This window comes from Ictidomys tridecemlineatus, chromosome 4 (genome assembly GCF_052094955.1).
Source record: "Ictidomys tridecemlineatus isolate mIctTri1 chromosome 4, mIctTri1.hap1, whole genome shotgun sequence".
In the NCBI taxonomy this organism is placed as follows: domain Eukaryota; kingdom Metazoa; phylum Chordata; class Mammalia; order Rodentia; family Sciuridae; genus Ictidomys; species Ictidomys tridecemlineatus.
In genome coordinates, this window is record NC_135480.1 from 80,738,334 (window position 1) to 80,810,422 (window position 72,089).

A 72,089-nucleotide genomic window follows, 5' to 3' on the forward strand; every position below is an offset into this window, starting at 1 on the left:
GAGAAAGCATGACTTGTTTAATTGATGAAGTTAAAATGGCCTAGTATATGGAGATAAAGTTGGATCCCTACTTTGCACTATGTAGAATCATATTTGTGTTTGTGCATGTAAACTCTTGAAGGACAGAGGATGTTTAATGTGTGTAGTAAATTTACAAGTTTAATATAATGTAATGTCATATAATGTTTTTTTGAACCTAGGGCAGGGAAAATTTCTTAAAAAAATACAAAAACCCAAAGACACAAAGCATAACATTTTAAAAGCTGCTGCAAATGCATCAAAATTAAGAATTTTAGTTACATAAAACACTTCATAATCAAAATTAATAGGTCATAAGTACTAGAGCTGTTTGTAATATTGGGGGGAAAAAGGCTTCCTCTAAATCACAAAGAAAAAGATGAGAAACATGACTTTAGAAATAGGCAACTGATATAAACAGGCAATTCTTAACAGTAGAAAACTCCAAAACTATCACACACCTAGAGAGGTGCTTACCACCCTGGAGAGTAGAAAATCAGACTGGAAAAAAAAAAAAAAAAGAAGTTTAACGCCATTACCTCACACACGTTAATACTTGGAAACCCCAAAAGTTGGACAACGCCTAATTTGCTGTGTGAGGGGCGGGTCAAAGCAAAAGCCACGCCTGGGTCCCGCCCCGCCAGGCCGCTCACGTGCCAGTGCCCCATCCAGGGACCCCTGCGCTCTCCGCTCACGCGACGATCTCTGTTTTTTTCCCAGGCCCTGTGCACGTGGCCTTGCCCTCTGTAAACCCAAGTCAGAGTGCTGTGGTTGAGACTGCAGTTCCAGAAGCCACTCGGGATGCTGGGGAACATGAATGGACGAGCGCGCGTGAGGGCTCGAGGCATCACTCACGGACCGAGTGCCACCGAGGTGGGGCGGGCACCGGCCTCGCCACTGGTATGTAGAAACCAGGGCTGGCCTCGTTTCTCTCTCTCCTGGCTGACTCTAGCTGGACAGTGGTTTCCTCTTGTGTTTATCTTATCTGGGTTACAGCTTTTCCTCTTCACTTTGAGCCTTTCTGTGGTTTCTCACAATTTTTATTTTAAGGGGTCTTACCTAAGAATGATACTAATGTAGGTTCATTAGCTATGAAAAGGAGGCAAGAGTGTCAGTGCTGTCTACTTTCTAGATCTTAATTACTTGATTTGTTTTTAAATTGCCTGGAAAAAACTGATATACACTCAGACCACTGAATGGCATATCATCTAATACAATTGCCAATTGGTATATAAAATAAGTAATCTCAAGTGCAAGTGTGGTTTAGATTCAGCTACTGTTGCTTGGGCCTTCACTTCTAGTAGGAATCCTTGGCTGGACTTAGACAACTAGATGGAATTGACCTACAGATAAACAACTTTTGAGTGATGTTAATGACTGTGTGTTAGTATTAGAAGCAACGTTTTTGACTTAGGCCAAAAGTACTCAATTGAGTACTCAATTAGGCCAAAAGTACTCAATTGAGTAATCTGTGGTTATTACACCTTTATTTTCATGAAGTGATCTCCTTGTTACTTTCCTCAGTTTTTAGTAGGCCAAGATCTAGTAACTTATGGAACAAAGAGAAGTAGTTTCTGTGATAAAGGAAAATGTTAGTGTTCTCTCCCTAATTGTTTTGAGAACTAATTTGGGGCCACTTACTTAGAGGGAGTCACCCTCTGGGCTGGTGCATCATGTCCTCTGAGCTCAATATATTTTCATGCCCATGGACCATGTCAGCTTGCAGCCTGTGCATGTCTGTGCCATGTTCCTTCTGAATAGCTTCCTGAGTGGAAAGATCACATCTCTGCTTCTTTATACCTCCACGGTCTTATGCTGTCCCTGGTATTAAAATAAGTTTGATGAGCAGGGAAAACTGACACTCATCCTATCCTTTGTCTACAATGGGCACTCTCTTCTCATCTCTCAAGGGATTTACCTGTTAACATTTTTGTTTTTCCTAGATCATGCTAATCTAATGCCTTATGACATGATACTGTTCTTATTTTGTGAAACCTTTGGTTTGTGACTTAAATCTGAAAAAAAATGTTTTTGCCCACATAGCCCACACCAGCTGATTTTAGAGACAATAACGTGGCCTCTAGCAGCGGCTTCCTGGGACCAAGCAGGATTCCACAGCAAGGTAGGTACAACTTAGTTTGTTCCACTTAGTTCCAGGCAACTCACATGAAAGAAGACTGACTCCACCAGGCCTCATAGCAGCAGGCTGGCTTCTTGAGCATCCTGTTCTTCTTTTCTTGAGTGATTCCCTTATCAGATTCCTTTGGGACTCCCTAAGGCAGAGTCTGCTGCTAAATTTTCTGAAAGTGCTTGGTAGATGAGAATCCACAGACACGAAGAAGCCAGTTTTCTGATTCTTTCTGTTCATAGAAGAATTTTGAAAAAAATATTATAAAAATTCTTATGGTATATAGAGGCTGAGAATATGTCTCAGTGGTAGAGCACCTGCCTAGAATGTCCAAGGCCCTGGGTTCAGTCCCCAGCATGCCCCTGCCTCCCCTTACACAAAATCCTATGGTTTATAAATGCCAATGCTGTCACCTTACAGAGATGGTAGAAAGTCAGTAGTATGCCTCCCATGGTTGGCCTCCTCCCTCCCCACCTGTGTTAGATGTCACTGCTTGGTGGTAGTTGTCTTCTCTGCAAAGTCAGATGTGGTCTCAGTATACTTGTCCACATGCTACTCCAAGTAGCCACACAGTGCCAGTTGGTGTGCCTGATGTGTTAGTTTGTTTGGGCTGCTATAACAAAGTCACACAGATTAATTAGCTTTAACAACAGAAATTTATTTTTTCATAATTCTGGAGGTTTGACATTTGAGATAAAGGTGTTGGCACAGTTGGTTTCTTCTCAGGCCTCTCTCCTTGACTTGTAGATGACCACCTTCCTAGACTCACATGTTTCCTCTCTGCATTTCTGTATCCTAATTTTTTCTCTTATGACATCAGTCATTATTGGACCTTAATGACCTCACTTTAATTTGACCCTCTCTTTAAAAATCCTATCCCCAAATACAGTCACATCCTGAAGTACTGGGGATTAGAACTTCAGCATATAAATCTGGTGGGGGACACAGTTCAGCCCATAACCCAATGCAAACCTGTTAGCCATCTCCTTTGTTCTGACCACAGAGTGAAGTGATAGATTTCTAACAAATGTGTAAGTCTAGGTTCCCCCACACTCTTGAGAGTCTGGTCCCTCATTCATTTCCTGACTGGCTCTCTAGCTCTTGGTTGAGTTTTCCAGTGCTGCTCAGTATCCCCTGTGTGATCTGAACTCACACAACTGAATAGTGCTGCAGGAGCCCAGAAGGCCTGCCCAGAGTGGCAGTGCAGTAGGCCCAGCATACCACCACTGTTCAAATAGTGCGCCAACCTGGGATTTTCTGTCCACATCTGCTGCCCATTTTTCTGAATAGCAAGTCATGAAAACCTTTAATCCTTTGAGAGCATATTGAATTTTTGTTTATTTAAATTGTAGTAAAATACATATAACATAATATTTACCATTTTACCTACTTTTAAATGAACAGTTGAGGATACTGAGTCTGTTGGTATTGCTGTGCAGTCATCCTCATCATTCATCTCTAGAAAATTTTTTTTCATTTTGCAAAATTGAAACTCTGTACACATTAAACAATAAATCCCCAAACCTCTTTTCCCCTAGCCCCTGAAAACCACCATTTCATGGTACCTTGATGTTTTAGAAACGGTTCAACATCTTGTGAAGCTAAGATCAATGAATGATATGGATAATCTAGTGAGGGTAATAGATATTTAAAAAAATTAAATGAACTTTGTGATTCTCCTGAGGGACTCAGACTGCACTGAGGAAGGTGTGGACAGCAGTTTTGAGCTGGTGGCAGTGCCATTTGGGAGAACTGCATACAGTGAGAATATCATAGGGTGGGTCAAGTCAGAGTCCTAAGGACTATTAATCCTGTTACTTTTCAGTGATAACGTGTATTTTTGATGTTTTATTTTATTTGTTTTTATATGGTGCTAAGGATTGAACCCACTGCCTCACACCTGCTAGGCAAGTGCTCTGCCACTGAGCTACAGCCCCAGCCCGACAATTTTGATATTTTAAAGTCATCTCCAGAATTCCCAAGGCACATCCAAAAAGTCAGCACCTTTTGTACTCAAACAGTATTCATTTCAAAACAGATTTTAATTTCATATTTTCTAGAAACTGATTATGATAGGCTCCAAGGTAAAACATGGCTTTCATTCTCTTGAGGAATGATCTACAATAAAGTCAAATTGCAGTGTTCTGGGAAGTTTCTCTTCTTTTCACTGGGAAAGGTGAGAGGCTCAGCCCTTTCTGTGCAGAAGTTGGTGTGGGCAGTCCTAGCCTGTAGCTCTGCAGGGTGTTACCCAGGAGCTAAAGGAGAGCTGCCATCTTCAAATAAGTGTGGGATAGGGCATAAGGAGATAAAGTTTTCTCCTTAGTCAGAGAGGAAGTCTACAATATTATAAGTGCTAGTACTAACTCAGTGCCTCTTATTTCTAAAAAAATATTTCATGCTTTCTTTTCAGATTTTAACTTTTAGGCTAAAGGCTTCTGTATAGTCATGCATGTTTTCAGCAATGTGGGCAAGTTTTGTTAAAAACCACAAACATCTGAGTTTTGAATGTGGATGCATTTTTGATATAGTAAACCTAGTATCATTAGAATGAAATATATTACTGTGTTCTCTACATTTTTTAGATAATAATGGTTTACCTCATGGTGATGTTGAAAGTACCTTTGTGAAAAGAAATGTGAAAATGAGACAGAACTTCATGGATCTGGGCATCTGTACCAGAGAGAAATTGGCACATGTGAAAGATTGTAAAACAGGTACCCAGTCTTTATGAAGCTTACTTGTACAAATATTACCAAATCTTGCTTAAGGAATTTCTATCCCTTGACCTAAAATAAATAAGTTCATATACTCAATAGATACTAACTGAACGTTTGCTGTGTTCAAGGCAAGTCTAGAGGCTTTACAATATTTAGCCTTAATTTTGTTTAGTTAATATAAATGATATTTTCCACAACAACAGATCTCATTTTGGGAAAAGATATTCTCCTGATTCTTGAGTTGTGGCTGAAAATGCTGCTTCTTCTTTTTCTTAACCCTTTTCCAGTATGGGGAATAATAGTGTTTTGAACTTAAGCCAATGTGGGCTATTTTTTTTTTACCCAGATTCCAGGCTCCCCCTGAAATTGCACACACAATTGTGGGCATATATGCTTTCTGGGAAATAGGTCTGTTATTTTCATTGGATTCTCAAATGGTTTTGTGGCTTCTTCCTTATTGATGCAGATCAATGTTTTTCAAACTTTTGTATAAAACCAAGGTAGCTAATGGAGAAATAAATGTATTATTACCCAGTAAACACACAAAACACACATAGTGGAAACAAAACTTTCATGAAATAGTGCTTATCCATACTTTACACCAGGCACTCTGGTTCATTCTATTAAATTCTGGTCTTTTTTCTTTTTTTTTTTTTGTATTTTATTTAGAAATAGGATCTTACTGAGTTGCTTAGCACCTCATTTTTGCTGAGGCTGGCATTAAACTTGCAATCCTCCTGCCTCAGCCTCCTGAGCTGCTGGGATTACAGGTGTGTGCCACCATGCCTGGCAAATTTATCTTTTCATTGAACATATTATCTACTTCACGTTTTATAACCGTAGCACTAATAGGGCCAGCTGCTATCTGTAAACACTGGTGTATATGATCTCAAAGGTCTCCCAGCTCTGACATTCTAGTTTGACATCTCTTTAGTCCATTTATATGAGCAGCTAAAATATGTTGTCATTTCCTCAGGATCTGGGTGAACAAAAGAAAGCCTTCCTTACCTAGAATAGCATAATGACTCCTTGCTACCACCAGTTATATACCGCAGAATGAGGAAATGCTAAGGCACAGATGACAACTTTTCTTCCTCACCACTTTGGGGCTCATGTTTCCACTTTCTCTATGAGAAAGGCAAAATAGTGCCTATTTGATATTGTTCTTTTCTAAAAGACAAACACTGGGTGATTCCCTATAAGGAGCTGAGAAGAAACTCCTTAGTATCCTCTTAGATTCTGTCCTGGGGAAATATAAGTCAGCCTGAGCATTAACTGTGCCCTTCCCATCCCTGATTTTGTCCTATAGACATTTCAGATGTGAATAAAAATTCCTATAGGGGAATGACATTCCTGGAAGCACACATGGCTTCCATGTGTCTGAGAACCCCACCCCCCTCAGATCCTGTCTGTTTTTGGACAGGAAAGGTACAGTTCCTTCCTCTCTTCCAACACTCCCCTCCCTCTCTAAGGCTCTTCTTTGGGACTTGAACAGCAGTCTAACCATTAATGGAATTTTTCCAGGATTTTTAGGAGTATTGTTAACTTTTGATCCTCTGGTTTCCCGGAGGTTGGGGGTTGTAGTCATGCCCAGAACCAGACAGTTTCTTTGAAAATGAGAGCAGCATAATTGCAGAGCAGCATATGAGAATATTACTCCAGTCGATTTGAATTGCAGAGAATAAGAGCTGGAAGGCAGGCGGAAGGAAGGTGGGGTAGTTAAATTCAGATGCTTCTCTTCTCTCAAGTCATGAATGTCATTGTCTGCTCCTGACTTCCTCTGAGGCCGGCTTCACACACCATCCACTCTAAATTCCAACACAGTTATTAGGCTGCAAGTTTTAGAGCTTATCTTTTGTCATCAAACAAAATCCTTGCTTTATGAAACTACTGTGCACATGCAAACTAATTTTCAGATGATGTGATTAATGTTAACAGTGATTTTTTTTTTTTTTTTTGGTGAAAGAATTGTTTTTTGTCTTCCCTAGGTTCCAGTGGAATACCTGTGATGTTGGTTACAAATCTCTTTAATTTAGATTTGCCCCAGGACTGGCAGCTATACCAGTACCATGTGACATATATTCCAGAATTAGAATCTAGAAAGCTCAGGATTGCTTTGCTTTATAGTCAAAGCATACTTTCCAATAAAGCAAAAGCGTTCGATGGTACTGTCCTTTTCCTCTCACAAAAGCTAGAAGAAAAGGTATAGTATGGTTATTTTTGTGATGATTTATGTGTGTTTACATGTGCATGTATGTACTTAGTTTCCTGTTCCCTTGCTTGAGAGCAAAAAAGACTTACTAGTAAAAATGTCATTGGTAACTGAATTTTCAATTAAGAAGCTGGTGATGTGGCATCTTAAAAAATAAGAACTCTTGGGCTGGGGATGTGGCTCAAGCGGTAGCGCGCTCATCTGTCATGCGCAGGGCGCTGGGTTTGATCCTCAGCACCACATAAAATAAAATAAAGATGTTGTGTTCACCGAAAACTAAAAATAAATATTAAAAAATTTTCTCTCTCTCTCTTCTCTTCTAAAAAAAAAAAAAAGAACTCTAAGTGTCCTTGAAATAGGCATCCTTTGAAGAACTTTTCCCAAAACAAGCAAGATTTTAAGAAACACCAGCTAGCCTGTGGCTTCAGAGCTTTAAATTTATTGTTCTTGCTTTCATTCTTGCACAGTTGTGCCTGTGTACCCAAATAATTTCACATCAGTCTTTGAATCTAACACTATCAGTTCTTTTCTGACTTGCTCCATCATACAAAATGTGAGTTATTGCTTTCAATTCTTAGTATTTAAAAAATGTGACCACTGGAAATGGCAGTTGAATATTTCATATTTTTTCTCCATTTTTTAACACTTTCAATCCTAAAAGAAAGATATTGACTTTTAATCATATGCTTTGTTCTAAAATGATATTTAAAAATTGCTACCAAAAAACCCAGTTTTTCATATGTAGAGATAAAACAGAACACGGAATTAAAGCTTTATACTGCTGGGCCTAGCGAAGTTTAATCCTTTAGTTCAATTTTTTGAGCATATGGGGCTAATAGCATACATTGAAACTTCTAGCCAATAAGCAAATCTGTGAGTTTCCTTAAGAAATGCACTTCTGAGATTCTTGGGTTCTTTACCCTTTTATGAGATCCTGAGATTTGTAGGAGTTACTTGAGTAATTATTTTGTCTGGAGGTGGGACTTTAAAATTATATCATACGGTTACTTTTTTCTTTTTTTTTTTTTTTTGGTGGTACTGGGGATTGAACCCAGGCCTTGTGCATGCTAGGCAAGCACTTTACCAGCTGAGCTTTATCCCCAGCCGCCTATACCACACAGTTAAATCTAGTAGTTTAAGAAGTCTGGATCTGTAAATTCGGAAACATTATTACTCCCCATAAGTCCTTATTGTTTGGTTCCTTCAATACTTTGTTCTATGAGCAGATGTTGTTAGCATGCTAATACAGTTTCTCATAATTAAATTTTATACCTCATGTGTATTATTATTAAAGATCATCTTGCTCTCATAGATTCATTTTAGCAATAGCTTAGAGTTTTAGGTATGTTAACATTATTTTATAGGAACCATGAATGATCTGGCTTGCTTTAATTGTACCTAACCAAAATGGACAAATTTTGCTCTGCAGGTGCTAGGATTAAGTTAGTGCTGCTCATTTTTCATTCAAAATGAGCATGTGATATGAGTCAAACACATTTCTGTTGGTGGGGGTGGAGTCTAAGGAGGAGGCCAGTGGCAAAACAGAAGATTAAATACATAATGTGTGACAAATCAGGCCTGTTTGTTTCATATCCAGACCCAGGTGATGCCAGGTTTAACAGTGTGTCGAGTGTCCTCTTGTTCCTTATCAACATATGATTTGCCACCCAGTGACAGTGAAAAGGGTCCCAACAATGAAGCTGTGATTCTCACTTCTTTTCCTGGTCCTACTATCGATTTAGGCTTAACCCTGCATCTCTGCCACTCCTCACACATTTCCTAGTATGTAGTGTCATTGAAGAGCCCCTCCACAAATTCACTCTCTGCATCCCCATATGGTGTAGTTTTCTCAAAGTCCTGCTCAGCTGCCATCTGGCCTTTCTGTGTTCTCCAGACCCACACTGTGCACCTACAGCCACGACTGATGGGGTTGCTATCATGTCATATCTGCTTGCCACTCTCATACATTTATGAAGTGCCTACTTTGTGTTTGGTAGTATTATCATTGATTTCTCAAAAATTTCTAAGTTATTACTAAAGTTACAAATAAATACAGTGCAAGGAAGAATAAGTTTCTAAGTACTAATTAATATTTTGATTATGCTAACATTTACTAAGTGTTAAGTACTATGCTTGGTTGTTTTTAGATAAGCTCCAGCACTCCTCTCTTGAGATGAGCAGATCTATACCTTATTCTCAATCAGCAGCTGCTACCCCACTCCTGCTATTATGCCGACCAGACTTCATTGAAATTGTGGACTGTTCACTCTTAGTAACATGATTTCATTTAATCCTCTCAACAATTCTGGAGCCTGAGAGGTTCAGTATCTTGCCCCAAGGTTGATGTACAGAGCTTGATGAAAGGCAAGCTCACTCCTCGTAGGATACTTTAGTGAGAGTTATTTAGATTCTTTGATAGGGGTTGGATCATTGATGTAGACAATGAGGAAGGGCATTCCTAGTGAAAAGGGGCAAAGACGCAGTGATAGGAAGGAACGGTCATATTTTAGAATATGATAAGACCTGCGCATTATCCTATTTAGTCTTTACAACCCTGTGGCATAAGTTAGGCTTACTCCTGCTTAAGAGATGAGAAAAGTTCTTAAACAGTTGCTTACTCCAGGTTCACACAAGCTATAAGAGGCAGTGAATTATGGTATTTCCGTTTCCACATCATGTGCACTTCAGCTCTGTGGTTAATAGTGGTATTGACACAGCTGAAATAGATTAGAGACTTGCTGGCGTAGATGCACTAAGCCTGGCCAATTGATTAGGTGGTGGATGGAGGAGGAGGATAAAAGTTCATTCTGAGGTTAGCAGTCTGGGGACTGGAGGGTGTGGGTCCAGTAACAGATGTAGGAAGTGAAGGAGCAGTTGGTGTTTGGTGAGGGAGGGGCCAAGGGGGCTGAGGAGTTGGATCTTAAGTGGCTGCTGGGAATTGCAGTTCCTGAGACCATCTGCTGCCACCTCTCCTTAACTCCTCACCTCCACATCCTTTGTTGTCTGTAATCCTTTGTCCTGAAGTCCCTGCAGTGTTTTGAGAACTGCACACTCCTCCTGCCTACCAGACTTTTCCTGATATTGATGAGCGCTTCCTGCAGCTGTTCTGATCTCTGTACAATTTTATGTGAGGCAAGAAATCATCTCAATGAAATATGCCATCCCCTGGGAAAGGTCCATTTCTCTTTGCTTCCAGACCTTCATTTAACCTAAAATTGGTTAAACTACACTGTAACTGTAGAAAAGAGCATTTATATAGAAATATGTAAGTGTTTGCTAATTAGCTGACGTCTAATTCATTGCCCTTTTCAAAAATCCCTGAAGGCTGATTGATGTTTAATGACTGATTTGTGAATTCTTTTATTTCATAAGCCTGCACAGAGTTCTGTCTGGTTGAAGTAACTTTCGGTTTAGTTGGGGAGCTGTGATAGAAATCTAGTCAGGCATTCATCACATTGCTATAACACCATTTCAGGCTACATAAGATCTCAGGGGATTTCTCCAGACCTGCCACAATTTTTAAAATCAGATTTTCTATCTGTTCTGACTTCCACCACTTTCTCTCCTGCCCTCAGCCTTACTTTCCCTATTGTCTTCCCATGTCTGCTTTGCTTTCTTTTGTTTGGTTTTTTTTTTTTTTTTTTTTTTTGCTTTAGGAATAAACTCGTGAGAGACTGTGTTCTGGAATCTATGAACTTGGGAGAGGCAAGGCAGTCCACTAATAGGCTGCTTCTGGGCATACACGAACCCTCCCAAAGTTGGGTGCATTGTAGACTCTTGCATATGTGAAATTTTCTTGGGAGAATGTAACTAACTTATTTCAGACTCTTGAAGTAATTTGCGACCCATCTCCGCCCCCCCCCCTCCCCACAGTAAAGGTCAAGACCCAATTTTTGTGGAATTCTTTTTGGACCAAATCTTTGAGCCATGAGCCTGGCTTTGACTCTCCTTCAAGAATTTGGAGAGCAGAAAGATGTGTTGCTTTCTTAGGATCAGTAAGACACAGGGGGTAGGAAAGAAAAACCCCTTCAAACTTAATGTGATGATTAGATTACTACTCATAGCTAACACCTTCATTTTTCTTTTTGTTAATGCATATTGAATTGTGATGATTTTATCATATCTGCATTCTGCACACTTAGGGATAATCTATAGAGTGCATTTTAAGTACCTCTTTTTTCAGGTCACAGAATTATCAAGTGAAACTCGAAGAGGTGAAACTGTAAAGATGACTGTCACTCTTATGAGGGAGCTGCCATCAAGCTCCCCTGTGTGCATCCAAGTTTTCAATATCATCTTCAAGAAGTAAGGCATTTGAAATGTGAATTTAATCTGGGCTAATGGCACCTTTCAGCATGGAGCCTGGGATTAAAATGGTCAACCACATGGTAGGCAGTGTGTGTGTGCCCTTACAGTGCTTATTGAGGGCAGGTCTTCACATACTTTTCAGGTACACAAGCAGCCATGTGCCATACAGTCATCACAGCCTCCCCTTGGCATAGCCACCATTATCCAGGATTGTCCAGGTTGAGATATAGAATTGGAGGGTAACTTCCATCTCATTGGCAGCAGGGAGGATGCCCTTTGCTTTTATTTCTTGAACCTGTTTCCACTCCTGATCCCCTGACTGAAAAGTTCACTATATTTGACTTACTTAAGGTCCTATTTTACTCTTCATTGGTTGATGTGGGATCTAAAAAGCTTTCTGCTTTCTGCTTTTGCTCCAGTGTGTACACATGGGGCCAGAAGGAAGGCCACAGTGGGGTTTTTTCTTTGTTCTTCAGACTGTTCTAAGGATCAGGTGTTCCAAAGTCATCTTGAGTGTAGAGTGGAATTTGTTAAGTATAGATTTCCTGGCTCCTCGCTGGACCTGGTAAACAGAATTTCATGGAATGGGACCCCCTAAATCCACATTTTCAGCACAATTCCCATAGGACAAGTGGATTCTGTAAAGTACACGAGCCACTTCTACATTCTGCTAGTGTGGAACTTTAAGATGAGCCATTCAGAAATCTTAGGTGCCATCCCTTTGTTCAATAGCAGCCTCTGGAAAGGATGAAAATAGGGAAGTTTGGGGTTTTGCTGAGTAGTAGGGTCCCGTAAAGGAACTTCCCCCACACAGATGCACTGTTTCCTAATGCTAGTCAGATGTCTTGGGCAGTCTCCTTCGGTCATAGCTGGGCCTTGGTACACTGCTACACAGCAGTTCTTCAGAAGCCCAGCTGGCATGTGCCCTCTAGCTGACAAATGGAAGGTTCTTTCCAGTGAGAAAGCTTTTTCCCTTATGCTTTCTATTCCTCCATCCTCACTGGAGGGCCCTGGTGTACCCTTACGTCAATTCCCATTTTCAGGTAAGGAGGCCAAGGCTCAGTGGTGTTTGGCATCCCAGATCAAAGAGTTGGAATACTTGGATTCTGACCCAACACCTTGTACATCTCTCTCACACACTGACAACCTCATATCAGTGATGTGACAGGTTCCGGGAATAACATGGCTTGTTGCTGAAGAGGTATTTGGCAGCACCTGGGGAGCTTGAGCAGCCTCAGCAGAAGCGGCTGCCTCCTCTCAAAATGGGAAACAGGCCAGAAGAGCCTTCAGACATGGCTTGCCTCACTCCTTACAGCCAGTCTGAATGTTAATGACCAGATGTAGCGGTAAATGACCGCCTAGTCATCATTGGCAGTTAAGTCCACACAGATAAAAATGATTTCAGTTATCATTCTCAAATGTGAAGAGTTCTTATACAGACACTTGCGTATATTCAGTATCTAAATGTTCTATAGCAGTAAGAAAAAGACCTCTGTATGTTCTATGTGTTTTTTATTATGTTCAGCATGAGTACAAACTTAGAATTATACTGTTATTGACTAATATTTACCAAAAACTAAAAAAAAATATATACTTGCAGGATCTTAAAAAAGTTGTCTATGTACCAAATTGGACGGAACTTCTATAAACCTTCAGAGCAAGTGGAAATTCCCCAACACAAGTAGGTTTATTTATATTTTCTTTTCCCCTGAAATGTTTATAAGGTGAGCAGTATAATTTACGTTGACCATTATGCCTCCTCTGAGTCTTTCTGTGATATGAAATGTAATGAATTTTTATAATCTTCAAGGGTCTTTTGTTTTTGTTTTTTTAATAGAGTGGTGAATGTGAACCTGGAGCTAGGAGCCTGTTTTCTTCTATTATGTACAAGATCATTATCATAAATTCTAGAGGGAATTCAGAAACTGAATTCTCTGTGTCAAAAGTAATACTGAAAGCAGAATAAGCTGTATTATGTCATAACACTTAGCTGGTGCTCTGAGCTTTTGTTGAAAGGAACCTATTGCAGCCAGGGTGATTGGTGTGAAGTCATCAGATAAACAGAAGTCAGACAGACAAGTCAGCTAAACTTCCCTAGAGAAGGGTTGAGCCATCCTGAACACTTGGAGAATGAGTTTTACCCTGGAAATGTAGTGCTTCAGGGAGCATCAGGTCATGGGTTGAACTGGTTGGTACTCACCTCTCCAAAATGTTGTGATCAGGCTAAAAACAGAAAGACCACTGATAGCCCAAAGACAGATAATCAAACAAGGGGAGAAGAGCATAAAGGACAGAATCAGGTGGAGTGATTGAAGTGCTGGCAGGTAGAGACAGTGATGCTGCTAAACATCCTACAATGTCCTAAATATGTGTTTACTCTAAATATGTATTTAAAGACACATCAGCTAAAAACAACTTAAGTTTTAGTCAGCAACTGGAAGAAATCTCACTAAAGAAAAAATTACCTCTAGAGAATTAGAATGAAAAATCACTTAAAAATCTTTACTGTTTTTCTGTTCTAACACCTTAAATATTAATTTTAAATTTTTTTCTTTTTATCTGTTTTTTGCAGATTATCCCTTTGGCCTGGGTTTGCTATTTCTGTATCATACTTTGAAAACAGGCTCCTGCTTAGTGCTGATGTGAGTTATAAAGTCCTCCGGAATGAGACTGTTCTGGAATTCATGACTGATCTCTGCTACAGAACTGGTGTGTCTTGCTTCACCCAGACATGTGAGAAACAACTGATAGGACTCATTGTCCTTACAAGGTAAAAGTCTACATCTAAGTGAATCTTCTCCAGAGAATGAATTATCTATGGAGTTTGGGAACAGGAAGTTCATTGGAACTTAGGTTGGAGCACAAGTCTGATCAATTGGTTTAGAAGACTTGGCTGTTCTCAAATTGTCTTGAGTTAGACTTCCTTATGTGTCATTCTCAACTTTCTCAAACTGACATGATCTCAAATTCTCATTCTGTTCTCCCCACTCCAAATTCTGCCTTTTAAGTTTCCATCTTCATAAAATCCAGCTCTGATCTTCCTGACACCTCCACTTGCCCCCTCAGTTGAGCCACTCCTTATGTCCATTTTATTGAATTTTATTATGTGATAGCACAGAATGTGAAGTCCGTGCCTCAACTTCTTCAAAAGATTCTGTGGTCTTTTAGGCTGAGACCATATTTTGCTTCTTTGCAGTATAATTTGCCAACAGTGCACGTTGAATTAAAGGCAGGCAGATTAAATGACTTTCTAAGTACTAAAAAGCTCACCATATACTGATGCCAATCCAAAAAGTTTTTTTTTAAATTATTTTATTTTTTATTTTTAAGGGACATATTAGCCTTCTCCTTTTCTGTCTTGGAATTTCCTCCTAAAGTTGTTTTTCTGGTTGCATAGCAGAGGGGTGGGATGGTTGAATTGTCTTATCCTCCTGTCATGATCTTGATGGATTAGTTTATCCATGCTCTTTCAGTCATCTTGTAAGGTGCCCAGAGCTCTGGAGAAACCTGCCTTGGAGGTTTCTGCTCGCAGGTTGGGGTATTTGAGAGGACATTCCAGGCCCTTCTCCTGGAGGGGAGAAAGAGCTTAGAATGATCCTAGCTGACCTGTTCTGCAGCTTTGCCAAGGACCAGCCCAGATGGGAGGTTAAGCAGGGTGCTACAACTGCTGGTCAGTCAGCCTGCATTGGTGTTTTTTACCAGAAAGACAATCTGGGAGCTCAAAAAATCTGAGTGACACCTGAAGCCAACAGGAAAGTTTTGAGCAATGCTTCAGCATTCGAACATCGAAGAATGGTTTACCTGAATGTACAGCATTTTAACAGTGAGCAAAACAGATTGCAGTCTAATGACTTTCTTGTGAGTTTCTTTGAAATTTAGAGATCTTCCTGTGTACTGATAAGTTAATGCTCTTCTCAGCTTTAATCTAAGAAGAGCATTAATTAAAACAAGAAATAAGTGACTCTTAAGTGTTTCTGTGTCTTAATTTCTGATATTCTGGAACATATTTTATACTTTGAATTAAAAGTGTGATGGAGTAACTGCTTAGCTGAGATGACTTGGAAACTTTATTAAAAGGTTTTTTTTCCATTTGCCAGATACAATAACAAAACCTATCGCATTGATGACATTGACTGGTCTGTGAAGCCCACACATACTTTTCAGAGGCGTGATGGCTCTCAGATTACTTATGTGGATTACTACCAGCAGGTAGGTATTTTCTTTTCCTCTTAGCTTAAAGAGGTCTCACTATTCCTCTGCACTCTGTCAAGTCCACTGAATTGTTAGGGGGAGTCTGCCTCATACATAATTCTCTATTTTCTCCTGTCCCTTATCCTCCATTCCCAACATCCTGGGTTGACTGGGGTACTTATCATATCTCCTTCTGTCCTTATTTTGGTAGTCTGAGGCCAAATGCTGTGAGGCATACCTGTGATCCCAGCTACTCAGGGGTTTGAGGCAGGAGGATTGCAAGTTCAAGGCCATCCTGGGCAACTCAGCAAGTCTTGTCTCAGGGGCAAAAAAACATTGAGCTGGGGATGTAGGTTAGTGGTAGAGCCCCCCAGGTTCAATCCCCAGTACCAAAAATAAAATAAATCAAAAACATATATCTGATGATGTCACTTCCGAGCTCAAAACATTTCCATGGCTCTTCATTGCCTTAGAAACCAAATGTCAGCTCTTTTGTGGAATTTCCCAAGCCCTTCATGACCTGGGCCATTCCCTGCATTTCCAGCCACATCTCTTACTTCTTCACATCCCTCCCTGTGCTCTTCTGTACTAGTAGTTTGTGTGTACTTAACTCAGTTTATCCCCTGTGCATTTTCACACATCTTCCTGGGTACCTCTTCACAGCCCAGATGAACACTGAACACCTTTTAGTACTCAGCATGGCCATCAACTCTCACGGAGGCCCCAGGGCACCCTTCCCAGGATTTCCTTCTATGACTTAGCTACATTGGGTCATCTGAGTCAGGAGGTGAGTGGTCTGACCTCCCTCCTGGACCTTGGGCTCTCCCAGGGTTAGCATAGTTCCTTGCATGTGTCACACACTCGAGAAATGGTTACTGATGGAATCTTATGCTGCCTGTGGAGGCTGTGATCTCAGTGATCCCAATTAGGAAGCTTTCACCCCCATCTTCCATGTTTTTGAATGTATAGTCATTCAGGTCTCTAAAATCTCACAGATGTATTAAAAGACAAACAAATGACCACAATTACAAAAAACCCAGAAATCCTTCCTCGATCTTTCTTCACCTTCATTGTTAGCTAACTCTGGAAACTTGTCTACATTAGCTCCAAGCCCCCGCTTCAGTTCTTCCTTCCAGAAATGTCAGCAGTCTGGTATCTGACTCTGTTACTGTGGAAATAGCTCGACAAAGGTCAAAATCAGTTACCCTTCTTATCCTAAGCAGCTCTCAGTGGCTTTTGTTTTTCTTTTCTCACCAGTAATTACTTTGCTGTATTTTTACTTTTCAGTTGACAGATAGTTACACATTTTTATGAGGTGTAGAGTGTGATGTCTTGATACATTCATACACGTGTCCTGGAGATCATTCTGCTAAGTGAAATAAGGCACAGAAAGACAGAAACTGCAAGCTTTCACTCATCTGTGGAATCTTGAATAGTGGAGCTCGTTGAGCTTGTAGAGAGTGGAATAGTGTGTACCAGAGGCTGCAGGGGGCAGAGGACAGCTGGGTGGGAGGTAAGGGTAGAGACGGTGGCACAGTGTCCCAGTCACAAGGAGTAAGTTCTGGTATTCTACACAGAAGGTGATTAGAGTTAAAATATTGTATTATTTCAGAAGCCTTTGATGCCTACCTTCTTAGACTTCCTGAGTCCCATCCTTGTGGTTCTCTGTTTAGGTTTCAGGTTGTTCTCTTATCTTGCTTTGATGATTTTCTCCCTTCTTCTGCCTCAAAAGGAAGCATCATTCACCATGATTCTCTCACACAGGGTCTTTTTTTTTTTTTTTTTGTATTTGAGACTGCTCAAATATAGTATTTTTGCCCTGTCCTCATTCCCAGGTTTCATATTCATCTCCATTTCCAGAACATGTTTGCATGAATATCCTGCAGGCTTCTTAGACTCACATAATTCACACTGAATTGATTTTCTTTCCCATTCCTGTTTCTCTTTGGGAATTCTGGGTCTCAGAAATCATTTTGCTTTCTTCCTCATTTTCACTTTCACCTCCTTTTCACTTGTCTCCAGAATGAGTTCTGCCTCTTTTATCCTTGCACTCTCTCTGGAACCATCCCTGCCTCCTCAGCCTGTCCTCACTACAGTAGTGCAGGACCCCTCATGGATTCCCCTCTGGTTAGGTATTGCAGTCACCTTTGGTAGTCTCCACCTCAGCTCTTTCCTCACCACAATCCAGCATTCTCACTAGCATGAGAGAGATCTTTCTGAGACACTGCCCAGAAACGTGGTTAAGAGCATAAACTTAGATAAGAAAGTGTTGGCTCTAACTATATAATTTTGGGCAAATCATTAAACTTGAAGGTTAGTTTGGGGAACTGACTAAACTCATTGTTAAGGGACTTTGTCTACTTTCATTGCATAGTGTAGTGTTCAGTAGGATAATGGTGTGTGATGCCTGCACACTGTGAGCCTGGGTAGACACCCCACCCCCACTTGCCACCTACCCCTTCACTCTAGTATCATGGAGTCTGGCCTCATTCCACGTTTTAGCTCAGCTCTCTCAGTGCCCCCACCAGACATCCTACTGTTATCACCCCATGTATTCTCTAGACCCTGAAAGGATGTCAGTCTTGGTGCATGCTCACTAGACACCTGCACAAAGCCATCCAGTCCCTTCTCCCTCCGCCACTGCATCAGGATCAAGTGTCATCTATGGATGTTACTTTCGGCCACACAGGAGAGCTGGCTCTTCTCTCTCTAAGCTCCTGCACTATGCCTCACAATGTTTTTAGAACACGTTTTTCTAGTAAGACAGGGATGGCCTTTGGAATCCTGGATTCTGTAGTACTGGCAAAGCATCTTGGGCCAAAAATGTACTGTTTTTGTTTATTTAATCCATGGTTTATTAAACATTTAGGTTTTTTTTCCTGCATCATTAAATTTGTTCTTACTTGAACAGATGTATTATGTGATTTTCTGAAGAAGGAATCTTGGTAAAAATCTCTTTCTTCTTTTTTTGTAGTGAGTTGTGCTCTATTGTATATATATTGTAACTAGGGAGAGAAGAAACAAAATCGTGTCTTCCTCTCTGTCCCGAGAAAGGAACATTAAATTATTAGCTTGCTTCTGTCCTTCTTTCCTTCCTTCCTTCCTTCCTTCCTTCCTTCCTTCCTTCCTTCCTTCCTTCCTTCCTTTCTCTCTTTTTCTCTTTCTCTCTTACTTTCTGTTTTTTTTTTTTTTTTGTAGATGGGGCTGAACCCAGGGATGCTTTACCACTGAGCTACATCCCCAACCCTTTTCATTTTTTATTTTGAGACAGAACCTTTCTAAATTGCTAAGGCCAGTCTTGCACTTGTGATCCTCCTTCTTGGCCACCTGAGTTACTGGGATTATAGGCCAGCACCATTGCACACAGCATGTAGTCAGTTTTCAAAGTGGAAGACATTATTATATCATGAAAAGAATATTTTTAAAAGCTAAGAAACTGAGCAAGAAAAAGGGTAAAATCTGCCTTAGGCAGCAACTTTGGGGATGGATTTCTTTTCTGTGCTCCATCTAAATATAACTTTTTTTTTCTTTTTTTTTTTGTGGTGCTGGAGATTGAATCCAGGGGCTTGTGCATGCAAGGCAGGCCTAAATATAACTTTTTGCTGTACATTGCCCAGCTTTACATGAGGTATTTCCAGGGACTGTCCCACTTCCACATATTCTTCAAGGCCTTTTCTTGGCACTTCCTTTCTCCTGAAGCCTTCCCTGGTATACTGGCCCAGGGACACAGTTCTAAGAGGTATATCAAGCGGATCGAAGGGATAAATCCTGGGCTGGGCTAACTTCCAGTTATGATGCTTGGGAAAGTTGTTTAATCTCTCACAGCGTTTCCTCATCCATGGAGGGGATGATAATAGCATGTAACCGCCAGCTTTATTGTCAAGATTAAATGAGGAAAATCATGTGCTTAGCGTATCATTACTTGTGCTTCTCCATTTACAGATAATGTGGTGATGAGTCAAGGTGAGGACTCTGCCTCTTTTGTCTTTGTATTGCCTGCAGTTTCTGGAACATAGGAAGCATGCCATGTGCACTGAATCAGTGAGGTCATGCATAAAGACTCTTGATAAAGGCTTCTCCAAGTTTTTTTATCCACATCGTTAGTTGTACTCACCACTTTAAAATATGATTTCTGAGTTGTTTTTTAAATTTATTTTGATGACTAAAATTCCTTATCAAAATATAAAAATGCATCTTACATCCTTAATTATAATGCCCAGGCATTTTGTAAATTATAATTCTAGTTCTGTCACTAATTATACAGAAAATGGGTGTTAATTGGAACCTTTGTCATTGAAAACAAACTTTTGCGATGATGAGAATGTTTGAACTTCAAGTTTAGGAAGGGAATGAAGTGGAGTATGCATTGACAGTTGGCAAACCAGACACAGTGCTAGAGGTTTACCTAGCATACCTCTCACCTACTGTTATCCTCATTCCATAGAAGAGGGAAGGTGAGTAACATCTCCAGTGTCACAGTCCAAGTAAATGGAAGAGCTGGGGATCAGATTCCCATTTGTTGGATTTCTGGGCTGATTTCTTATAACATCATACCAGCCTGAATGTTAAAGATGGGCTTGCTTTTTTGAGAAATCTGAGATCTACTCAGTATAACGCTTGCCCTCATCATGTGTATAGACATTTTCAGATTGAACACGGAAGTTTAGAAGCAGTTGTTTAATCTTGGGGCAGTGAGTCTCAGTCACAGATAATGGAAATGCTTATTTTCAGTTAGCCCCAGGGGATCACTGGATTATGTATAGAACCAGCTGGAGGAGATTCTTAATCTGGAAGAAACCCAGAGAAAGTAGGGTAATGACTTTTAAAAAATAGTGTTGCATTTTAAGAGATAATTAAAGGAATAAAACTGACCCTCAGATGTAAAAGACAAGTTCTAGTAATAAGTTGTGAGGAGCAGAAAGCCTTGGGGTTTTTTGTTTTTGTTTTTTCCCTCCACTGAAAAGATATGCTTATATATTCATCTGGGGATTTCTTTGTTGCTTATGAGTAGGGATACACTGTTTCCACATTGACCTTTTTTCTCATTAATTTTGCATTTTATAGCAATATAATATTACTATATCTGACCTAAATCAGCCAGTGCTTGTTAGTCTGTTGAAAAGCAAGAAAAATCACAACACTGAGGCTCCAATTGTCCACTTGATGCCTGAGCTCTGTTTTCTAACAGGTAACATTTATGTTTTATAACTGTCAGGCTCCTAATCACAGTCTTCTGAGCCTTAGCAATGGACAGAACCTTGCCAAAGCACTAATTTAACTCATGGAGGATGGGCCTTTTAAGGAATTTATCCAGTAGTAAAGACATCTATTTCCTTTATCTCATGTATTTCACTTGTTACTTTGTTGCAAAGTAGGCCTCTCTATATTTTCCTACAGCAAACATGCTCTTTTCTGTTTTTTGAATTCACTAGTGTAGGAAGCAGTATGACTTTGATTTTTGTCATATGTTGTTAGCATGATTCCAAAATGATGCTTAGTTTCTTCTTGCATTAGCTTCCATAAGGTAATCCTCACCATATACTAGAATCTGAATAATTATCTCCAGTACTTCTAGTAATGTTTATCTAACTAATACAGTACAGCTAAGAAAGGAGGACTTTCTATTTTTTATGTATTTGTATTGCTTAAATCAGTTTGCAGTTAGAAAAATAGGACTTAATCTTCGAATGGAGGGATGCTCATTCTTGGTTGTAGTGTCATATTGTAGCCCACCTTGTTGGTCATGAGCCACATGAGTTTATTGGACACTTGAAATGTGATGAGCTACATGGAGAGACTGAAGAAGGTTGTGCTGCAAATGCAAAATACAAAGAAAGAGGAAACTACTTGAGTAATGAATTTTATATGCATGTAGAAATGATAATATATTGAATATACTGGGTTAAGTAATTCATATTACTTGAAATAATTTCATCTATTTCTCTTGGGCTTTTTAAACACAGCTAATAGAACAACTTTAATGACATGTAGCTTGCACGGGACAGTACTGTCCTTGTGAATCTGATTCAGTTTAAATGGAAGAGCTTCAGGTGTGTTTGAGATAGACTGGGGCCGCAGCGTCTGCTCATGTTCCCACACTGTATTTGTTGACACTTCGTAGGCTTGACTGACCAGGCAACCTCTGATTTCCAGCTGATGAAGGCTGTGGCTGAAGAGACGCGGCTCAGTCCTTTGGGCCGGCAGCAGCGCTTGGCCAGGCTTGCTGACGACATCCAGAGGTACTGGATCACCTTATTGAGGCTGCATGTGCCCTGCCTAAGCCAAGTGTGTAGAATTGGATGATGTAAATGATGCTTCATTCTTTAGGCAAACATTTCATTTGTTGATTCAGAGGAAGTCCCTTTTGAAATGTGTTGTTTGGAGCCCAGAGATTTCATGCAAAATGCTCAGGAGTAGTGAGTTGAAGGGAAGAGGTGGGAGGCCGAGCTGGAGGGGCAGCACCACTGTAGTTAGACAGCTGTGCTTGCACATGTTTAATGAATTGAGGTCTGGGGAATTTTTTATGTAAAGAGCTATAATCTGAAATAAACAAACAAAAAACCTAAAACAAAAACAGAAGACAGCCAAAAACCCTGACAGGCTTCCAGTATTCAGGGTCAGGAGTGCTCCGAGTGGCCTTAGGAGCTGGAACTGTAATCTTTTACTACATAGACTTTAAATTTCAAGTGCCTTTGTCTTTTTGTTCAGTCAATCTGATTCTCAGACTGTGTCCCTACCCTTATTTACAACCATGTGGGGCAATGTGTGATGAGAGAATTGTGCTCCTTCCTGGGTCTCCATTCTGATATCCTAAAATTGTGCTATCTCATATTATAGTCCTGTGTGGCTCTTGGGCACTTGAAATATGGCAAGTAAACACATCCTCAATTGATAATATTTTGGATACACTAAGTTACATGTTGTATGTTTAACAAATAATTTCCTTTGTTACTTTTTAATCTTTTTAAAGTGGTTCCTAGAAAAATTCAAATTGTATTTCTGTTGGGCCACATTGTTGTAAAATGGTCATTTTCCTTCATTATTTATTTATTTATTTGTTTATTTACAGAATCAGGGATGAAACCAGGGCCTCACACATGCTAGGCAAATTCCCTACCACTGAGCTATGTACCCTGCCCTTTATAACTTTTTTAAAATTTTGAGATAGAGTCTTACTCAAGTGAGACTCTGGCAGGTCTTGAACTTGGGTTCCCCCTGCCTCATCCCCCTGAGTAGCTGAGATTACAGGTACACCACTGCCCCTGGCCAAACAATTAATTTTCTTTAAAATTAAAAAAATAATAACTTACAAAAGAATTTGGATATGAATATAAGCAAATTGAGAGAAATAACTCAGTAATTATTTGTTAACAAATGAATCATATTTAGTGAATGGTATGTATTTTTTTTCTTTTTTTTTTAATTGTTGGTCGTTCAAAACATTACATAGTTCTTAATATATCATATTTTACAGTTTGATTCAAGTAGGTTATGAACTCCCATTTTTACCCCGTATACAGATTGCTATATCACATCGGTTACACTTCCATTGATTTACATATTGCCATTCTAGTGTCTGTTGTATTCTGCTGCCTTTCCTATCCTCTACTATCCCCCCTCCCCTCCCCTCCCCTCCCCTTTTCTCTCTCTACCCCCTCTACTGTAAATCATTTCTTCCACTTGTATTATCTTTTCTTACCCCTCCTTTCCTCTTATATATAATTTTGTATAACCCTGAGGATCACCTTCCATTTCCATGCAATTTCCCTTCTCACTCCCTTTCCCTCCCACCTCTCATCCCTGTTTAATGTTAATCTTCTTCTCAAGCTCTTCGTCCCTACCCTGTCCTTGGTTACTCCCCTTATATCAAAGGAGTCATTTGGCATTTGTTTTTTAAAGATTGGCTAGCTTCACTTAGTATAATCTGCTCTAATGCCATCCATTTCCCTGCAAATGCCATGATTGTGTCATTTTTTAATGCAGAGTAATACTCCATTGTGTATAAATGCCACATTTTTTAATCCATTCATCTATTGAAGGGCTTCTAGGTTGGTTCCACAATCTTGCTATCGTGAATTGTGCTGCTATGAACATCGATGTAGCAGTGTCCCTGTAGCATGCTCTTATTAGGTCTTTAGGGAATAGACCAAGAAGGGGAATAGCTGGGTCAAATGGTGGTTCCATTCCCAGCTTTCCAAGAAATCTCCATACTGCTTTCCAGATTGGCTGCACCAATTTGCAGTCCCACCAACAATGAACAAGTGTACCCTTTTCCCCGCATCCTCTCCAGCACTTATTGTTGTTGGACTTCATGATGGCTGCCAATCTTACTGGAGTGAGATGGTATCTTAGGGTGGTTTTGATTTGCATTTCTCTGACTGCTAGCGATGGTGAGCATTTTTTCATGTACTTATTGATTGATTGTATGTCCTCCTCTGAGAAGTGTCTGTTAAGGTCCTTGGCCCATTTATTGATTGGGTTATTTGTTATCTTATTGTCTAATTTTTTGAGTTCTTTGTATACTCTGGATATTAGGGCTCTATCTGAAGTGTGTGGATTAAAGATTTGTTCCCAGGATGTAGGCTCCCTGTTTATCTCTCTTATTGTTTCTTTTGCTGAGAAAAAACTTTTTAGTTTGAGTAAGTCCCATTTGTTGATTCTAGTTGTTAACTCTTGCGCTATGGGTGTCCTATTGAGGAATTTGGAGCCCGACCCCACAGTATGTAGATCATAGCCAACTTTTTCTTCTATCAGACACCGTGTCTCTGATTTAATATCAAGCTCCTTGATCCATTTTGAGTTAACTTTTGTGCATGGCGAGAGAAAGGGATTCAGATTCATTTTGATGCAAATGGATTTCCAGTTTTCCCAGCACCATTTGTTGAAGATGCTATCCTTCCTCCATTGCATGCTTTTAGCCCCTTTATCAAATATAAGATAGTTGTAGTTTTGTGGATTGGTTACTGTGTCCTCTATTCTGTACCATTGGTCCACCCGCCTGTTTTGGTACCAGTACCATGCTGTTTTTGTTAACTATTGCTCTGTAGTATAGTTTGAAGTCTGGTATCGCTATACCGCCTGATTCACACTTCCTGCTTAGCATTGTTTTTGCTATTCTGGGTCTTTTATTATTCCATATGAATTTCATGATTGTTTTTATCTATTTCTACAAGAAATGCTGTTGGGATTTTGATTGGCATTGCATTAAACCTATAGAGAACTTTTGGTAATATTGCCATTTTGATGATGTTAGTTCTGCCTATCCATGAACAGGGTGTATTTTTCCATCTTCTAAGGTCTTCTTCTATATCTCTCTTCAGGGTTCTGTAGTTTTCATTGTATAAGTCTTTCACCTCTTTTGTTAGGTTGATTCCCAAGTATTTTATTTTTTGGGGGGATATTGTGAATGGAGTAGTTGTCCTCATTTCCATTTCAGAGGATTTGTCGCTGATATATTTTTAAAATATTTTTTAAAATATTTGCAAATACACATGATACTATTCTTTTTCAGAAAATGTTATAGTACAATAAATCATGTTTTATAATTTTTTCATTCAAAGGTTTTCTGGAATGTTTCCATCTGATAAATGTGCATCTCTGTTATCAGGCTAGTAGCTTTGTAGTGTCCATTTTATGATATACTTTTAAAATTTATTCTGGACATGCCCTGACTTAGGTCTACTGGAGAAATTCCCCTCTATCCCTTATTCTGGGCTGCAGATTATTTCTCCTGATATATTCTCCTGCCACCTTTGAGTAATGCCACTTACCTTATCCCATTTCTTGCCCAGTTATAGCCTTGTCCTCCCATTTTGGGAAAACAGTATATGAAGCAAAAATAATTAATTCAAAGGATTCAATGTGACCAGATAAGACATTACCTTAATAGATGGACCTAATGAGCTGTCACAGAATGACAGTGGTTCCAACCTCTCTAAAGAATGAGGTAGAGCGGGAGCACAGCAGTACATTCCTATAATCCCAGTTGCTTGGGAGATTGAAGCCTGAGGCAGGAGGATCACCAGATCAAAGACAGCCACAGCAATTTAGCGAGATGCTGTCTCAAGATAAAAAGGAGATCTGGTCTCAAAATAAAATAAAATAAAAAGGATGTGGATGTGGCTCAGTGGTTAAGTGCCCCTCGTACCAAAAAAAAAAAAAAAATTGAGGTGGAGGCTTAATAGTGATACAGAGGTGTAGATCTCATAATATCCCGTGAGTACCTGGCTTAGTGTATGCTGGATACTGTGTCAGAAACTGAAGACAAAGTCAGGAGCTTAAAGCACAGTAGAAATTACCCCATATCACAGCGTCATTAGATTAAAGCATAACCTATGATTAAAGCTTATTAAGTTACAAGCCAACGTCTAGTCAAGCATGAAAGACTGTCATTGTTAGTAACACTAATATTCTCCTCATAGTTAACCTGTTTGCCTGTCTATCCTACAGGTTTTCTGAAGCTTAAATCCTTATGTCCCCTTTATCATCTTCCATCCTCTCCCAAGCTACTGAATCAGATATTCCCAGAAGACCTCTTCATGTCCAGAGGTCCCCAAATGACTTCTTATTAACACATTTGTTATTGGAAATAACGTCTACATTTGCTGAGCATATAACACATGACAGTCATTTTCCATATATTGTCATATTTAATCTTTACATCAGCTCTCTGTAGTAGCTATATTTGTTATCCCAATGTTTTGCCAGTAAAATAACTAATACTTTGAAAGATTTAAAAATTTGCTAGAGATCACATACAAAGATTAGACCTAGGATCTGGGGTTGTGGCTCAGTGGTAGAGCACTCGCCTAGCATAAATAAGGCACTGGGTTCAGTTCTCAGCACCACATAAAAATAAGTAAATGAGATAAAGATATCATGTTCACTTACAACTAAAAAAAAAAGTTAGAAAAAGAAAAAAAGGTTCAACCTAAACCCAGGCTGGCCTGGCTTGAGAGCTCATTTTTCTAACCAGTGTGGCCCACTGGAAGCCCTTTCCCACCCCAGCATCTCTCAGATGGGTATGCTTGTCCTGTCATTCTTTAGAGGGGAGCGGGAGATGAGCCGAAATAGAAGCCAGGAATCCTAAAGACAGAAAATCAGCCCCCGATGAATTCAGTGAGTTATGGTTTTATCTCTAATGATTAAGAACCTTTAGAGAATCATTGCTCTTTTGACTTAAAACACTTCTTTCAACAGAGACAAGAATGCTCGTTTTGAGCTGGAGACCTGGGGACTGCATTTTGGAAGCCAGTTGTCTCTGACTGGCCGGGTTGTGCCTTCAGAGAAAATATTAATGCAAGACTATGTAGTAAGTACAGTGGTTTTATTTTCATTTGAAATTGTTTACTTGAACATTTGTAAGTTTGATCCTTTGCCAGAGTAACTGGGCACTTACAGATATGTGTTGGGTTTCTTAGTGGCTATGTCCCTGCCCTTCCTTTGTCCTAAGGCTCAGGTCCCCTCCAATTTCCATTTTAGTACAAATTTACTTTCATGGACTTAGTGGCACCCAGTGGAGACGATATAGGTCTGTTAGAAATTAGTATAGTGTTTCAGACAGGCGTGGTGGTACACTCCTATCATCGCAGCAACTCAGGAGGCCGAGGCAGGCGGATCATGAGTTCAAAGCCAGACTCAGCAAAATTGAGGTATTAAGCAACTTAGTGAGACCCTGCAGCTAATAAAATAAAAAATAGGGTTGGGGATGTGGCTGAGTGGTTGAGTGCCCCTAAGTACAATCCCCAGTACCTCCCGCCCCCAAAAAACCAGTATTATGTAATTGAACCATATCCACCTATTATTGGCTATTATACTACATGACTTAAAAATAAGAAAGCCATAGTTATTTAAGAAAATTTTGCTAACTGGCAAAGATTAATTCTGCTAGACTGAATTCCTTATACCAAAGTTAGTTTCTTAGTTGTTGTGTTCATTGTGTCTGTTAATCTTTCAAAAAAGTAAAGAGCTGTTCAGTTGACGTAAAACTGAAGAAATTCTCACGGAGCCTATTCCCAAACATAGCCTCAAGAGACAAATCATTGCTCCTTCTGGGCTTTAATTGAGTAACAAACCTATTTTATGCAAAAATTGCACGTTATCCTACTTTTCCCCTCTGTTTTGCCCATTTTTAAGGCCAGTTGTATTTCATTTAGTTTACAAGGCTTTCTTGTCCTTAGTTGGTATAATAAAATACATGTCTGAACTAATGTAACTGGTATTGGGAAAATGGGAATATTTTTCTCCTTTCTGTTGAATAATCTATCCAAGTTAACAAAAATTGATTGGAGACACTGAGAGAAAAAAAACTCATTTTCAAAACAAAGCAAATAAAACAGTAAACCGTTACCCTACTAGGTCAGGGATCAGTAAAGAGAAGTGCAGTTTCAGGTCCATATGTGAAGGAGGACTCAAGATACTTTAAATGATTCATTTTATCATTTAAATATGTGAGTAAAATCATATTTAACAGAACTTTTACTTCTTTTTCATTTTTGTATTTTTTGATGTGGAAATAGGTCACCTAGGGAGAATGGGCATTAAAATGGAAGAACCTGAACCCTAGAGGTAGGGGCTTGCTAGAAGTGACTGTGTCATCAACTTTTTGGCCAATCATCATCATCATCATCATCATCATTAATATTATTTTGCAGTGCTGGGGATTGAACCCAGGGCCTCATGTATGCCAGGCAAGTGCTCTACTGCTGAGCCACAGCTCCAGCCATTGGCCAACTCTTTTCTAAAAGTCATAAAGAAAGATTCATAGGCACATTGTTCTGGGTCTCCTTCCAGTGTTCACGGGACGACAGCAGGGTTGTAGGCAAGAAGAATGTGACTCTCTTCCCACTGTATGTAGTAATGAACCTTAGTTCTGATGGAACTCTCTGTGGAAGGCGACCTGTTCCCTTTTGTTCTCAAGGTCACTTCCTGGTGCTGAGTCCCAGCCTGGCCACTTAAAGGCAAGGCATGATGAAGATGCCTGGTGGCTGGAAATGAGTACTTGGTAAAAAGTGCCCTGGCTGGAACATCAGGACACTAGCATTCTCAATCTGTCACTGCTGCCAGCTGGCTCTACAATTTCTCTCCACCCCAGCTTTTGAGTCTGTAGAACAAGGGAATTATGTTACATACATTAATGCATCTTCTTTGTTCCTAAATGTAGCTTTCCTGCCATAAGGTACAGTGCTAACATCCCTGTAGGGCTTGTCCATTTTAGTATGTTGAGAAGAGTATCAATAATCATCATTTTCTATTTGAGATGTCAGAATGCATAAGGGAAACCAGACTGTACAGCCTGTTTGTCTACGTCACTCATAATAGAGGTCATAGGTTCTTAGAAATGGAAGGGAACATTTGAGATCTTTGGATCAGACATAGCAGAGACCCATGAGGAGGTCTTACCCAAGGTTCTGCATCCAGGGCCTGGCAGACCTGGGATGATTCCCAGATGCCCCCACTCCCAAGAAGCATCTGTGTGTTGAGACTGTGACAATAGTTCTATTCTGTGACAATAGTTCTATTGTGGCAAATATTGGCCATGTTTACACTGTATTTAATTGGTCTCTGAGTAAATTTGTACAATCCTTTCATGATCATTTTCCTCAGTGTCAACCCGTGTCTGCTGCTGATTGGTCCAAGGATATACGATCTTGCAAGATTTTAAGTGCACAGCCTTTGAATAAGTGGTTGCTTTTATGTGGTAACAGAGCAGAAAATGTGATTGAGAACTTTCTGAACTGCTTGAGAAGAGTTGGAAGCCCCATGGGATTTAATGTGGCCTACCCCAAAATGTGAGAATATACTGAATTTTTCTTTGATGCATTAATTTGATTTGGTTAGAAGGTGGGAAGTAACGGCTGACGCGTCTACAAAAGCTTATCTCAATAATGTTCTCTGACATAAAGTGCAACGAAATAGTCATAAGTGGATAGATTTTTGTAATGATTACATCTTTATTAAGCTAAAATGTATTTTAGGTTGATCTGTGTGAAATTTTGTTTTCACATTTCTTCTTAGGCAAGTCTCATGACCTCAAAATCTTTTCAGTAATAGAATAAATCCTTAATAAGTCCATATATTCTCTTCTCAATTTTTTTCTTTCATATCAGTTATTTAAAACTTAAGAACAAATAGGATATTTAAAAATAAAGTTGCATTTCCTGATTTACTTGATAGATTTTATGCTTTAACTTTTAATACAGAAATAGACCTAAAATAAGCATTTCTGATTCTGTTGCTATAACAAGATTAGTCATTTTTATAATATTCTGTTAAGACTAAGTTCATTCATTTTTTTGAACATTTGTTTTATATCTACTGTGTGCTAAATACTAAACTTGTTTCAGGGGATGAGAAAGATGAAGAAAATTGCTTTAATTGAGTAAATACCTATGCAGTCATACTCAAAGTTTAACATTGTTTTGCTTTAAAAAAAAGCCATAAAGTCTGTTAGGCCACACTTTGTTGAACCCGATATGCTTTGTTGAACCCGATATGCTTAGAAAGAACAATGGTTACTTCTTTTTCTTTGTTGTAGTGGAGGTACCAGTGTCCTAACTGGCAGGTTGGGAAGTTAGTCTTTAAACACATAGTTACTAATTAATTACATCAGCAGCACAAGTATTGTTGAAAACTATAGCTATGCCCAAAGTCTCATTTTACACTGTAGTTTAGAATTCTCCTCTTATCAAATCTGTTAACAAATCGCCTGGTTTGAGTTTCCCCTGCTCTAGTTTTCCTTAACCAATGAGCTAATAGAGCAGGAGAAGATTATGAAAGAAGCCACAGTGTGAAGACCTTGGGCTTGTATCACAGGCTCTTTCTTACATGAGTTCAGTGAACAAGCCCAGGTCATGTTCTTCCCTGGCCTTTTTTGTTTCAAAGCCCATGTTTTATCTCCCCTTTTTCCCCCCAGTGAGGTATCCATTTACGTGTTTAGATTTTTATGCATAGCTTCTCTCACCTAAAATATTTGCCTAATGATTTTAGAAGGCATGGGCAGGAATAGTGGCTGAGTTGCAGTGCAGGAGTTTGAATTGAAAAAGTCAGGACCATCTAGTTGTTGAAATACTGCTTGAGGCCATTCTTGTCCATCTTAGAATCAGCAGTCAGGTTGGTGGTCCTGCCACCTGCTGGAGAAATTTTAAAAGGGCACTATTGAGCTTTGGGAGAGTCCAATCATGCATATAAAAGAAACTGATTCTTCATAAAGAAACGGGACTTAATGAACCCTGTGTGTGGGAGTTATTTCTGTAGCCTCTGGCCCCCTAACATACTGCTACCTAACTGATGAATAATTGCTGACTGGTGGACTGATTAAGGCTAGATATTCCAGGCTCCAAACAAGCTTCAGGTAATGAGAAGTTCACCTCCCTTCCCCATTATGCAGATTAGTTGAAAATTAAGGTCTCATTGACCTGATGATTCATGAAAATTTTATATTAACATTCTCACATGAACCTTATCTCAGACACTTGATATTATGTGCTTGTGATTTTAAAAGTTCACTTTCAACCCCATTTTGAACAACAGAAATATTAATTGAAGGATTCTTTACAATTGAGAAAATTTTGTTTCCACCAAATTAGTTTTTTGTGCTAATAAAAGTGATTACTAAATATTTTTTGGCATATCTTGTGAGAAAAACAATCTTAGACTCAAGGTTGTCATTTTTATTTAGTTTTTATTTCCCCTAACATTACTAGTTTGTTATGACAATTCATTTGTGGATAAAGATGATACTTCATTGTTATTTTGAAACATTTTCATTTGTTTCAATAGCAAATTCATTCTATTAATAACATCATAATGCTTATGTTCCAAGAAGGGAATTAAATAGTTCATCTTTTTGTGTAGCATAAAAGTTCAAGAAAATCCTTCTGCGTTCCTTAGAGCTATCCAGCAACATGTGGACCCTGATGTTCAGTTGGTAAGTATAGGATACATTTTGGTTTTTGATAAATATTTTTTTTATTTTTTCTTTATATCTGTGGTGTTGAAGGAACCTGAACATACCGTCCCAAATTGTGTTGCAAATCACTGCATTTCCCCCAAAGCACTAAAAAGAAAAAAAATTCATCTCAGTATTTTACTCAATAGTTAATATTCCTATTTTTAACAATTTAAAAATACATGTTTTTACCCCTATTTCAGCCTCTGTTGGGTGCCCCACCACCCTTAGCTTCTGGGTTGCCCCGCATTTCTCCAGTATTTCAGGGGATTCTTTGAGGTTTGGGTCTTCCTTCCTTGCTCATGGTCCCAAGTTCGGGCTTCCTTTGAGTCCTTGCCACCTACTGGGTGTTTCATCTTTCATAAGTGCCATTTCTTCCTGCACCACACCACACAGTGGAACATCTGCTATTGCCTCATTTCCCTAAGTTGTGCTGGAGTGTGTGCCTGCATGTAGAGCTGACTTTGTAGGCTATTGGAAACCAAGACATGATTAGATCATGCTCCAGCATTCCAGACAAGTTAAAACTGGCAAAATTTCTCAGCCTTTCCTATTTCCTGAAAATTTCTACTCTTCTGTTATGCTTCTGCCTGCTCCATATTGCAGTGCTTTTCCTATTCACCCTGTTTCCTCTTCTCACCTTGCTAGCTTGCTCAGCCCAGCCCTCACTACTCCTCTTCATACCTCATGCAAACTAGTGCAGCCATCTCTGCTTCTCCTGTAATCGCAAAAGAAAATCCAAAGGATATTATATTAAGTAAAGAGATTTCTTACCCTATTTAAATAAAATAAAATTTATAGAAAAGTTGCAACATGTATTTAAAAGAAGCCTTTCACGCACCTTTCTAAATCCCTAATTATTGAGATTTTGCCATATTTGCTTTATCATTTCTGGTCTCTTTTTCTTGAAACATTGGAGGGTACAGTGCTCTTTACTCTTGAATTCTTTATTGCATTTAGTGCATTTCCTATGAACAAGGTCAGTCTCCTATACCACCATGAGTCAACACAATTGTAGGAGGAAGAACTATTGAGAAGGGGATTTTAGGGCATTAACAGAATCAGATCAGGAGAGAAAATGAAGAGGAAGGGAAACCAAGGGAAACGGGCTAAATTGGAGTGCAACTCTGCAGAGCCAATAGCTGGTGAAAAGGCTTTTCAAGTGGTATTGATGCATTTGCCAGTGGCTTAAAGGTCATTTAAGGGAACTGTAGCTATGATAGGCTTATTTCTGAGGAACTTGGGGGCAGAGGGTATTAAGACAATCCATGTAGTCATTTCTTAAAAAACTTTTCCCAAACATAATGAAATTGATTTTATCTTCTGCTATGTTTTTTTCTCTTTTAGGTGATGTGTATTCTGCCTTCTAATCAGAAGAATTATTATGATTCTATTAAAAAATATTTGAGCTTGGACTGCCCTGTCCCGAGCCAGTGTGTGCTTACTCGGACTTTGAATAAACAGGGAATGATGATGAGTGTTGCCACCAAGATTGCCATGCAGATGACCTGTAAACTCGGAGGCGAGCTGTGGGCTGTAGAGATACCTGTGAGGACTGTCACAGTTTTCCTTTTAATGATCAATTAATCAATTAATCCTTAAATTAAAGTAGGAAATATTATCACATAATCCCAGAATTACAGTTGTCCCTGGACATCCTTGGGGAGTTGGATCCAGGACCCCCTGAACATGCCCAAATCTGAAAATGCTCAAGTATTGGATATAAGATGGTGGTATTTACATATAACTTTCACACACTTCCTTCCATATGCTTTAAATCCTCTCTAGATTACTTCTGATAGCTAATATAGTGTACATGCAAAACCTATGGTTATAGACGGCGGAGCATATTTGGTTTGTTCCTTGAGCTGTACCCTGGGTTCTGTTATTCCCTGAGCAGAGATTCCCTGAGAAGGTGAGGCATGGGGCTCTTCTCAAGGAACATCAGTTTAAACTTCTAACTTACAATGTTCATTCCATGAGTGAGAATTTAGTTTGTCATAGACTTGGGGCAGGGCTTGATTTGGATCCTTCCAGCTGCTATTTTAAAATCTATTCCCTGGCCTCCATCTTTACCTGATTTCACCAGAGTGCTGTCTCTCAGAGTAGCCTGGCACCCTGGGTGGGGGCTTTCCCAGAGTTTGATGCAATGGCATAGTCCAAGTTCTGAAGCTCCTAAGTGTGATGGGAACTGAGAAATTCCTTTTCTGTTTCCTGAACTGTAAACACCACAGGAGGAAGTGAGGGGAATGCTTCCCATTGGCGCCCACTTCCATACCCAGGTGCCTAGTCAAGTGAGGATTCCTTAGCAATCTGCAGAACAGGAATGGAATTCCTCTCCAGATTCCTTTAGAACAGAATGGATTGACCACGTTCTTGAAATCTCTTTAGCCATTGGTGCCTCTTGCTCACCGCCATAGAGGATGATGGCTGTTTTGGACTACAGCAACTCTCTTAAACACAATATGTATCATGTTCTTCCTTCTTTATCTTTAACTCTGGTTTGCAGTTTAAAAATATGCCTCATCTGCATCTTGATCTCTCTGACACAAAGTTTAATTAAATAATTTAGTAACTAGTCCTTTTTTCATGTCATATTAATCATTGTTGGGGGGAAATACTTACCCTATTAAATCTTAACAAATTTAATTTTGTAGTTAAAGTCCCTGATGGTGGTTGGTATTGATATCTGCAAAGACACATTCAACAGGGAAGTGGCTGTGGTTGGATTTGTGGCCAGCCTTAATCCTAGAATCACCAGGTACTTTTAAAACTACGCTGACATATTCTTCAGTTACATTGTTAATGTAGTTTAACTATAGAACATATCAGCCCACTTCCATATTTTATATACAAAAACTTATGGTCACAAATTATATATAAAATTATATATAAAAATGTGGTTGAAAATATTGGAGTAATATGTAACCTCATTTAAATATATTTACACATTTATTAGGACAAACTGATGTTTGTATTCTGGTCATTTTCTCAAAATTATAGATGTGTTGCTATTCTTGTGCATGTTTTATTTTCTAAGCATCTGCACTATACCAGGCAGTGTAATAGGTACTCACCAGATATTATGGCAAGTATTTGAGCTTTGAAATCAGATTGCCTAAAGTTATATCCTGTTCTGCCACACATTGTCACTGAGGCATAGTTTAACTTTGCTGTTCTTTCCTATTATCTGTAAAATAGGGGTAATAATAGTGCCAATTTTGTAAGACATTTGTGGGAATTATGTAAGACAAAGTGCTCAGAACACTACCACCCAAAGTAAATGCTCAATGCATGCTTGATATCGTTAACACTTGAAGACACTTGATGGGGCTATGGTGTTAAAATTAGAGGCAAGATTAGGGATTACGACTTAAGCAGTGGCTAAAGTTCTCATTAAATCATAGTTTCTGGACATTCAACATTTGTAACTAAACAATATATATTTTGAGTTAGTAGCTGCTGATAGCTGTTTTCTTCCCAGCTTAATAGGTTTGATTGGCTCCATTAAATTTGTGGTCAGGTATCTATTTGGGACTGTGGGAAAGAGGAAATGTAACACCGTGCTTCTGTGTCACATAAGATCCCTGACATACATGTCACTTCATCCATCAAGTTAATAAAGGACTTGTATTTTTTTTCTTTATACATTTAGGATTTATATTTGTGAGGAATGAAGTAGGGAGCCACCTTAGTGTTTTTCCTTAAGTAGTTACCATTTGTGAGAAAATTTCCTTTCAGTTTTCCCTTAGCTCTATTGAGGTATCATTGACAAGCAAAAATTGTATATATTTAAGGTGTACATCATGATTTGTTGATAAATGAATCAAATCAACAAATCCATCACCTCACGTGTGTGAGTGGGAGTGGTGAGAATACTTAAGATCTACTCTTAGCAAATTTGTTTCTGTTTATTTGTGTGTGGATATCCAGTTTTCCTCAAATCACTTATTGAAGATAATTTCTTTCCCCATTTTGTGTTCCTGATGCTTTTGTTAAAAAATTAGTTGACCTTATGTGCATGAGTTTACTTATGGAGTTTCTATTCTGTTTCATTGGTCTTTCTATTATGGGCTTTCTATTCTGTTCTAAGTATAAAATACCTTGTTGTTAAATATAGTCAACATGCCTTAGGTGTACAGAATTTACTCATCTCACAGATGGGAGGCTTGTATTTTTGACAAGTGTCTCCTCATTTTCTCTATCCCCAGCACCAAGAAATGCCCTCTACTCTCTGTGTCTGTAAATTGACTTTTTTAGATTCCACATATAAATGAGATCATGCAGTATTTATCTTTCTGTGTCTGGCTTATTTTTACTTAGCACAATGACTTCTAGGTATATCTGTGTTGTTGTAAGTGGCACGATTTCTTTCTTGTTTGAAGACTGAATAATATTCTTTTGAATGTTCATATTACAGTTTCTTTATTTGCTCCTCAACAGACACTCAAGTTGATTACACATCTTAATGAACATAGAGTGTAGCTATTGCTTTGAAATACAGATTCATTTTATTTGGCTAGATGTCCAGAAGTGTGATTGCTGGATTGTATGGTAGTTTTATTTTAATTTTTGGAAAAGCTTCCAAGCTGATTTCTATAAAGGTTGTATCAATTTTCATTCCCACAACAATGTATAAGAGTCCCCTTTTGTCTACATTCTTCCCAACATTTCCTCTCTTTTGAATTTCTGATAATAGTCATCCTAACTGGTGTGAGATGCTATCTCACTGTGGTTTTGATTTGCATTTCCCTGATGATTCATGATGTCACATGACTATTTGGCCATTTCTGTGTCTTTGGAAACATGTTTATTCAGGTCCTTGGCCCATTTAAAAATTTGTGGTATATTTTCTTTTTTTTATTATTGAGTTGGATGGGTTCCTTATATGTTTTGTATATTAAGTTCTTATCAGATATGTGGTATGCATATATTTTTTCCCATTTTGTAAATTGCCTTTTCATTTTGTTGATTGTTTCCTTTGCTGTGCAGAAACTTTTTAGTTTGATGTATTCCCACTTGTTTACTGTTATCTATGCTTTTGGTATCATGTCCAAAAAAATCATTGCTGAGACCAGAGTCATAGATTTACCCCTTATGATGTAAGATGGATCAATTTTATTTATTTATTTTATTTGCTTCTCCTCCTCTTTCTTCCTTTTCTTTTGTTTATTTGCACATGGATATTCAGTATTCCCTATATAATTTATTAAAGATACTTTCTTTTCCCCATTGTGTTTTCTTGGTACTTTTGTCAAAGATTAGTTCACCACATATGCATGAGTTTACTTATGAGCTTTCTATTCTGTATGTCTGTTTTTATGCCAGTGCATTCTGTTTTGATACTATGGCCTTACAATGTATTTTTTTTTTTTTTTGAAATCAATAAGTATGATGCTTCTACCTTTGATCTTTTGCTCAAAATTGCTTTGGCTATTTGGATTTCTTTTGTAGCTTTACACAAATTTTGAGATTGCTTTTCTATTTCTGTGAAAAATGCCAGTGGATTTTTGGTATGTTTGAAATTGTTCATAATAAACAGCTTTTCAAATGTGAAGAAAGAAAGAAAAAAAATGCTTTTGGAATTTTGATAGGAATTATACAGAGTCTGTGGATCACTTGAATAGTATGAACATCTTGACAATAATTTTTCAGTCTATAAGTATGGGATATCTTTCCATTTATTTGTGTCATCCTCAATTTCTTACCTCTTCGACTTATATTTTCCAGTATACAGATTTTTCATTTCCTTGGTTAAATTTATTTCTAAGAGTTTCATATTTTCGATGTTGTTATAAATAGATTTTTCCTTACTTTTTTTTTTTAGAAAGTTCATTGCAGTGCATGGAAACACAACTGTTTTTTGTATGATAATTTTGTATCCTGAAATTTTACTGAATTTGTTTACTAGTTAATCTGTTAGATTTTTGGTAGAGTTCTTGGGTATTTCTGTAGATCAGGTCCTGTTATCTGCAAATAGGGGAAGTTTTGCTATTTTCTTTCTAGTTTGAATGACTTTTTAAATTTTCTTCTGTATAACCACCCTGGCTAGGATTTGCATTATTCTGCTGAATAGAAGTGGTGAGAGTGGGCATCTTTGTCTTGTTCCTGACCTCAGAGGAAAGGCTTTTTATTTTCACCATTAAAAGTGGTTTTCATATTTTTTTTTTGCAATCCAAGCTCATATTTCCTTAGAGAGTCTTGATCTTCATGGATTTAATTTGGTCACCCTGACTTTATCAGGCTCAGAGTTACCACTGATAAAATGGAAAGACAATGGAGGGATAATTAAAGACATGTTTGAATGAAGAAAAAAATGGTTTTCATATATTTAGGTATCTATATTTAATTTGTTGAGAGTCTTTATCACTGAAAGACTGTTAAATCTTTTCATTTTTTGCATATATTGTGATGATCACTTCTTTCCTTTATTCTGTTAGTGTGGTATACCATGTTTATTGATTTGTTTATGTTGAACCATCCTTGTATCCCAGGTATCTGATCCTTTTAATGTGCTATCATATTTGGTTTGACAATTTCTTGAGGATTTTTGTATCTATATCTTCAGGAATATTGATATATGCTTTAAAACATTGTTGTCTGATTTTGATATCAGGTAATGTTGGCCTCATAGGTTTAGAAATGTTCTCTTTTGTTCATATTTTTGGAAGAGTTTGAGAAAAATTATTCCTTAAGTGTTTTGTAGATTCACCAATAAAGCCATCAGGTTTGTGGCTCTTCTTTGCTGAGAGATTTTTCATTATTATTTTGGATTCAGTTTTCTTTCTCTTATTGGTATGTTCACATTTTCTATTTCTTCATGATTCAATCTTGGTAGGTTGAATGTGTCCAGGAATTTATTCATTTCTTATAAATTATCCAATAATTATTCACAGTAATGTGTATGATCCTTTGAGTTTATTTGATGTCAGTTGTAATGCCTCTGATTTCATTTACCTGAGTGTTTCTCTTTAGTCTATCTAAAGGTTTATCAATCTACCTTTTAAAAATGCCAACCATTTTGTTGATTATTTTTATCGTTTTTCCAGTCTCCATTTCTACTGCCATCATTTCCTTCCTTTCACTAACTTTGTTGGCCTTCGTTTTTTTGTTTTCCCACTTCCTTGAGGTGTACAGTTGGATTGTTTGCAGACTTCTTTCCTAAGGCAGGCACTTATCACTATACAGTTTCCTCTTAAAACTGCTTTTCCTGCATCACGTCAGTTTTGGTATAGTATTTCCACTTTCATTTGTCTCAGGATATACTTTGATTTCCTTTTTTATTTCTTTGACATATTAGTTGTTCAGGAATGTGCTGTCAGTTTTCTTATGGACGTCTAGTTTCATACTATTATGGTAAGAAAAGATGCTTGATATGATTTCAGCCCTCATAAATTTGTTAAAACTTGTTATGATTTGTCTTGAAGAATGTTTCATGTGTACTTGAGAAGAATATTATCCTGATGCTCTTGTATGGAATATTTGGTATGTCTGTTAGATCCATTTGTTCTAAAGTGTAATTGTAGTCCAATGTTATTTATTTATTTATTTAGGTACTAGAGATTGAACCCAAGGGTGCTTAATCACTGAGCCATACATCCCCTGCCCTTTTTATTATTTTGAGACAGGCTCTTGCCAAGTTGCTTAGGGCCTTGCTAAATTGCTGAGGCTGTCTTTGAACTTGTAATCCTCCTGCCTCAGTCTTCTATGCTGCTGGGATTTCAGGCGTTTGCCACCACACTGGCTCCAATGTTGTTTTTATTGATTTTTCCATCTAATGAAAGTGTGGGTATTGAATTCCTCTATTATTTTCATATTGCTGTCTATTTATCCCTTCAGATCTGTTAATATTTGCTTTATATATTTAGATGCTCTTGTGTTAGGTGCATATATATTTACATATATATTGGTTTGTGCTTTTGTTAAATTGGACTATCATTATATAATTACTTTCTTTGTGTCTTGTGAGTTTTTTGACAAAAGCCCATTTTGTTTGATATAAGTATAGCTACCCTGGCTCTTTTATCCATTTAGCCATTCTCTTTTGGTTGGAGAATTTAATCAATTTCCATTTTAAATAATTATTGATATACTATTGCCATTTTGTTTTGTTTTTGCAATTTTGTTGATTCTTTGTTTTTTTATTCCTCTCTTTATGTTTTCCTTTGTGGTTTAATATGTTTTGATTCATTTTTTCTTTCTCTTTTCTGTGAGTAATAAGGGTTTTGATTTGTGGTTACTATGAGACTTAGACAAAACATTTTATAGTTTTTAAAGCTGATAGCAACTCAACTTCCATATATAACATACAAAAACATTTTACTTCCTCTCTACACATTTTTAGTTTTTAATATCACAATTTACATTTTTTATGTTGGGTATTTATTAATATTATTGTAGCTATAGCTATTTTTTAACCTTTAACCTTATTTTTGGGTTAAAAGTGATTTATATATGTCCATATTAGAGTACTCTGAATTTGACTATATATTTACCATTATTTTTTTTTTTTTTATTGGTTGTTCAAAACATTACAGAGCTCAAGACATATCATCTTTCTTACATTCGACTCAATTGGGTTTTGAACTCCCCAAATACATAATACAGACTCACTACTGTTACATACTATTTACCATTATCATTGAGTTTTATACTTACATTTTATGTTACTTAATTAACAACTTTCATTTAAGCTAGAACTTTTGTATTTCTTATTAGGTAGATCCAGTGGTCATAAACTCCCTTAGCTTTTGTTTGTTTGGAAAAGATTTTATTTTTGAAGGATAGCTTTGCTAGGCAAATATTTCTAGTTCACCCCTGCCTAGCACTTTGAGTATATCATCTCGTTCTCTCCTGGCCTATAAAGTTTCTCTTGAGTTTGCTGATAGGGGTTCCTTTGTATGTGATAAGCCCATTTTTTCATTTTCAAATTCGCTTTGATTTTTGACAGTTTGATTGTAACATGTCTTGGTGTTGTCTTTTTTGGATTAAGCTGATCTGAGGACTTTTGACCTTTATGTGGCAGGATGTCCCTTTTTCTCCCCAGATCTGGGAAGTTTTCAGCAATTATTTTCTTAAATAAACTTTGTCACTTCTTTCTTCTCTTTTTGAAACTCTCATATCGAGAATATTAGCTCTCTGGATGATTTTCTGTAAACTCCATAAGCTTTCTTCATTCTTTATGTTTTAAAGTTTTTCTCCTATGAATTTTCTTTTTTCATCTAAAATTTCCTTTTCTTCCTCTGAGAAAACACCCTTTTACTGGAGCAATTCTGCTATCTATTGCATTCTTTATTTCATTTGTTGAATTAATCAGTTCTAGGCCAGCAGTTTGGTTCTTTTTGACAATTTTTCTCTTTTTGAAGTTAGTATTTTGTTTATGTATTATTTTTCTGATATCAAGTGGCCTGTGTTCTCTTGTAGCTCACTGGGCTCCCTTAAAACAACTATTTTGCATTTCTTGTCAGGCAGTTTTTAGATCATTTCTTTGGAATTGGTTATTGGAATGTTATTTTAATCCTTCAGTGTGTCATATTTCCTTGATTTTTTTCATCTTCCTTGAAGTCTTACATTGCTGTCTTCACATTTGAAGAATTGGTCATCCACCCTAGACTTTACTGACATGCTTTGAGAGAAATGACTTCACTAGTGATTGTGAGGATCTCTTCCATCTTTTCTATTGGTGTGCCTGTCCTACACTTCTTGTTCCTTCTTAGGGAAGTTCTTAAAGATTGTATACCTTCTCTCAATCCCACAAAGCCATACCAAGTGCTGAGAGCTTCCCAATTGTCTTCCATAGCTGGTGCTCAGAAATTCTCATATTTGTGTGTATCTTCTTCCAATCCTATACAGTTAAGCTAGCTGGGAAGATGTCAGCCTTTATTGTATTTTCTCCAAATCCTGTAGACTTAGGCACTTATTCATACTATCTTGTAGGATGTGCTCAAGGGGCCAGACTTGGAGTAGAAGTGGCAAGGTGTGTATGGAGTATTTTGGGTGCTTCTAGGCCAGTTGAAGGTGGGGTATAGCAAGGTATCCCAAACATCTCATGGGTGGGCTTCCTGATGCAGCTAATGGAGCAATTAGTATGGTCTGAAGTCTCCTTTACCTGATCCCAGACACTCTCAGTCTCTCAATTCAGTGTTCTGGGTGAAGCAAGAAAGAAGAGGGACTTTTTGCAGCACCCTGCAAGGCTGGGGGCACAGGTGTACTATGCTATATTGTCTACTGGAAATTTTACTACAAACCTATAAAGTAGTAACTACCTTACTGCCTTGTAAATCTCCTTGTCACAGATAAGGAAACTAAGGTTTAGGTTCACAAAGCTAGTGAATATACAAGGATTAGAATCTCAATGCTAACACTGTGCTTTAATTTTGCTTAATAAAAAACATATTCTGGGGAGAGGTTCTTTTTAATATAATCATGACCACATAGCATATATAAAATTAAGGTCATTGATTTTTACTCAAAGTGTCTATTTGTTTGTTTAAAATTAAGGCATGTTTAGAGCAAAATTTTGAAATTAAGCTTTACTTTTTTTCTTTCGCTCACTGTAGGTGGTTTTCACGCTGCATCCTTCAGAAAACAACTGATATTGCAGATTGCTTAAAAGTCTTCATGACTGGTACTAAAAAGGTTACAATGTGGGTGGGCTTCAAGGACTGCTTGCTCAGACCCAAAGTAGATTCCATCCACATATTTTCATCAGAGCAGATAGGTAGAAGCAAACTCGCTAAGCCTGTCAGATTTCGTGGAGTCAGAACTTTCTCAAAGCTGTATGCTGACTCATACAGGCGAACAGACTGTGCAGCATTTATATTTGTATGTGTGTGATAAACAAAAGCTGAGAGGGAGGAAAGTTTGTGGCTACTGGTGGTCCTGGTAAGCAGTGTGAAGGCCAAAAGAAATCTACCCTGTAGAGACTTTGGGCCTGGGGTAGAGATGCTAACAGATAAAGTGTGGCATAGCCGGAGAAGAAGGGGGAGGTGACAGATGAGGAAAGGTGCCCTCTTCACAGTGGAATGCAATGGAAAGACAAATCTGGGGTTTTGTTTCCTCACTGGCCATGGCCCAGGTCTGGCTCTGCTGTTCCACAACAATGTGACATGTACAAATCTTTGTTCCAGACTGCAGTTTCCAATTGGTAAATTTTGGGGAGGTTGTAATTTTTTTTCCTAAAAATATATAAAATGAATTTTCTGGACAATAAACTCTTCTAAAAACAAATTGTGCAATATATACATGAAAAGAATTACTGCATCCTATTACTTTCTCTACACTGGAAAATTTCTTTTAGCAGATGTCATTAGATGTTTCTTTTGCATGTGAGTTACTGTGATTTCTATTCTAAGGCAAATTCTAGTTAGAGTGGGTGGGAATGTTTTCAGAAATCCTATCATCAGTTAGAGTTGGAATTGAATTGGTTGAGGCAGTTGAAGAAGTGTTTTTAGCAGAAGAGCCAAGTCCTTATGTTTTCATGTTTATTCTCATTAGGGAAGAAAATGATATAAACTCATCTAGCCTGTTTCTATTGAGAGGATTTAAAGACTTGAAGAAACTAATTAGCATTAATTTGGTTTTAGTAATATCTGTGTGTATCATGAATCAAATGTTGATTTGTTGCACAAATATTGAAATTTAGTTAAAGAAATATGGTAAATTTAAGAATGTATTATGCCGTAGAAACTATTAAGATGTTTCAGAGAGCAGAGATGAAGGAAGGCCTCTGAGGTTATTCATTTTTACATTATGGCAAATGCAACCCAAATTAGGTATGACCCTATTTTACAATGGTCTGAAATAGCCAAGTTATTTAAACAGTAAATTACATGTAAATATATGTGTTGACACTGGACATGTCATTCTTTTCTTACTAACACCAAATTCTGCAGGAGCACTCAACAAGTGGTACAAGCACAACCACAGCTTGCCCGCCCGCATAATTGTGTATCGTGATGGTGTAGGGGACGGTCAGCTGAAAACCATTGTTGAATATGAAGTCCCGCAGTTGCTAAGCAGTGTAACAGAATCCAGCTCAAATATCAGGTATTATATGGTCGTTCTTTTCTCTAACACTCCCAATAATAGCACATTCAGCTGCAGCTATTTGACATGAGGTATGCAAACATAACTTTAACTTTTTTTTTCTGCATTTATGCATCATGTCAGTTTGGCTGATGAATCTTCCCTTGATTGGAGGGGAGTCATGGTGGTCTAACATACATAGTCAGGTGGTGTAAGCTTTGGGGTCCCAGGTGGGTCACTTGGAGGAAGGCAGGTATTCTTTAGAGTAGCTGGCACGAACTCAGCAGGAAGCCCACAGGACTGATGGCCAGTGAAGATATTATACATATTAATATATCATGGAAAAAAATAACTCCTGGTTTTAAATTTGAGGCCCAGATCAACACACAGAGCTGATGAGTCTGAATTACAGGCACTAATGTGCAGTTGAGGTAGTGAGAGGGATGTGAGTATCATGAAAACTGAACCACATATGGAAATCAGACCATCTTGGACATGAAGCATCTTGCTGCTTGTTGCTTTTTTAGATTTGGTATTTCGGTACGAAATTTTCTTCAGTGATTATGTGAAGTGGCAACTCAATAAAAATATTAGAAATGGAAAATGAGGGAGGACAGTAATCTCAAGTTGGCATCTTAGAATATTTGGAAAGCATCTTATTTCAGTGAAGCACATAGAACTCTCCCATATAATTTCACCATCATTCCCATCAACCAGAGCTTCTTGGCCTCAAATCACAAAGGAGCTGAGTCTTGATCTCAGCGAGTTAGTATTTAGAGAAAATGGAGAGCCTCATAGGTTGGTGGCAATGTCACTTGCAGCCAAACTCTTAGAGTCAAAATCTCTCTTCCCACTGACCACAGGTGAATGTATCTCAGGCAGATGATTAGAAATTAAAGAAAATATGTAATCGAGAGAGACAGGGGTAAATTTAGCAATTGATGAGGGGTTACTTTTCTTTCTCTATAGTATCAACTTTTTCAAAGTCCATTACTGAAAACATTCATCATAATTTTTTAAATAATTAAAATGCTTAAAATAAAAATGATCTTTGCATCTCAGAGTTTCTTCCATAATGGTGGATATTTGGTTTTGGCTTTGACATTAACATTTGGCCATTCAGCATTTCCAGAATATAAATTTGATCTGTCCATCCATCTACCTAGTGAGTGTTACAGAATTCAGAACAGATGATTTGAGAAGAAAACTAAGTGATTTTTCTTTTGCTACTCAGATAAATTTGAGAGAAAGAGTGAAGGTGAAAATAGAGTGGTGCTTGCTAATGGAAAAAAGAAAAACTTGTCTCCTTGGATAATACTGGAACATCTTCTCTCAAAATGCAGTTCAAGTTCGGTGTTCTGTGAATCATTCCTCCCATTGTCTTAAGTGATATAAATGAGGCAGATGACTTGGCATGGTGCACTTTTGCAACATAGAAGGACAATCCCTAGCTTAAAGATTGTATGTCTCTCTAAGGAACGGATTATGGGTGATTTTACTTTCTCTGTTTTGCAGTGTTTTTTCTAGTGAAATTCTTTATTTCAATTTAAAAGATAAAACTACAACAAAAACCCAAACTGCAAAGCTGAATGGATTGGTTTTAGTTGACTTCTTCTTATTTTTTTCCTCTGTGGTTCCAAGCTGCAGACTGTCAGTGATTGTGGTGAGAAAGAAATGCATGCCACGATTCTTCACAGAAATGAACCATACTGTCCAGAACCCCCCCTTGGGCACTATTGTGGATGCAGAAGCAACACGTCCAAAGTGGTGAGTGCTACTGGAGATCAGTTTTCAACCAGCATTTGCTGCATCTTGTTTAGGTTTGGCCTTAACCCAAGTGACTTCTTTCCCATACCCATTTCCACATTCCTCTCCAGGTATGACTTTTATTTGATCAGTCAGACTGCCTGTCGGGGAACTGTCAGTCCCACCTACTACAATGTCATCTATGATGACAATTGCTTGAAGCCTGACCACATGCAGAGACTAACATTCAAACTGTGCCATATGTACTACAATTGGCAGGTGAGTGGAAGCTGCTTACTGATGTAAATATGGTACTCAAGATGTCCACATGGGAATTGTACCCAGTTCTCCTCTATATTCCTAGGCAAAAAAAAAAAAATATGACTTTTCACAAGATGAGATGAATATGTGACTCTTTAAGTCCACAGTGGGAGGAACCCAGTGTGTCATAGAAGCAAAATAGTAATAACTATTAATAGACACAATAAATTAGAGGACTTTATTATATACATCATCTTAGGCAGGCTTAGGAAGAAATCAAGGTTTTCTTAATTCAGTGTTATAGATGAGGAGGTTGAAACCAGCACATATGTCCCTGGTGGGCAAGTGCTAACAGGCATGTCTATCCTGTGTACTGAGCATTAGTCCAAGAACTGCTCTCAAAGTCCAAAGCCAAGGTTTGCTCTAAGCCCCTTGAGTTAAGAGGTCAAAGGAAACTCAGATCAGGCCTGAGTGCAGTGTCTCCCAGTACCCAGCACCGTGAAGCCTTCACCCTACCTTGCCAGGAAGCTTCAGTTTTGAGTGAGTGAGGCTGCCTATTGTCAGTTAAAATTGTTTATCTAGAGACACATTCTTTTGTCTGTATAACCAATAGTTGGAAAAACTCAGAAGAAAAAATCATGATGAAGAGCAAATCATCCTCTTAATTATGATCACTTCTTTTTCTCCTCAGGGCTTAATCAGTATCCCAGCACCATGTCAGTATGCACACAAGCTGACCTTTCTGGTGGCACAAAGCATCCATAAGGAACCAAACTTGGAATTAGCCAATTCTCTCTTCTACCTGTGATGACACTAACCTTGGTGTCACTACCCGACGAACCCAAGAAGTTGTTGGTATACTTTGTCCAGATCTGCCAAAGCTGGAGACTGTCACTGAGGAAAGGAATCAAGCTTAGTTACTTCTGGGAGAACCCATAAAATATCTTAATCTAAAACAGTCAAAAAGAAATGTGTGTTATTTAATGTTTAAAAAGTTATATGCTAGAGAAAGTTCTCATCGTGGTCCATGGAACTAAAGTACACCGTCTCCTAATAGAATCCTACAAAGTTAAAGATCTTTTCAGAAAATGTGTGTGCATGATATTTTGATGATAGATAAATAGTGTCTAATCCCCTTTCAAAGTTCATAGAGGTTTCCTTAAATAATGTTGTGGAGTGTTTTGTAGAGTGTTTTTTAAATAATTATGAGAAAATAAAGTTCAGAGCATCACACATGCATTTGTTATTTGAATCTTTAAGTTGGCATTACATGTGAACCTCTTTATTTAGTATTTTTAGCAAAGGTTCTTACCCACTAGACCACAGCTCCATCAGCTTTGAGTTGTAGTTATGAAATTGAACTTACCACTTGCTCTTATGACAGGACAGTATTTCACTTACTAGCAGCCACTCTCACTGATGACCTTGCTTCTAATCAGAGAAAGCAGGCGACCTTCCCTCTCCTTTCTGCATCATCAGTTTTCCCCCCACTAACACTTCTCCATTGGCATTATGGATTTATTTCTCCCATCTCAAAAAGGAAACCATTTCTCTCTCCAGCTATCACTCCATTTTTGTCCATGTTTACAGAAAACCATCTTAAAAGAATAAGAGAATAGTTTGTGCTTCATGTATCCAATTCCTTACTCCAATTAGAATGTCACTCTTTAGAATTTCACTGCTATATAAAAATTGCTTTGGTTAAGATTACTAATGGCTTTTGCTTTGCTAAATAAGATGGTCACTCTCAGTCCTTGTCATACCTATTGTGGCATTGGGCCCCAAAGATCATTTCTCCATCTGAAACACTCTTCCCCAGCCCCCTGGTGTAATACCCTTCCTGATTCCTCTCATTCTCAGCCTCCTTTTCTTGTCTCTCCTCACCTTCTCACCCTTTCCAGGTTGAAATGAGAAGGTGGCTACATGCAAAAGATATTTTGATAAAGGAAAGATGAGAGTTGCAGATTCTGCTTATCAAGGAAAGGTTCTGTGGAAAGCTGCAGGGAGGGGCAGGAGGGAGATGACAGGTTGGGTTGAGGGACAAGGAGGAGCTGATCCCTGGAGAAGCTGATGCCTGGAGCGGCACAAGCACAGAGGTCATATCATTGCACTGCAAACATTCTTCCCTGTTTTAAGAGTTTTGTCCAGACCTGGTAGAAATGCACCCAGTATGGGTCCACTCCAGTAATAGTAATGACAACCTTTGGAGTGGCATGAGGCTGGGGGAGCTTGATAGGTTCCAGGCACAGTGCCAACCACTTTACATACACATTTAATATTACTTAAACTATAAGAAATAGGCTAGAATGACCATTTCACTGATGATAAAAATAAGGATTAAAGATACCACCAAAAACTCACCAAAGCTTATGAGATTAATAAATTGTGGATCCAGAATTTGTTGTCATATTCGTTTGGCAGTGAAAACCTGTGAGATCAACCACAATACTCTACTGCCTTAATAAAAGGTACTATAAGATTTTAGATGTTTCTCCCAGGATTCTTTTATAAGGCAGTGCCTTAGATGCTGAAACTGGCATTTATAGCCAGTTTGTGGAGGCAAGTCACTGCACCCATCCCTGGTGGTGGTTTTTGCTTTTTTGCTCATGTTGTTTTCTTCCTTCAAAGTATAGGGCTGATGTGGGGCCCCACTGCCAAGCAGCTGGCTTGTATAAACTTACATGAAGCATATTGACTGGGCAATGCAAAGGTCTGCCGAGCTCCCTTCTCTCTACCTATCAAGTACTACCCAAGATAATGATTCCTTACCAAGTTGTCCCACTAGGGGGCACTCTAGGACTGTCCTATGAGCAAAGTCCTTCACCTTCACTATATGATGCAACAAATGTTAGAAAAATAAGTCACCTTCAAGTACACTGCCAAAGGACAACATGGGGCTAAGATATCTTCATTTGAGCTCAGGTTCAGGTTGCAAAAAAAAAAAAAAGCATTTAATGTTGAATGTGACAACTTTCCTCTGGGACTCAGTTACCCAGTCTGTAATATGAGCAGGGGTGCTCAAACTTGAGCACTTTAGAAAGCTTTTTAAAAAATTACATGCTTGGGCCCACCCCAGAAACAGTAATTGAGTTGATCTGGGATAAAGCCTGATCATCTGAATGCTTTTGAGGTTTTCCAGATGGTTCTGATATGAGTTGAAGACTATGGGTCGAGATGGTATCTGAGATCCATTTCAGCTTTCAAGTGATTGCCGCCTATCACCTACATTAGCTAGTTTTCTTTTTAAAGTTACTAAGGACAAAGAGAAGACGAAACATGTGCCAAACTTCAAGGCAGTGTAGATTCCGAATCCTAAAATCATCACCTAGTAACCATGAGATCCTGGGAAAGTTACTTAACCACACTGAGCTTTAGTGTGTCTACTTATAAAAAGTTATAACAATGTCCACATTGTAATGTTGTAAGGACTAGAATGTCAGACCTAAAGTATCCAGCTTTAATAAAGATGCCATAGTATTATACCTGAGGAGAAGGAAAAAAAATGACATGATTTAGTCAACAAATACAAATGCCTGCACATTGTATGCTGGGCGCTGTACTAGATTCTGAATTCTGCAGTTCTGTTTAAGGAGAAGCTTAACAGTTTCTCTACAGTCTACAAGTTTTTGAAGAAAATTTTTTAGTCTTGCTTTTATTTTGTGGGGTAGGGAGAAGACTCTGGAAGAAAGCATACTTTCAATACATTTCTGTGGCTGCTGTGCTGGTATACCAATCACATCTTCCTTTAAAAGAATCTTCTCAAGGAGCAGGGTTGGCTGACAGCCTTTTGGGATCCACTGCAGGGTGATGTTGAGACCATGCTCTTTCTAGGCTGCTCTCAGCTCCGCTGAGCACAGCAAAGGAAACAGATGAAGGCCATTTCTGCCCAGTGTGAGCTGCTCTCAGGCCGCCTTTACCAGGGGCTCCTCTGACTTGGTCAAAGCTTTCTCAGTGCTGCACTGTAGTTTCAGGCTCTTACTACCAATTCTCCTTCCTTCCCTCTCTCCTTTCTTCAATGTCATATTGGCATTGAGGTCTGAAGACTCTCCTTATTTAATCCTGCTTCCTTTCGTCTACATCTTTCACAGGAGTTTTTCCCCAGTGAATATCTTGAAAAATCTAATTTTGTTGTGACATCTGCTTCTTTGGGAAACCAAACTCACACAATCACTATCACCATTAAATCAATCTGTAGTTTTTATTAAAAATCAGTCTATTTTTAGCCTTAAAATCTCCATCAATCAAAACATGGAATTTAAAAAGAAAATCATTTACCTTGAGATGTTATAACCTTTTAAATGTTCAGTTTCTAGTCAGGGCTTTCCTATGGGAAATTTGCTCTTAAACCTTTCTAACAGACTTAAAGGTCTCAGACTTGAAATGTAAACTACTCTGAGAGGAGTTGTCAGATGTTTTGAATTTCGTTGCTCAAATTAACACTCTCATTTGACCTGATGTTCACACTGGCCAAGAATAATCCAACAGTTCCTACTGGAAAGATGGGTAGGCATGAAGAGAACTGAGCTAAGGTACTTCTAATGTATTGGAAAAGTTTTTTCATCATTGATTTAAAATTATAAAAAATAATAGATCTACATTATGGACTATTTGGAAAGTATAAAAAAGTATACAGAGGTAGAACAAACTCACCAATACAGCTACTACCAAGTATAGACCGTCAGCATTTCGATAGATACTCTTCTTCTAGTCCTTTGGTGATACTGTTAGAACGCCTGTGTTTATCAGGAATGTTTGCAGGTGAAGAGATTGGATTCTGCGAGTGCTAACCTCATCAGTCCATCTTCATTCATGTGCTCTGACTGGGTGGCAATGGTAGGCAGGTGGGGTGTCACTGGGTACGTGCCCTGGAGGGGTTCATCCTCCCTGCACCTCCTTCTCCTGTCTCTCCACTTACCCAGCTGCCACAAATGGAGCAGCCTTCCTTCATCTCTCCCCTCTACCATGATATACTGCCTCATCTTGGCTCCAGAGCAACAGTTTTGGTGACTAGACTAGGAGTGCTAAGACTCTGGAACTGTGAGCCAAAATAAATCTTCTTTCCTCTAAGTTGTTCTTTCAGGTATTTTAGTTACCTCAATGAAAAGCCGATTAACACAAGTACTACATATCTATATTTATAATCTGTCTCCCTCTCTCTATATGTGAGTATGTGTGTATACACACAATATATAATTTCACGTACTTCATTTTTCACATGATTATGGTATGAGTATTTTCCTATTTTTATCATAAAATTTTCATAAGCATAATTTTAATGACTGAATGATATTTTACTGTGCAGATGTAACAAATTACTTTCTCTATTGTACCTCTAGATTGTTCCTATTTTTTCTTGGCTGTAAAAATATGGCATAAGTTTTTCTTTCCAAGTATTTGGAATTGGTTCCTTGGGGTAGATTCCTAAAAGTGAAATTGCTGAATCAAAAAGTTATAATACTTTTAAGGTGCTAGTATAGTAACATCTACTAAACTAGCAAAACTTTTTTCTTCCTTGAGAATATGCAAAGCTTGCTCTGGTACCACTTGGAAAAGCACATTTTTTTTTTTAATTAACAAAATGTCTCTTTGTGCTTTTCCAAGTGGTACCAGAGCAAACTTTGCATATTCTCAAGGAATAAAAATGTTTTGCTAGTATAGTAGATGTTACTTTTATGTTTTTATTTCTATTTTTTATTATTAGGAAAAAATAATTTGAAAATGCTTATTAGCCATTTGTGTTTTTGTTTGTGTTTTTATCATCTACTTAAAGAGGGCTTTATATTTTCAAGATAGTCACCCTTTGTCATCCATATATTCCTCAATTACTACATGCTTTTAAATTTTGTTGCATTTTAAGCTACACACATTTACAGTTTATATATTTAAATTGTCACTATTTTCTTAAGATTATGAAGGCTAAGCTGGAATTTAAAACCTTGAAAATCTTTCTCCATTTAGAGATTTGAGAAATATTTCTGTTGTTGGAATTTGATCTCTAAATCCATCAATACTGTATTTTACTATAAAATAAAGTTGTAAGCTCTTTTTATGGAGAGGACTTGGTGGATTAAAAAATAATAATCAAGTAGAAATCCTAAAAAAATAGGATCAATGAAGTAAAAAAAAAATAGGATCAATGAAGTAAAAATTTCTAAGCAGTAGACTAAAAACCAAAGAATAGAAAATTCGTAAATTGAAGGGCGGGCTACAGGAAGTAACTTAGAATGACGTTCAGAGAGACAGGGAGATTATAAAATTGGACACTCCACTACAAATTTTGTAGAGGTTCCAGAAAGAAGAAATGCAAAGAATGAGGAGGAAGGAAAGTGGAAGCAACTTTGAAAGAGGTAATGTCTACTAGTGTTGCAACATTGAAACATACATTTGTAGAATGAAAAAAATAAGTAAAATAAATGAGAAAGTTTTATACTTAATACTAGTATTAAAAGTGCAGAATACCAAAAATAAAGGGAAAATCCTAAGACTCCAGGGAAGAAATGCAGACTTGCAGACTGCCCATAAGAAGCAATGACACTGACTGTTGGCTTCCTATTATGTTGAATAGATAAGAGAGAATGGAATAATATTTTTAAAGAGAGAGAATAATAATGAAACTAAACTCTTGGTGAAGCTAAGTGATCTTTCAAGTGTGAGAGATAAATTTAAAAACTTGAATATAGTAAGAAGGCTTACTGCTTACAGACATTTCACACTGAAAGAATTACTAAAGAATGTACTTCCGCAAGACAAAAAAAAAAAAAAAGCATTAACTAAAACAAGAATGAGGAAGCTCTACGTTAGGAACTTTCAGGAAAGAGCTTGAGAATTTTTTTTTTTTAAATCTCTGTTTTTTGTTTTGTTGTTGTTGTTTTTGTGACAGTGGTTTAGAAAACTGACCCAGCTAATTGTCAAACTTTACAACTCTTTGCAATTTCTCCCCATCTCAGACGCCCACCCAGAATCCCACAGTGGCTCTCCTCACAGTATATTGTAGTTAGTTGTCTGCACTGTGCCTCTGGCTATTTTGTGTGTTTTTTGTGAACTCATTGGCTGATAGTATAAAACAGGCTCTCAATAAATGCTATTTGGATAAATTTTGGAAAAGATAGATACATGGAAAGGTTGCTTTAAAATAAATTGGGTGATTCTAAGAATTTAAACACCCTCTGTCTTCAAACCCCTCAGTGGTATAACTCTTATTTCTTTACAGTGAGTGGGATCAGCCTCTTCTATCATCTCTGTGGAGTGAAATGTAGTAATATTGAATTTATTCCTAAATGTTGTTTTAGACTTGGATAATGGCCAGAGAAACTGGAAATATAAATATGTTTTTTACTTACCTTGATAGTTTCCAATTCCCAGCTAGAATTTGGTGAATAATGCTTACACTGGGTCAAGCTGTTCAGTGCCTAGAGCAGTGCCACCAATATGGTAGGTAGCCTCTAGCCACGTGTAGTCTTTGAAGTTTAAACTCAAGATAATTGGAATTAAATGTCATTTAAGAATTCCCTTCCTTGGTCCACCTTTTCAAACAAGGCCACATTTGGTAGTGGCTATCCAATGTCTTGCAATATGCAGTCATAGAACATTTCTATAATCACAAAGAGTTCTATCAGAGAGTGCTGATTAGATGATTCCTTGGTAGTTTCCAGATCCAAGTAAGATAGCTTCTCTTATGCAAGACCTTCCTTCATCAGCCCCAGCCTGCCCCCAGCCAAGTTCCCTTTGGTTCACAAGGTCAGGCAGGTCTTGGACACCAGGAATTCAGAGATAAAAGAAAATGTGCTTACTACCCCAAAAGAGCTTAAAGCAGGGATTCTTAACTAGGGTAATTTTGCTGCTCAGGGGTCATTTGGCAGAATGTGGAGACTTAATGAAGTGGATTCCCTTTGAATTTTAGCCTGTTAATAAGCTTCAGTATTTTGAGGGGGGGGGGAATCCCTTAAATGATGTGGGCAAATACCACTCTGTCTTTGGTTGACTGTTTACTTTCCCTTTAGGATGTTTGACCTGCAAGAATCTTGATTCAACTGTTAATGTATTTTACACAGAGTCAAGATCCAGTTATATGAAGATTTACTAATCAAAGAGGAAAAGAGACTTCAATAAAAAGATAGGCAAAGGTAGGCAAAAAAAAAAAAAAGGCAGTTCACAGAAGGGGAAATCCAAATGGCCAGTAAATATCTAAAAAGATGTACACCTTCACTAGGGATCAGGAAAATGTCAAATTCAAATGACAATGGGAAACTCTTTTTTGTTTATTACATTGCCAGAAAATAAAATCTGTAGGGGCTGCAGTAGAGCACTCGCCTAGAGTGTGTGAGGCCCTGGGTTCAATCCTCAGCACCACATATAAATAAATAAAATAAAGGTATTGTGTCCAGCTACAATAAAAAAAGAAAACTGTTTTTTAAAAAATCTGCAATATTGAGAGTTGGTAAGAACATGGAGAAACAGAAACTCACATGGTTACTTGTGAAAATATAAATTAGTACAACCATTCTGGAGAGTCATTTGGCAATATCAAGTAAAGTTGAGAAGGTTGAAATCCTAAAATCCATCTGGGATTCAAAGTTTTTCACTGCAGCCCAGAATAATGTTAGTAAAAACATAAATGTCCATCAGCAGAATGGATAGAGAATGTGGAATACTATTAGGCTATTAAAATGAATGAAACATATCAGTATATACTAACATGCATATATCTTGAAAACATATTATCAAATGAAAAAACTCAAGTTACCAAATTATATACACAACATGAAACACATATACAAAAATCTTAAAAAACAAAACAATGGAATGCAGTGTGCACATTCATAATAAAAATTTAAAAACAAAACAGAAAAAGTAGACACCAAATGAGAATGGAATGAATGGGCCAACAAAGGCAATTTCTAACTCTATTTGTAAAGTTGTACTTATTTTTTAAATGATGAACAAAGCAATGAAAAAATCTTTATTGTTTGTGGATTCCAGATTATGCAGGTTATTCTCTGTTACCATCTGGGGATAGAAATGAAAGGGAGAGGGAGGAGGGAGGTTGCAATTTATTCCCCCAGCTCTTTCCCAGCAGAAATGCAGGTTCCTGTTAGGAGTGCCTCCCGCCCCCATATACTAAGGTTATCCTCAGCCCTTGGGGAACAGCACTATCTCTTGTGGTTTTCTTTGCTCTCTCTTTGCCATCTATTTCCTGTCAGGATCCTTCTTAATATAAAGGTATTAAGGTGTTTCCTATAGATTTCTCACTTTCTTTTTAATTTTAAAAAACTATGCGCACGCACATGCACACACACACACACACACACAAAAAAAAAACAAGTATTTGAGATGTAAGGAGTTGAGAAGAAAAAGGCCCCAAATTATGAAAACTTTCCCCAAACGTAGGATACCGTGAGGAACCTAGATACAAGTTTAAAAATAAGGAACGTGCTTGTGTTATATGTGAATCATGTCTCCATGGGAGTCTAGCCCTCCCACCATGACACAGCCAGAGCATTCACCCAACCCTGTCATAGAGTTGATAGGTAATACAGGGATTGCTCCGTACCTTCTATTTACTCTCTCTAGTTGATTTAGTTCAATAGACATGACAGAGAACCTGGCTCAACCTGTGAGCCAGATGCTGGAGATACAGAGAGTTATTGGAACCTAATCCTGCTCTCAAGGGCTTTGTTGACAGGTGGCAGGACATTGTCTGGCAAGATGAGCATGTCCATATGAAGCAGAATCTGAGGTCACAGTTTCCTTTGGGTCTCAGGATCATAGGGTAGAACTCAGGGAAGGTGTCCTTGCAAGAATGAATATGAGGTGGAGATTTACCAGGAGAGTGTATTTGTTACAAATCAGTAAATGGTTATTGAACACAGTGTTATTTGTTCTTGATACCAGTTCTATGAGGATACTAGCAAAGCCTCCAAAATTCAGAGCAGCATCATCAGTAGAGCTTCCTGTGATGGTGGTAAAGCTCCATTTGGAATCATTAGCCACATGTACTTATTAGGCACTTTTAATGTGGCTATGGTGATAACGGAAGTGAATTCTAATTTTATTTAATTTGAATTAATTTAAATTGAAAAACCTATATGTGCTCAATAGCAATCCTATTGGAGCATCACAGTCTATGGGGACAGACTGTAGATCATGATTACACAGTATAGAAATCATATCACTTTTTTTTTTTCATTTGAGGAGCATGTTTTAAGAACTTAATATGAGTTGGAACCATGAAATGGAGATGACCAGTCTTTGGCAATTGTCACCAAGGAGACCATAACCTTGTGTGATTCTAACACCAACCAGGTCAAGAATCCTCTGTAACATGTAGAACAAGCAGATATAAATAAGCCTCAGTGAAACCAAGACCATTAAGTATATAGGACTGGGGAGCATTTACCCAGTTTGGCCCAATCTCAACATGGGAATCTCTACTGACTGTGACCATCAGTGGAGACCACTTGTTCTAGGTTTCCAAATTTACACAAATATGTCATTATTGAAGTTGATCCTTTAACTTTGAACTATATGAAGACCACAGAAGGATTTGTTAGTAATGTACCCACACACTGGGTTGAGTGCCACATCCCTTACACATCACAGTACGTACTTACATAAAGCATTTCTGTAAGACCTACCAAGGATTCTGACACCAGTTCCTGACAGGGAGAATTGGCAAGAACTCTTAGGCAGCAGGGCTGAGGTTAAATCCCTGTTCCTGCCCAGAATTGTCTTTTGTGAGCCTCCTTCTGTTCTTATCAGAACACAAGCTGTACAGTCTGTGCTGGAACATTCCCTCCTCCTCTGATTACCTGGTCATTTTTTTTTTCTTCTTTTTTTTGCATTTGCTCAGAGCAGCTCTTTCTCAGCTATTTCTGAGAAGGGTTTTATAAGATGCTGCTGGGTCTCTGCTCTAAATTGGTCCCTCTGTGGCAGTACCTGCATTTTCAGCCGCTGCTCATTCTTATTGTGGTATTAGCCTTTTTTCTAAGTGCTGGGATGACAGGAGCATAGTTTTAAAGTCCTTTTGACAAGAAATTTACTTCTAGATGAAAACAAGTCCCTAGTGTATGCAGCACATGGCATTATCGTGGGACATACTAAACATGCCCTATTCTGCTCTCTCCACTACTACCCAAGGGCCTTGCTGCCAAGCCATGAACCAGATGACACGGGGTATGCGCCTATTGGCTACTGACCACAGCACCCAACACCATGCAGTGACATCAGCCTCTCTCCGGGGACTAACTCCATTCTCTCCTCTCCACATGGTCACCAGTGAGTGGATTACCAGCAGCCATGCAATGGCCTCTGTCTGTCCACCTGGCCAAGACAACTGCACAGAGAGGAGGGTCTGAGTGGAGGTTCCTTCTCTAATTTAGAACTGGAAGGTTGGGAGTGGTAGAGGCAGGAGGGAGACTGATTCTGCCTGAGAGAATGAGCTGAGATGGAATGTATCTGGGACTGTGAAGCACCAACTGGAGAAGGTGGCCTACCTTGAGACAGTGGTGACACAACTGCACATGGAGACACAGGCTCCTGGTGGCATTCCACACCTGGTCTCCCCTCCTTCCTCAGGCTGAGCTGCATCATCACCCCTGGTCCACAAGACAACCTTGTTTCCTTAAAAAAAGATTCTGCTGCTTTTGTTAAGGTGAGTTGAGGTGATCCCATTTTTGTCATGCGTGCACATGCGCACATACCTGCAGAGCTCAGTAAATGGAAGGTGTGGTAGGTTGAATTTTTAAATGGCCTCTATGAATTCTATCCCTGGTATCCACATTTTTCTGTAATCCCCTTCACTTGTGGCAGGATTCTGTAACTTGCTTTTTTTTTTTAACTTTTGTTTTTTAGTTGTAGATGGACACAATATCTTTATTTTTATCTATTTATTTTTATGTGGTACTGAGGATCGAACCCAGGGCCTCATGTGTAAGTAGCAAGCGTTCTACCACTGAGCTACAGCCCCAGACTCTGTAACTTCCTTTAAACCAATAGAATATAGTAAAGATGGAGGAATCTTGTAGTCTCTAATTAATGGACTTTAAATTCATCAAAAGGGAGTTTGTCCTGGGTGGGCCTGATCTGTTCGGATGACCCCTGAACGAGGGTCTAGCAATCAGGGACTCCTGCTTTTCCACTGGTCTTGAAGAGACAAGACGTTTGAGTTCCACAGCTGTGAGAAAATGAATTCTGCCAGCAACTGTGTGAGCTTGGGATAAGAACCCCAAGGCTCAGCAGAGACGGCAGGCCTGGCTGCCCCCATTGACTGCAGCCAGGACTCCTGATATACAGAAACTGTGTTCAGTTCTAAGCTGTTAATTTTGTCCTAATTTGTCATGCAGCAAATGAAGGGCTGTGTCGTTTCTTATTCTAGCCCTTCTTGTCTCACCTTGTTGCTGTAAACAACAAGCAGTGACGTCTTTCAGGTCTGACCGTCATGCCTCCAAACTGCTTGTCAGTCTGTCCCCCTAAAAGGCCGGATCAGCTGCACTGTGCCTTCTTACTCTTGTCCCTCACTATGGCCTGGGGCTTTTCCTTTACTGCAGTCCTGGGAGAATCATTCCTCAGCTGATTTATCATGAAGTTGATGGCCTGTCATGAAGAATACCTCAGTCCCTGGCATTAGGGAGAAGTGGAAGTGTCTGGACCCAAGGACAGAGCAGGAGTGAGATGGTACCGGCTGTGACACATGACCAAGGGCAAGCTTACTGATGGCATTTTCTTCTTCTTTTTTTGATGGAGATTAAGACTCTTGTGGAGAAATGAAGCAGAGATTCTGCTTTGGCAGAAGAACCTGGCTTCTTCTTTGCCAGAGCTTCTTCTGACTCCCTCCCTCATTGGCCCAAGATTACCGGGTTGGACACCAGCATGCTGCTGGCTGCTCAGAACCTCTCCGGAAACAACAAAGGCTAGGAGGCCTGTGATTTGGGTGTTGGGGCTGGTGAGTCTTCTAGTAACCATCCTAACTGTAAAAGAGTAATAATATATGATATCTGCATAATGTTCTACAGCTTCCAAACTGTTTTAGGCTCCATTCATCATTTGGTTCTTTCCATAATCCTGGAAGCAAAGCACTTATTTCATTTGTTTTATGGATGAGAAAATTGAAGCCCAGAGAAGTTAAGTGAATTTCCCAAGATTACACAGTTAAGTAAGTGGCAGAGTCTGGTCTGGAAGCCAGGTCCTTCTTCACAACAAATCGTAGCTCACTTATTCCTTCTCTAGAGGTGTGCCAAGGGCATTTCAGGTGCCAGGCACTATGCTGGGATGTGGCAGCAAACCGGGAAGATGTGGTCCTGATCCATCAAATAGACAATCACAGAAATAAGTGTCAGCAAAGTGATTATGGAAGAGCTCTAGGAGGTTCTTCAGAGTTAGTGGCAGAACCTCTAACCTAGTTTGGAGAGTTGGGAAAGTCTCTTAGGAGGCAACAATATGTATAAGCTAAAATCTGACAGCCAAAGATTGCTACCAGGAGACCAGAAGTGCGGAGAGCATTCCTGAGGCAGGGAATTACTAGGCATCTTTGTGGAAGAAAAAAAAATATATATATGAATATAGCTGCAGGGTAGAAAAAAGGAGGAGTGGGGCAGGTGAAGCTAGGGAGGTTAGCAGGGGCCAGACTACAAAGTGCTTTAAAGTTTTCATGATTTTTCTGCCATGGTTCAAAGAGCAATGGGAAACCTTGAAAGTTCTCATCCGATGGAGTCACGTTTTCAGATGTATTAGAAAAATGTCACCGTGGCTGCCATGTAGGAAACAGACTGGAGGACGAGAGCAAAAATGTGGAGACAAATCTCGATGTGGAGCTAATGCAGTGGTCCAGGCAAGGCCATGGTGAACACAATGGTAGCGAGGTTTGGGGGACACAGATGGGCTTTCAGGCTGCTTTGATGTGGCAGGGGTGAGGGAGAAAGATCAGAGATTTCTGTCTGTCCATAGATGTTCATTATCTGCCAGGCTTGGTTGCTCTGTTTGCTTTCCTTCTTATAAAAACAAAACCAGGTCCTTCTATACAGCCCCAGGAGGAAGCTTAGGCAGGTGGCAAGGGAGGCTCAGAAAAGCTCTTCAGATATGCATTGCTGTGATTCTCACAGCAGCAGGAGAGCAGGTACAGTACTTTCCCTCAATGTCATCTTGAAGGTCAGAGTTTTTGAGGAAGACACCAAACCTCTCCTCATGTAAGAAAAATAAATAACTCATGAGACTGTTCAGAAGTGCCAGTGTCATGTCACACAAAATATTCAGACTACTAGTTTGATGTTAAGCCCACGGGTCTTAGCACAGTTTCTCAAAACCCTAAGACTGCTGCTCTTGAGAATGACAAGAGAATTGTTCAGAAATTATAAAATTTAAACAAAAAATTCCTGAAATTTTCTCTTCAAAATTCTGGGAGAGGGAGAGTTTACCAGTAAACAGGGCACATTGAGAGTGGCAGACCAGAGCGAAAGGGGTGAAGTGTCAAGGTGTCATCCAGTTTGTGTCCATTTCAGAGTGGTGTATTGGAACAAACACGGGCTTTGGAATCTGAGCTGGGTTCAGTTCCTGTTTCTCTTGTTTATGAGCTGCGTGAAATTGAGTGAATCACCTTTTCTGTAACACAGATAATGATAAAAACCGATTTAAGAAACCCTCTAACTCAAAGGTCATTATAAAAATTAAGACCTTATTCAAAACTAGCATATGTGGTAGTATTGATAACTGTCAGTCTGCCTATACTCAAAGGGAAAAATGTTTTTAGGTATTTTTTGACTCTTTGGTGTTGAGTTAAAAATTTTCACTCCAACTAAAAATAATGGAAATCATTTAAATTTGAAATTGGAAGCTTATAAAACAAGTAATTTGATTTTCAAAATATAGAGAAATATTTGAATATTTACTATGTGCTCATCATTTTGCAATGGCTCATTAGATACAAACACAGAGTCCAGTGGGTGAGGCATAATGCAAAGACCTTGGAAGGAAGCCTGTGAGGTGTGAGGGCACATAAGTGTGAAGGGAGGCTGGCTAGGGTGGGAGCTTCACAAACAAGAAGTGCTGCCTGTCTGGGGTGACAGGGATAATGTTTGGCAGGGTGTAAACAATAAGGCCCACTCCTCCCATATTCACATGTAGTCCCTAGAAACTAGTTCACAAAATATGAGGAACTTTTTTTTTTTTTCCCCAGAGCAATTCAAAGTCATTTTGAAGAGGGTCAGAATAGAAAGCAGTTAGGATCCAGGTGTAGGAAATGACTGCTTTTCTGTATGCAGAGCAGGAGTCATTTATCCTATGACTAAAATGAGTAACTCAGTGAGTTCTCGACAATGAAAATCTGCTTTAGAAATGGCTGCCAGAGAAACTGAGGCTAAATAGACTTGCATGACAAAGTTGTCCTCTAATTCCACCAATTTTTAATTCAATTCAAGGTCACCAGCATCTTCAGAACATCTACTCTGTGCCAGTGTTGGAGGCTACAGAGCTGCTCCTGAAGATCTCCTGGGCCAGGGGAGGGGACAGGTATGTGAACAAACAAGTTATTCACCAGCCTGTGGAGGACAGCAGGAGAGCAAGGTTCCCAGCTCAGAGGTCACATAGAAGAAGGGGCTGACTAACTGCACTGGGGAGGAGATGGAAATTTCTGAGCCAAGTATGAGAGAACACAGGGGTAACTATAAGTGGTTGGGAACTTAAATGGGCCTGGCCTCCCCCAGCCCGAGGGTGGAGAAAGTCACAGCTAACCTTTCATGCTCCCTATGTGCAGAGCACCAGGCAGGTCTGTCCCAGATACCTGCTCACCATTATTCAGGGAATCCAGTTTTAGATAGTTTTGATCCTTGTTCAAAAACAGATACGTATTTTAGATGGTTGCTCTTCATTTATACTTGAATGAGGATGAGTCCTATGTGCTTTATTAAGAGAACGTTTTAGATATTTTAAAGAGCAGGACAATCTGAATCCCCAGCTGGGAAGCCCAGTTATATTCAGCACCCCCATTTCCCCACCTCCCATCAGTTTCAAAACTTTTGCTCAGCAAGGACAGCTACTAGTCACTTACACATTTGAAAATTTACAAATCGACTTGTTTTTAATGCCACTTATTTGGCTATTTATTTGTTGTCAATTATGTTTTATTTTTCTAGGATACATTAATTAGAATCTCTGGTAAATATCAAATCAAATGGACTAATTTTAATATAGTTAGAAATTAACTTTAATGTCCTTCTCCTTTCAGATACTACATTATGAAAATGAATGAAAGGCAAAGAAAAAATAGTGTCTACTTTCTTACCTTTTCCTTTTGTCCTTTTTTTTTAAATTAAAATTACCTGGAAATGTACAAAGTGTGCTCTTGTTCCTCCAGGTGCTCAGCCCCAGGCCCTCAGAGGAGACCGTGTGCCTCTGTAACTTGCTTATGAATTCTTGAGCTGTTTTCCCAGCCATGAAAACACACATTTTGTACCTTGCCAGGTATTTTGTGTTATTGTTCTTGGTAAAATACTTTGTACCTTTATTTTTTTCCCCAAAGGCAGAGAGGACAGAAGGACCTCTACAAGTCAGTCTGGAGATTCAATTACTCCGGGTACTTGTGGAAAGTTCTGGGAACTGGAACTTTGAGCTGTAATCAATGTAGCATTTCCATAAGATTTTCAGTGGAAACAAAATATTAAAATTCTTGGAAGGAAAGAACCCTGGGAGGCCCCAAATCACAGCAAGCCTGACTGTGTGTGAGAAGTAGCCATTGGCAATGTTGCTGCTTCTGAGGGCAACAGAGAAGAGATGGTGAGCTGGCTGTGGAGTCTCTGGAGAAGACCACGTATTAGCTTACTGGAAAGAATCAGATCATACATGAGATTTGTTAGTAAGAATGTGGAGCTAAGAATGAAGGCCCTTGACTTTCAAAAGACAGTCCAGAGAATCTGAAGTTACTTATTAGGCTCAAGATGATGTGCCTTTATTTATAGTCATGGCCTTCTGAGGAGGTGGTTGACAAAAGCTGGTTAAGAAAATCAGCTTTGCCCCTCTCTAGAATCAAAAGGAGGAACCAGAATGTGAAGTCCGGCCCCCATGTCGCTCACATTTGACTGCTGTTTGTGTCTCTGCTGTTTGTATGCCACAGACCCTCATTCTAGAAGGAATTAGCTCAAGATGGTTACACTCTTTGACCCCCAAGAAGAGTCCTTTGGGGGGCTTGGTTTCCCGTGTGATATGGGGAAGACTTTGGCTAGAAGATCTTCACTCTCTAATCTGGTATCCAAGTCTTGTGGCCTGCGCAGACAGATCATGGGTGGGTGGAAGAAGGCACCCATCGTTGGCATTCATGACTCCAGATGAAGTCACTGACTTGGAGAATCAGCCACCGTTAGTTAGAACGTTTGAATAAGGTCAAGGAAACCCTCAGGATAATTTTAATGGTGTCAGGGAAGAGCAGGAACAACCTGGTAGAGAGAATAGAATGATGGCATTTGACACCGATATTACCCCAGGTGTATAATAGAGGAATATTTGCATGATATTCCATGACAGGTGAAGAGAAATGGAATATGGAATATGTCAAACGGAGGGAACTGGAAATGATATCAGTAGTCTTTGGTTTCACTGTCTTCTTGCTCTAAACCATCTTCTTTTCTGTTGTCCAAGAGACCGTCCTAACATGAAAACAGGGCCTTGCCACATCCTAAAGTAGTTATTCAGAGGCTCTCGTCACTTCCACTCAGCAAAAGTCCACCCCTTACATAACCCTCAAAGACAGATCTGATCCCTGCCTTCTTATCTAGCCTCAGCTTCTTGCTCATTGCCCACTGCACACTCTCACCCTGGCCCTCTGACCCTTTGCTCTAAACTTACTGAAAAATTTACCTGCAAAACCCACTTTTAAAAAGCTGTACATTTTCATATACTGTTCCCTTGGCCTAGAATACCTTTTTTTGTTGTTTTTAGAAAAAAATTTTTGAGGCATTAATGCTGAATTCAAGAGATTTCTTGGAAGACTTACTTAAGCAGAATTAATCCCTGCACCTCTCTCCCTACCTGTTCCTTCATGCAATCACTGTACCCAGTGTAGTTGGTCCATGTTAGTACTTGAAGATTTAAATTCTACGAGTTTGAATATTATCAAGAAACTGGAACATGAATGTTAAATAAAAATTTGCTAATTTTGCTGAGGCTCTGGTTTGGGTTACATTTCCTGGGAGACATATTCCTAGAAGGTAGTCAGTAGCTATTCAGGAGACCTAGGCAACCAGCCAGCATTTATCTCTTTATGTGATTTGTCTCCCACACCTATGATCACATGGGCAGTAATCTCAGGAGGGATGAAAAGCCTGGTTTATTCCTACTGAAAATATCACCTGATCAATGCCATATAAATATCTTCTCATTTAACTCTCACAATTTCCTCTGAGTGCTTACTAAAATTCCCATTTTTATATATAAGGAAGTAATTTTACCCATTTCTACAGCTAGCAAATGAAGCCAGGGATCAAAACCAGGTTTTAAGGTAACAGAAAGGAACAGAGAACAGGGAACTGTGAATTCAGCTAGCAGCTGTAATTTCTGAAGTTGGTAAAAAGGGATAAAAACTATGAAGTAATTATAAAAATGTGATTATTCTTAGCTTTTAAAAGGTCTTGAACAAATTAAATGGTGGGGAAATTAAGTTAAAGAAGAATTTGGAAATTCAGGAATTCTTGATGGCCTCATGACAAGATTTTGGACTGAAATCTTCACGCATAGCCCTAAAAGAATCTATTCTACTTTGACCTCCACATCACCAAATCCAAAAAGCAATCTGCAGATTCCCACAGCATTGGGTAAAACACTTCTTCCTGGAAGCATTTTCTTTTCATGCTTCTGGTCCACCGTACACACTTGTTTCTCCTCCCACCTCTCTGGCTGTTCCCTTCAGTCTCCTTTGCTGGTTCCCTTTCAGATTGTTCTAATCTCTGAGGGTTCTGTGACCCTGTGGTTCTACTCTCCTCTACATGTACACTCCTCTTAGATGATTGTATCAACTTTTCAGGCTTAAATTTTTCCTATATGCTAACAACTCCCTTGGACTCCAAATATCCCTCTGCCTGCCAGACATTTCTATGTTGGTGTGTAGTAGACACCTCAAAAACAAAATATCTTCAAATGTCTTGTCTTCCTCAAGTCTGCTCATCTTCAGTCTTTTTGGGGGGTGGGGGGAGTGTACCAGGGATTGAACTCAGGTGCACTCAACCACTGAGCCCCATCCCAGTCCTATTTTTTATTTTATTTAGAGACAGGGTCTCACTGAGTTGCTTAGCACCTCACTTTTGCTGAGGCTGGCTTTGAACTCGCAATCCTCAGCCTCCCGAGCCACTGGGATTACAGGCGTGCACCACCACCCCCTGGCTTCATCTTCAGTCTTGAGCATCTTAATGACAACTCTATCCTTCCAGTGGCTTAGGACAAAAACCTTGGCATTGCTTTGTCTGCTTTCTTTCCTTTGCCTCATATGCACTCTCAGGAAACTTCTATTATCCCTGACTTAAATGTACAGCGTGGCCACTTCTCACTACCCTCATTGCTACCACCAAGCCACCATCACTTCTCTCGTGCATTATATAAGAGTCTCTAACAGTTCTCCTTTCTTCTATCCTTGCCACTGACCCCCATGCCCCACTGTCTATTCTCAACATAGTGACCAGAGTGATGCTTTCAAAATATAAATCAGATTATATTACTCTGTTCAAAAACCTCTGTATTTCTGAGTAGAGGCCCATTAGTTTATAAGACCCCCACACGATCTTCACCCCTCCCCAGCCCATTGCCTACCAACATTTTTTATATTACTCGTTTATTGAGTAGGCTTGTCCTCTCCCTTCCCCTACTCCAGAGAGCATGGGTTTTGCTGTTTCAGTTGCTATATATCTCCCACCTAGGAGACACAAGGAGATATGAGGTGCTCAAAAGGTATTGGCCTAACATTGCAATGGATCTCACAGAGTCTGGTACACTAGTGTGTGTGTGTGTGTGTGTGTGTGTGTGTGTGTGTGTGTGAGAGAGAGAGAGAGAGAGAGAGAGAGAGAGAGAGAGAGAGAAAAGAATGTGTGTGTGTGAGAGAGAGATTTGGGGCCTCTATCACATGTGTGATGAATACACACATGGAAGCGAGGAAGGTGCAAGTTAATATGGAAAATAAATTAAGAGCAGCATAATTGCCACAGGCTTTCATTTGTGATACCGGTTTCCCAAATGAAAACTTCATTCTTAATGAAACTCTTTTTTTTTTTTCAAATGTGACATTTTTAAAAATTAACCAGAGCAAACACCGGCCCAATGCCAATTTTACTGTCAAATGTCAATAGAAAATCAGCAGTCTGCTGCATTAAACAGTACAAGGAGCCAGTAATTGCCTGGGTACCCAAGGGATCGGGATTTGGTGGTGGTGAGAATGGATATTGCCTGTCTGTCACCAGGTTTGTTGATGCAGAATGGGCTAAATTCTTCAAGCTCTGAGTGAAAATTTCTAAGTGCGTTTTTTTTCCCCTCAAAAGAATCTGATTGTTCTTCAAAGTGCTTTAGGATTAAACACAAGTAGAAGTAAGCTTTAATTTACACAGTAGGTATGTTCCAGCAAGCTGCAGATCAACATTCCAAACATTCACTGGTGTAAAATGCCTGAGGAGAGCTTATTCTTGGCCAGGACCTCAGAAGGGGGTTTTAGAGTCGAGAGAGCTTGAGTTCTGCAGGATAATGGAGAATCCTGGCTCACTCACTCCATCAGTAAAATGGGTTCATAGTATCTAACTCAGAGTATTGCTGAGAAGATGATCTGAGATATTCACTATACATATGAAAGTGATTTATAAAGCGTTGTCTAAATATTGGTCTATGACAAAGTAGTAAAGCATTTCCATAAATCAAAGTGCTTATCTCTAATGCAAATAATTCACTTTATCCCCTTTGTAAGTGTGACTTTTCATGTTCCAAACTGGATCATGCTTTTATTATTGCTGTTGCATTCTTGTTCGTTTATCTCCATTTTGACCGCATGAACTGAAATTGTGCCTTGTCAGTTCATCATTCTGCTTCATCATTTTATTCAAAGAACAGGTTTTAAACTGATGGCATTTGGAACTGCCCAAGATCTTTACCAAATGGCTCAAGTTGGCCAGTGTTATGATTGAATTGTGTCCTCCAAAAACATATGTTGAAGTCCAAACCCTTGGGATCTGTGAGTGTGACCTGGTTTGAACACAGAGTCTTTACAGATGTAAATGAATAAAGGTGGGATCATTAGGGTAGGCATTAATTCCAAATCACATGTCTCTTTATTATAAGAAGAGACATAAACACAGACACGCACAGAGGGGAGGCCAGGTGAAGATGCACAGAATGACAATGTGGTGACAGAGGTACAGATCAGAGTGAGGTGTCCACAAGCCAAGGGATGCAAAGTATTGCTGGCAGCACTGGAAGCTAAGAAAAGGCATGGCAAAGGCTCCTCTGTAGAGTCTTCCCAGAGCATGGCCTATTACTATCTTAAGTTTAGACTTCTGGCCTCCAGAACTATGAGAGAACAAATTTAAAGTCACCAAGTTTGTAGTACTCGGGTCTGACAGTCCTGGAAAGCTGGTACAACCACTTCTGCCAGAGGCCCTTCCAAGGCAGCCTTGGTTAATGTGATGGGGACCATTATACATTTTTCTAGTTTTAATAGGTGAACTGCTGAGTCTACAGGACTGATGAAAGACCAGACCTTGAAATAAAAGTAGCCTGGGGTACAGGTCCCACCCATGCACCTTCCTGGGTGAGTTGGGTCACATATTCTGTATTTATAACTGGCAGGTGTTAACCTGCTCACATGGAAACAAGGTAGTCCTGGCCTGTTTTCCCAACCCTTTAGATGTTGACTTTTTTTTTCCTTCCACCACTCTCTACTTTGTCAATGGTTTAAGTTAAGCAATTTGCTGTTTTTTAAAAAATTTGTTTTATGATGCTAACTTTTATTTTTAGTGAAATAAATTAAAGAGTCCTATCTTAACCTGAAAGGCACACCATCAGAGAAAATGCCAGAAATCAAATGTCCAGTTAAGTGGCCCCCAATTCTATCTGCACATTCTATGCACTGGGGCCTCTTAAAACAAAAACCACCCTTACCTGAGACTCACCCCTACTGATATTGATTTAATTGACACACACAGTGGGCTTGGGTTTTGCTATTTTTCATAGTATCTCAGATGATTCTAACATGTAGCCAGGATGAAGCAAGAGAGAGCAGCCAATGGAGGGTTAGTGACTTGCCCAGGATCAAACACCAAGCTCCCTGCTCTGCACATCACCCCTGTCTCCAAAGCATCCTATTCCTTCTTTCCCTGGATAATTCTGAGCTCTCATCAAGGCTGAACTTGAGGATTCACTCCTCCTTTGGGGCCTTTGTTGACTCACCACTCTTCTAGCTCCCAAGGGCCCCAGCACTGGGGTAAAGTGCTTCTGCAGCCTCTCCTCTGGCCCCTTCACATTCACAGTCACTGCCAGTGTCACACATACTGATTATCAGGCTTTTTCTCCACTAGGACCATAAGCTTCTTTAAGGCAGAAAATAGGTGGGAGGAAAAATGAGAATGTGTTCCAGAATTCAACAAAGGAGGGCTCTAAATTACTTGCCATTTCCTAGTTTTAGGGTATAACTCTTTCAGTCAAATGCACCTCCAGCTATTATTCATTTTTAAGGCCATTTTGCTTGTATTTATTTAATGATATTTATTAGATTTTTTTCTGATCATAAAATAAATTTATACTCAGAATCAGAAATGTTGAAAACATTCACCATTACTCAGTGTGTTAGTCATTTTTATATAGCTGTAACGAAATTTCTGAGATCAATCAACTTAAAAGAAGTTTACTTTGGCTCGTGGTTTCAGAAGTTTCAGTCCATGGTGGATTTGCTCAGTGGTTTTGGGCCTGTGGTGAGGCAAAACATCGTGGTGGGAGTAAAGATGCTCACCACACAGCAGCTGGGAAGCAAAAGAGGGGCTAGGCTCCCCAAATCCTCTTCAAGGGCATGCCCCCCAATTACTTAACTTCCTTCCATAAGGTTCCCCATCTAAAAAGTCCATGCCTTCTCCTGTATTAGAACTGTTAGATTTCCAAGCTCAGAAGGTCTGACCAGTTCAAGAGAGCACTGAGATTCAGAGGTCATTGTTAAGCTAGAGTAAGCAGGGTCATCAGAGACAGCTACATGGGTTGTGCACCAACAACCTCAGAGGCACCATTCACATTGCAGTCCACATATCACAATTGCTCCAGGAATTGTGCAGTGCCATGCCCAGGGCTGGGCATTGGTACAGAGCCTGTGCTGTGCCCAGAAGCTGAGCCTGCAACACTTACAGGTTGTGCAGCCACATCAAGGGTTAAATTGTTTCAGGCAGGCAGTGGAACCACACTGTGCACTAAGCCTGGAGGTGAAATCCGATGGGCCTTTGACTCTGAAATACTCTGAAATGCCACGAGAAGCAGAATAAGAGGGAGAGGGCAGGACAGTGAGCTCTGCAGAGCAGGCCAAGGCTCTCATCTCAGGGAAAAGTGCTTTCTCTGAGCGTGAAGCAGGAGGAATTGTCAGGCTAGGACAGGATGAGGGAGACTCACGAGGAGATGGCTTCTCAGGTCCAGCAGCTTGATTCGAGGTTGAGGGCTGCTTGGGAAGCATATAGACTGTATAGAAGCATATAGAAGCACATTGGGGAAGAGATCAAGACCTACAGGGCCTTCTTCCCAACAGGGGAGGGGTCACCATGTCCCCCTAGAAACTCAGGGCAAGGATCAAAGACCTCTCCCTACAACCCAGGAAAACCATTAGGAGAAAGCGTTGGAAGAGAGGCAGGAGGCTGAGTTTTAATCAAACAAATAATAATCAGGCAAATACATTGTCACCCTAACAAACGGGCATTTCTGTGGCATTTGCAAAGCGTTTCCAAGTACAGAGTATTATTCCCATTTGGTCCGGACTCCTCCCAGCTTAGCCATCACGAATTGCTCCTCTGCCCTGCTGGCCTGGAAGATCTCGCCCCCTTACCCCCTCCTACCCCTCCACCCCCTGCCTGGCTGCTACCTTCAGCAGCTGTCTCTTCCTGGGAGGCCTGCTACGATCCCCACAGCCTGGGTGCCCCTGCTCCCAGGTCCCAGGGAGGTTCCAACAGAGGTTCCCATCAGATCACTTCCGAGGTGTAGCCATCCTCACCTCTCACCTGGTGACAACCTCACCTCAACTCTGGTGTCCCTACAGTCTGAAGTGCCCATGGCCATCAGAAGGAACTGCCTAGGTTTCTAAGTGAGAGAATATCACTCAGCCGCTCTAAGCTCTCTATTGCAGGGACTGGTGAACCACAATGGACGGCCCAAACTGGCTTGTGCCTGGCTTCTCATCTGTCTTGATGATGTTATTACATAACAAACCACCTCAAACTCTCCTCTTTTTAGCCACCTCTCTTCTCTCAGCCTCAGTTGGCTCTGAGGATATGAACGCAGTGTCCTCCAAATCTATGTGTTAGAATCCTCATGCCCAGAGTGGTATTACTGGGGGGTTACTAAGGAGGTGATCTGGTCATGAGGGAGCCCTTATGAATGAATGGGATAAGCACCCAAGAGGCCCAAGAGAGCCAGTTCTGTCCCTGATCCTCTGTGAACCAGAAAGCAGACACTCACCAGCCACCAACCCTATCTTCCAACAGAGGTTCCCATCTACTCTACTGTTTATAAGCCTCTCAGGGTATCGTTCTGTTATAGCACCCTGAACAGACCCATGCTCGGGGGTCTAACCAGGAGCCTGCATGCAGTGCTGGGGTCGTCCACAAAGTTTTGATATTGCCATGTGGTCGTCATGGGCTTCAGACACCTCGGTAGGTTAAAAGAACTTCCCGAGTGTTTGGGTCTGCTTCAAGATGGCCCCAGGGTCTCAAGATGAGTTTGGATCATAAACTTACGAAGGTCAAAAATGGGGTCATTGAGGCTCATGCAGGGAGCATTCCAGCCTGTAATAGCTCTGCCCATCCAACATCTGTTGAGTGAATGAGTGAACCCTGAGGACAACCCAAGCTCACCAGAGTCATGAGAGTCCTGATGTGAGGTCCCACCCAGATCCATGGCTCTTCTGACTGCTCCTCTGAATCCAGACCAACCTTTCCTTCTGACCCCTGGTGCACTGCCCAAGGCTGGGGAACAGTGCACTGTGCTGCTGGGAACCTTGGAAGAAAGCACCCATTCTCACACAGGCACATTTATAAAAATGGGCCAGATCATTCTGGGCTCTTTCTCCAAAAGAAGCAGTTTCCTTCTCCTTCAAAAAATCTACCCACTAAGGCATAAAGCAGAAGGAGCCCGGTGATTCCATTTGATATAAGATCCTTCTCCCAAATTACCATATTTCAAATTGGAATCGCATCCTCCCCCTCAGCCCTTGCTCCCGACGCTCTTTCTTCTGTACGAAGCCACAGTGGGGAAATGTGAATTCCACTGATTAAAAGCAGCCCGCGATGAGCCTGCCACCAGCTAGTTCTGAGAGACGCATCCAATTAAAGCAGACGACGCTTTCAAAGACCTCAGCCAGGCATTTCATCTCCACAGCCCTTCCCCACCATATCAGTGTTACCTGCGGCAGTTCTCGCTGTCTTTTCTTTCCCCCACGATGAAATTTAGGTCAGTAACTGCATAATCCACCCAAACAACCCAGACTGCCTCCTCTCCCTCCTCCCACTTCTGGAGTTATGTGTTTTGCAAATACATGACTGGCCCAGATGCCTCCCCAGCAGACTTCATTCAATGTTGGGGGTGAGAATTCAGAGCAGAAACGCAGGATGGCTGATAAGACCTGTGAGGAGAAAAGAAATGAAAGTTGATTAGTGATTTAACAATGAAATCCAGCTGAGCCCAGCACAGGGGGCTAGCTGAGTGTCTAATTGTGATATTAACTATATGCCCTACCCAGCAAGTCAGCTCTGTGGCCTCAGGAGAGACAGTGGCCCTTTCTGGGCCCAGTTTTTCATCTATAAAAGGAGGCCGCCTGGCCAGGTCTTCACACTACCTCTTGCTGCTCTCCTGCCAGCAATTTCAGCTTCCATAGCGCCTTTTGGAGACAGGTGATCTCCGGGGGTACAGGTCCCTCCTCTAGTCACCTGAGTGTGAATCTGTGTCCACTTGTTTCTGCAGATGCCTTTGTGAAAAATGTCCAGAAAGATGGAGAGATGTCACTTAGCCCAACCAGGAGAGGGAATTGGCTTCTTTCTTAAACATTGTGTTTGCCTCGGAGATGGCACTGTTTTCTCAAACAGAAACATAAATTCTATGCTGGGAAAAGTGAGAGACAGAGCAGGCTGACTGGAGCCAGGCCCAGGGGAAGAGGACCTAGCAAAAGCTTCTCTATACTATTCCTGTCCTGCATAAGATGATGTCCGGCATTTGTCCAATAAGCTCAAGAAAAATTTTTCAAGAAAAGTTGCTGAGAAGTTCAAGAAAAATGTTTCCTTCATGCCTATGTTCATAGAAACGTCGGTATAGGGACAGCCACACTGGTTTTGTCTGACAGACCAA

General features: G+C 39.4%; 1 protein-coding gene across 1 annotated transcript; it reads left to right on the plus strand.

Moving 5' to 3' along the window:
* Positions 1-678: 678 nt before the first annotated feature.
* Positions 679-46,796, plus strand: Piwil4 (piwi like RNA-mediated gene silencing 4). The gene is made up of 20 exons (XM_005337184.4): positions 679-918; positions 2,062-2,140; positions 4,729-4,860; positions 6,852-7,066; positions 11,259-11,380; positions 12,984-13,064; positions 13,956-14,153; positions 15,481-15,592; positions 20,639-20,762; positions 21,696-21,813; positions 26,774-26,885; positions 29,180-29,364; positions 31,430-31,502; positions 32,871-33,071; positions 34,181-34,284; positions 42,083-42,150; positions 43,418-43,571; positions 45,192-45,317; positions 45,428-45,575; positions 46,249-46,796. The coding sequence occupies exons 1-20, from the start codon at positions 820-822 to the stop codon at positions 46,363-46,365; spliced, it is 2,568 nt and encodes an 855-aa protein (XP_005337241.3). The 5' UTR covers positions 679-819; the 3' UTR covers positions 46,366-46,796.
* The last annotated feature ends 25,293 nt before the right edge of the window (positions 46,797-72,089 follow it).

What these genes read in the sequence shown, in the direction of transcription:
- Piwil4 (XM_005337184.4), top strand. Translation starts at nt 820, where the DNA reads ATGCTGGGGAACATGAATGGACGAGCGCGCGTGAGGGCTCGAGGCATC. An exon ending in TGAGCTCTGTTTTCTAACAG is followed by an intron (nt 20,763 to 21,695) that starts GTAACATTTATG and finishes GACACTTCGTAG; the next exon opens with GCTTGACTGACCAGGCAACC. An exon ending in CTTAAAAGTCTTCATGACTG is followed by an intron (nt 42,151 to 43,417) that starts GTACTAAAAAGG and finishes CAAATTCTGCAG; the next exon opens with GAGCACTCAACAAGTGGTAC.